The sequence below is a fragment of the Takifugu rubripes genome, chromosome 19 (assembly GCF_901000725.2).
Source record: "Takifugu rubripes chromosome 19, fTakRub1.2, whole genome shotgun sequence".
NCBI lineage: Eukaryota > Metazoa > Chordata > Actinopteri > Tetraodontiformes > Tetraodontidae > Takifugu > Takifugu rubripes.
This window is the reverse complement of record NC_042303.1, coordinates 13,876,111-13,926,939: the sequence shown is the minus strand read 5'-3', so window position 1 is coordinate 13,926,939 and position 50,829 is coordinate 13,876,111. Positions and strand designations below refer to the sequence as shown.

Genomic DNA, 50,829 nt, shown 5'->3' with positions numbered 1-50,829 from the left:
AGGCTGTGGACATCTCCATTCATGTCCCCTCAGCCCAAGGTGCAACCGCTCTGCTTCTGATTTTCAGCCACCTCTGCAGCTGCTGCCAACCCCTGCTGGGCAACAGGGCTTTCAGAAGAGAGATCTTCACCCTTTTTCTTTGGTGCAGGAGCACCCCCAGTCTTATCCACTGATCATGAGCTACCAAAGCTGAGACCACCTTTTGCTTCTGTGCTTCAGCAGCAGTTCATTGGATGCAGTTTCTCCACATTTTATCAGTTTTTCACCGATTGCCTAATGTCACCCTTTTGAATCCATCAGAAGATTTCAGCGTAACTTAGATCTTCAATGTTATACCAATCAGACTACTTTACAATTTAGCAATGAAAGGTTTCGGGGCTTATCATAATGGCTTTTTTATGTTTAGGATTAAAAGCATAGACTAAATCCATGTCAAACATGTATGGCACTATAATCTACTAAAGCAATTAGGTATTTTTCTGTTTTTTCGAAATTCAAACGCCTTAAAATATTTTTTTCAATGCCATATCCTGATCTACTGTCCATAAAACATCAAATGAAATTTAAAAAAACAACACTTTGCGTACTTCCTGTAAAAGCTCCACCCACTTCGGGATTTCGCCCTATGAAGACTCGTCGTTATCTCGCACGTGCTGTACTACGTCATCCCTCCTGTGGACGTGCGAGTCAACATGGCGGCATCCATGGCATCACAGGCAGCTGCAAGAGGACTGAGGACCGCTACCTCAAAACACGTTCTCCTGGACAAACTTAAGGTACTGTTAGAGTTTACGCTCCTGCGAGGAGGCGTTCCGTGGTGTAGGACCTGTTTATGCGACCGGATGTGCACCACTGTCGCCTTGAGGACCTCTGACTGCAGCTACTTGGCTAACGGCTTTAGCTTGTCAGAGAGGTTTAATTTGTGAATGACAGCTCACCAGTCATATGGCGGTGCTCTGTGGCTGCAGGAATGTTTAGTTTGAAATCAAAGATCCGTGTAAATGATTTAAGCTGCATATGTGTGAGAACAGCTTCAGATCAGGCTTTTAATAAACGTTATCACATTTGGACTTTAACCTGCAAGTTGGTGTGTTTGTTAGTTTGGTGGATTTGACTTTGAATTGATACAAGGACACATTCAAGAAGGTTCATTTGCTCAGTTTAGGCATTTTGAAGTTTACCGTGTACAAAATCGATCCATCAGTACCAGGATCTACGTGTCAATTTGCAGACTTCTGACCTCCAGCCAACTATATCTAAGTTTAACTGCATTCCTTTATGGTTGAATGTTGGACTTTGGTCCTTGAACTTATTTAGTAACTATTTAGTAAAAGTCTGTATCTTATGACATGTATGTTACAACATACATATTGTATGTATGTTGTATGTTACAATAACACACCAGCAATTAAGTTTCTGTATAATCTCTATTGATGATTAATGTGTGTTAATGTAGTTTTAATGTTTGTGTTGGGTAATGCCCGCAACATTTCCCCACTCTGTCATTTCTTTATTCCATTTCAACTCCAATCCCTGTGAAATTGCTTCTTTAAATACCTCTGAGTACAGGAACATTCATCTGTTTTCATTTTTTTCCTTTTTAACACTTACCTTGCACACATGGGTGGTAGTAGCTCAGGCTGCAGGGGACTGGGGTGGGAAATAGAGGGTTTAAGGTTGAAGCCCCAGTGCAGACAAAACTTGGAAGGTGTTCTGGTAGTAGGAGACATTGCCAAGACACCTTCAGAGCACCACAGAGGTGGTCTTAAGCATGGTACAACCCCTAAATACTCAAATATGGCCCCGGATGAGCTGGCGGCTAATGTAGCCTGCCTTCACCTATGCAGCTCAGCTGGGACAGCCAGCAGCCTCCCTGTGACCCTGCAAGGGCTAAAACACTCCCCCCCCCCCCCCCCCCCCCCCCCCCCCAAAAAAAGCTTTATTTTACAGATAGTTATTTTTAGTATAATTTTGGATAGATTTGTCAACCATGTATGCAGACGTAAAAGGTTTTACGTAGGTTTTAATAGCTCGCGTTGTGATGTCCTGGCCTCTAATGTCCAATCTAATGTTCTTGTGTGGTCCAGATGACCACCGGCTCAATGCAGGTTTGATCCACCCTTCAGACAGAAGAATATGCTTTCCAAAATTTAGACCTTGAATATTTATAAATTTTGTAAAAGTTTCACCTTGTAGGGTTTTCAGACCCTTTCAAATGTTACGTGCCTCATGCTGAAGGAAAAAGACAGAAATAACAACTGAATAAAAACAACCCTGGAATGAGAGTGAAAACAGAATTTTATTTTTTTTTGAATTTTTGCAAATGTCTGTGGCACTGAATGTTGCCTAGAGCACGTGGCTCTCCATCATTCTGAAATGGAATAGATTTGAAAAAAACACGACTCGTCCAACCAGCAAGCTGAGAAAACTGAGAAAAGGTTCTTAATAGGAGATGTGAGCACGATCCCAATGGTCACTCTGGCAGCGCTCCAGATGTCCTGTGTGAGGGTGGAAGGAGGTCCCAGAAGGTGAAACCGCTTGGCATTAAGGCCGAGTGTCCAGACAGTAGAAGAGTAGATGAGCTTTGTGTTAGAACCGAGCAAGTCAAAACCTGATCCACGGCTGAGTGTTCGCCTTCAAACAAGGAAATGACCCTCGGCACACAGCCGGGACCACTCCGACTGGCTTTGAGTCAGACTGGAACCCAAGCACACGAGTATATCGTAGCAATTGAGAAAAGGGAGGGAACCTTGCGACGGTTTGTGTCCCACTCAACTGCCCCCCCCCCCCCCCCCCCCCCCCCCCCCCCCCCCCCCCCCCGCCTTTACACACTGTCTGTCTGTTTCTCCCCCTCCAGCCCAGTGATCAGAGTGATGATGAAGGATTCTTCCTGGTCTGTAGCACATTATCAGCCTTAGCTGATTGACAACCTGGTATCTGTGCAGCGTGATCACGTTATCTGACGATGTGTTGGCCGAGGTTGGGAATTCAATTTAGGATGCTTTGTCAGCTCCGGTGCCGGAGACGTCGCAATATCCAGATGGTTGGGCTCCGGGATGCTTTTAGAGAGGGGGGAGAATGTTGAGGTTCTTCCTTCTCTGTCTCTCTCTCTCTCACACACATTCTTACTCGCTCTCATAAATCAAATCTCCTGAATTCTTGTCTGCGTAGCGAGATAATCCTCAGGCTGTTTTTCACTGTCGCTACTCAGTGGTGAATTTGTAAATGTTACTTTTTTTAAGGTGCGCCTGCTTAGCAGCAACAACACAGCGGTCTCCGAGCCCGGCACAGTTGGAAGGGAAACACTAAGATGGGAAGCCATCTCAGTGAGACTGGGTCCTGAATATTTTACGGAGGGGGGGACAAAGAATTCTCTGCATGCACCGACTACTTCTGCCGGTACTTCAAACAACGGGGCGCCTTCCCCATCTGTCTCAGCTAGAACACATTTACATTTCCTCACCGCGAGGGATGCTGCAGGCTGAAGTTAGCTCTAACTGAATTTGAATATCACTCCACCAAGGTTAATGGCCATTTCTGTTGCCGGTGAGGTGCTTAAGCTTTCTCAATAATTTAGGAAGGCTGCAGTCATTAGGAGATGTTGGCAGCGAAATGGAGGATGCGCTGAGTCGCTGCTCTCCTATCGGCTTAACTTCTGTTGTTGTTGCCGTTTAGATAATGAGGAGAAATGTTAGGGCAGGGCTGGAATTAGGTGAGTAAATAGTGGCAGTGGCTGCAAACAGTTGTAATTCACAGAGTGCAGCATGTTGTAGATTACAATCGTCCTCTAATTTATTCATCATCGCTGAGATTTGACATTTAACTAGAGCTGCGGGATGAAACTTTTAATATGTGGTAATAGTTGTTAAATATTTCAGTCTGATAAAGGTTCAGATGTTGCGGTCAATAGGTTTAATAGGCTTTTTATTTGACCTAAAATGGATCGAAGGAGAACTTTCCACATGCTTCATCAAAATTGCTTGATGTTGCTTCTTGTGAATGTTGGTTTCACTTTTGTTCACCAGACCTTTCATTACTAGCCACAACTTAGTTAAGGCCTTTACTCACGGTGATGTTACACATATGCTCTGTGTAAACAACAGGACAAAGGTAAATGTCCAACTTTTTTACTTCTCATTGCCCCCTCCACATTTGCTGGTGTTGGCCTGTGTCCCTGTAAATGGTTCACTAGCCAAGAATCAACCTGAAAGGCTGAGATGAGGGAAATTATCTGTGACCCCCACCTGCTGAACCATTACCTATAAGACCTTCCTTCCACCTGATTTCTGTCCTATTTGCACAACAGCAGGTGAAATAGATTATTTTCTCTTCCTAATTAAAGCGTTTGATATCCCAGAGGTGTGACTAACGACTATGTGTTCTCTTATTTAGTCATTTACATTAACAGTGAGCTAATCATACCTTACTCTGACTGTAAAGTTAGGTTTCATGGTTTGGACTCCTTTTCTTATGCCTGATTATTAGTATTTTTTGCTTTTGTTATGGCGAGTATATTTTTGTTGTTTGACAAAAAGACGTTACATTAGTAGGTCACAAAAATATTGCACACAAAAGACTCTTTTTGCCTACACTCTTTATGGAAGAGGTGTAGGCTTTGTTACGATTTTAGCTTCTCGACATGTGGGTTGAACTTTGGCACCATTTTCTTTCCATTCCTTCTCCACTGTTATCTAATCTTTAGACTTGAGCTTTGAACATGGCTCCAAACACCTTCTCTTATTAACTATGCTAATTATTGAAATCCCTATCTGTACAGACACAACAGCCAGGGTTCCCTTTCTTACGCCTGTCTGCGGGAGATTAGACCTACCCCGTCTAAAGACCCGCCAATGATGCAAATCGTATCGATCTTAATCCTGCAGCCACGCTCTCCTGCTCCCACCACCACCTCCGTTCTACTGCTCTGTTCTCAACTCTGCTGCTGCTGTGTTCTCCACAGGCAGATGTTGTTTGCTCTCTTCATACTCTAATTGTCCCAAAACACAATTTAAAAGGCAGCCATTTCAAGAGTGGGCTAGCACTAATGAGACTTGATGCTACAAAGAAAATGATCTTGAACCTCCATCGAGTGGGCGGTTGCTTGTCAACATACAGAACATCTCCCTTGATTCACTTATAACATGCATATGCATGCAGATTTATAATCTTCTCTATGACTCCTCATCCAGATATATGCAGGCAGTGCAGCACAAGGAAGAGGAAGGCCTGCCATCAATACTCAAGTGTTGTAATAATTAAAGCTGTACAGGCTTTCTCAATTTGACCGCTAATGCTTCGGGAGGCATGGTTCTTGCTACATGGCTGGCTCTCTGTGAAAATCTGCCTCTCCTTCGAGCCGGCCTGTTTATGCAGAAAATTCAAATCAGCTCTGCTTCTTTGCCTCCTTCATTTCCTTTAGTGTGTCACCTCTTTCATGGCTTGCTACACAGTGCATGTCTAATTGCAAGACAGCCTGTACTTATGAGTTGTAGCTAAGTAGCACACTGCCACCTCATTAGCAAGGAAACATTCTACAGCAATCAGCACGCCAATGATTTTGATAACGGCGCGCTTGAGTTTCACCGGCACTCATGGGCATGGTCACTGCAGAGTTCCCCTTGAAATTATTTCTGGATGGTTAGCTATATGGACGGGGGAAAGCGATGAGTTCATAACCTGAATGGGAACAAATCAATTACACAGAATTGGTGAACTGGCAATCTGTTAATTTCTTAAACATTTTATAATGCCCCTTAAGGAGCATTTTGGTTAATTAACTCTGCAGTCATTTGTCGCCGCTAATAAGGCAGTGTCGTTTCAAAGGGGTTAGGCTCTGGCCGTGACGAGTAATGAGGATTTTAACCTCACCAGACATCTGGGGATACCACTGTTATTTTTAGCATCTCTGGAAACTCATTGTAGTGTCTCCTTGTGGTTGAAAGATAGTTGAATTTGGTATATTACCTTTAAATATTTAAATGGTTTTTCAAAGACTTTGCAAGCATTTTAAAGTAAGAAGAAAGACACAAAAGCTTTCTTAAAAGCAGCATGGGTCCAAATGCTATTTTTTTTTTTCTCCACACATCTACAAAGCACCAAATGTAAGTTCCTGTGAACACACAGAGCGCGCTCAGGCAGACCAAAAGGAATTTTTGGAGTTCAGGAAGGCAGCAGATTAACGAGCGGTGCCACGCTGACATTGTCTGGTGTTTATGGGCCTGATCGAAGGTGATTGCCTGCTCTGTAACATTCCCCTGTAAATTAAAACTTATAGCTCTAATAAATTCCCACCGGTGGCCCTCTGACACCGAGCTACATTTCTACACACGGCGATAAAGACAGCGGCTTTAAATTAGCCTCAGGATATTGAGTCCTCGGGTTTATCGGAAAGACAAACAGCAGAGAAGTCGTATGTCGTGAAATGACTTTGCAGCATGCCGCCATCCGGCGATTCCACGCCATGACAGCCAGCTGCTCTCGGACAAACGTAAGACCTCGTCGAAGTCCTATTTATACGTTATGTTGAATACCGTACGGACTCAGCAGCGGAACGTGTTGGGATGAGGACGGGCTCCAGCGTGAGGTTTTGTCCTTCGGTGCCACTGAAGGAGTACGGCCGTGACAAGGACTCTGCAATCTGATGCAGCTGCTGCCAAAGCGCCGTTTGTCCTCTGCGTTTGAGAGCGAAGCCACTCCGGGTGCTCTACGAGGAGAGTGACAGTTTGGTGCCATATTTAATGCTAGACTGTCTACTGATTCACATTCTGGCTGCGTGTGCTGTGTTTATGTGCAAAATGTTGAAACTTTTCTTGTGGGAGACTTTTGCATCAGTTAGAACTCCCAGAGAAAGAAGGTCCTCATTTGACCCCGTCAGGCTCGTTTAGACAGCAATTTGATGTCTGACACAACATCCGAGGGTGAAGCTTTTAGCTGCGCAGACTAACTGAGCTGCTGTGAAACACCTAATGAGACCTTGAGGACGACCGTTACTCGGAAGACAAATATCAAACACTCATCTCTATTTTTGACCCGTCTTCAGCAGCAAAACAACTTTTACAAAATTTAAGATGATAACAGAAGCCGGTATTTTCAGGTTGCTCACTAGACTTCTCGGTATGCTTTGTAGAAAAGGAGTTTTTCCATATGTGCCTCTTCCATGTCAATAGAGAATACCTGTTTACCGTCGTTGCCGCTGCGCCCGGCCTCTCTCCACCAAGAAGTGTTGTGAGTGCTTTTGTGTGTATCAGCGTTTCCATGAATATTTATGCAACCCAGCCCCCACGTCAGAGCGCACAACTATGTTTTCGCCATAGTGTGTATTAGCCTGATGTGTGTCTGTTTGATTCCTCTCTGTGGGTCTGTGAAGAGGCAGCAGTCTGGTGGGAAAGCTCAGGTAGGTTTGTCTCTAAAGCGCTGCTGATGATGATTGCTGCAGAGAGAGTGTCCCGGCGGGGCTGCGGGCCAGCTGCTCGCCTGCTGTGCTGCCACTCACCACTTATGCTGCCTACCGAGACACGTAGCACTCGGATTATTCTCAAATATGCTGCCCAAAATGTAGATTTACCGCCTTACGTCCACAAAATCTGTTACATATTTCAGATCCCAACATCCTCATGGACTTTCAACCCCCCCCCCCCCCTTGATTATTAAAGGAAGAGTCCAATTACATGAGAGGTCAAACTATTCCTGATCTTGATCCAGACGTCACTCGTCCCAAACGCACTCCCGACCTGGTCCAGTTTTGCTTTGGTTGGTTCATTTTGTCTGGCAGGATGTGCAAACATCTGTGCAGCACCCAAACGCCAGCATCTGTACCAGTTAACAGTCACCTTTTCAACTGGAGAGACAGATGTTCAGGCTCAGAAAATCCAATTTGCTCACATCTAATTCGATTACATTCATTGCTTTAATGTCATTTGTTTCTTTAGACGTTATTATAGTCTAAAATGTAAGAAAGGGTGATTCAGGTCACGATACAAATGGTAGGAAGCTCTCCAGTCGCATCTGTATTTAGTATTTTTATGTTTTTTTTCTCCCCGCCCAAGGTGATTGCCAGTGCTCGGAGGGCCACCTCCAGCCCGACTCGGCTTTCCCAGTAATCACTCAGTTATTTTTGGGGAAGAATGCATGTGTAGCTGCTTTCTCTCATTCTCATTTTTCCATCCAAGGTAACAAAACGGCTATTTAAAATGACCGCATCTGTTCATCTCAGTCTGTTAACCAATTTTATTGTTGCGTTTGATTGCCAAAAATGTGTTTTCAGATGAGCAGAAATAGCTTCAGCATACAGTAAAGCAGCGCTAGAGTGCAGAGGCCTCAACATGTTACCAGCAGGTAGATGCAAGCAGCCGTCCCATTGACTGCATGTGGCAGAGCGACAGAGTGAAGACGTTTGTACAGAGACCAACACACACCAGAAATACTCACCTCTGACAAGCGTGCAGGCTGCAGAAGTCCACCCTCCATGTTCTCTCAAATCACAACTCAGAAATGGGGTGAACCAGTACCTCTTGAGTGGAGTGACCCAAGGACAGACTGGCAGATGGAGACAGGCAGCTGAACAAACCTGGCTGAGATGGCCCTTCAGTGGCCTGACAGCAGCCGAGTGATACAAGGTTTGGATTTGCAGCCTGGTTTGTTTGGGCTGTGCAGATTTGTCTCAACCGTCCAACTGACTTTTCTTTCCCCCTGTTATTGCTGTTAAAGTCCTTTTGCAACCCACATTTGCACAGATGCCAATGAGCCCCTTCAGGATTGTCCCGCCATCGGTCTGGGCTGATGGGATTGAAGGCTTACCCCCCACATTTAGACGCGCTGCAACTGAAACGCATGAATAATGCAGGCCTGCGATTGTACGTTTCAGAAGAGGGTGCAGGGGTGACCTGCAGATGCCCCTCATTACTGCCTTCGGTTATGTGAAACAAAAGGCCAAGAAGCAGTATGTTCTGTTCTGAAAAATAACCTTTTCTGCCTCTGAAGTTTTGCAACAGGATTTGTGAGTTGGCAATTTGTGTGATGTGTTCTACAGGTGGCAAAAAATCAATTAATTTCCAGCCTATTGTGATAGTATATATCTATACCTAATTATATGTTTCCCTCCTTGAACCATGTCCATTACCATCAGAACCATTACATTGTTACATTTTACATTCTTGTGTTAATGTTTGCAAGAATATATCAGTATATATATATTTTTTACATACCCAATGACATTGCTGAACCTTTCCTGAGGTTTGATTCAGCTTCCATCAAAAGGAAGTTTACTGCTGGTTGGTGGGACGACTGTCTCTTCAGCTAAAGAGGACATGGACTGGCAAATTCTAGCATGACTGGTTCCTATAACTGGGCATTTTCTCTTAACCCTGTTTCCTTCTGTCCTCTCCAGGGAAGTTGGTTGACTCCAAGAAGATGGCTGAACCTGCAGGAATACCAAAGCAAGAAGCTGATGCAAGACAGCGGCGTGGCGGTCCAGCGTTTCTATGTGGCCAACACGGCTTCCGATGCTTTGGACGCAGCAAAGAGGCTCAGTGAGTAGTCAGAGACACGTGCACGCTCCTCAGAGCCGTGACGTTTACCAATTTTCACCGCTAGGTTTTTGTACACAGGCTCAGCTAGAGAAGATAAATCATTTAGTGGTTAATTCTAAACTCATCAAGTTATTGTGTGGGCAATTTGACTCAAGGGTATTTATTGGAGTGAAGTGACCCCTCTGCCTGCTGGGGTTCATCATTTGTTTCAGATATGGCAGATATTGGACAGCAGCATCAGTCCTTCTCCTGCAGTGCACGACATTAGTGGATGTAGAAAGCTGCTGCGAGGGCGTTTTAGAGTTGCAGTCTTCTGTCTTCACAGAAACTGGAGCTAAATGACTTTCACACATCCAAGCATCCCCTTGGGGGCAAAAGAGACAATGGGTGTTCAGAGACGGAGCCACCGAGCAGAACTGGAAAAAGTAAATATTTACATGGATTTCCCTGCTGGAGACAGCTGTTATACTGGCAACGCTTCTGTTAAAGCACGCCAGTGCTCCAAACAGAGCAGCTTCTGCTTGTTTTGGTGTCTCACCAAGGTACAAATGTAAACAGGTGCTTTTTATTGTACAGTTATTTCATACTGTGTTTAGCAGCTCAGGGCAATTTGGTGATTTTCTATTGCTGCTCCAGAAAAAAAGGCTTGTCAATAGACAAGGCGAATGACATCAGTACACACAGCAGCCATCTTGAGGTTTACTAGACAGGACCAATGTTGGCCTGGAGAAGAATATCTGTTGTCTGTCCATCATTAAACCCTCAGGGGGAAAGAACGTCAGCCCATACGAGGCCGTTCTACCAAGTGTGTGATGGTAACAATAAAAACAACAGCCACGCTTTAACCTATGTGCATATACTTGGGTTTTATGGAGGCCGCTGCAGAAACATGGCACTGAACCTCGCTGCTTCCATTTGTGCTGCACGGCTCCGCGGTCCCACTGCAGGACGTGCAAACAGCTAATCAAGGCTGAGGTTTTTATCAGGTCTAATCGCGTCTTTGTGCTGCGTGATTATGTGCGGCGGCCTGTGCGTCTGCAGCTTAGCAGTCGTGTCTCCTCAGTTCTTCCTCATGCGCTCATCCGCAGTAATTTGTTTCAAAACCTCTCGTGCTCACCGTTTCCTGTTCGGAGCCCCTTTTTTAAGCTTCCCTCACTGCCTGCTTTTTAATTTTTTACTCGAATTTGGATTAGTGCCCCCCCCCCCCCCCCCCAAAAAAAAAGCCAGTTTAACACATTTGTGTGCACCCACACATGAGGTAAGCTCTTTAATTGATTGGCCAGTGACAGAATTTTTACCATTATCTCTAAAGCTTTGAAATAAAACAAGAAGCGATCAAGTGCTTTTCATCTTATCTTTTAAGGATTCAACAAAACTGTGGCATTAATGTTCCACAGCCTTTTGTGCGCAGTACCGCCATTTGCAGGAGCAAAAACGTGTGTGGATAATTGAGTGCGTGGCACTTTCATGGTCAGGTGTTTCTTGTTCTCTGAAGAAGCAGATAAAAACGGTCTGGAATTGATTTCCGTGGCTGAATTGCAGCTTGGTGGCTGTGAGAGTGATACAGGATTAATGGCAGCTGAAGGAGGTCATCATTATCATCATCCAACACTGGCTGAGAAAAATGCAGAGGAGCCTAAATCAGCGTATTTGTCAGGGGATATTTAACAAGAACCAAAGATGTTAAAAAAAGGAAAAAGAGTGCAGACAGCTGAAGTGGGGAAGAAAGACTTGTGTCACGATCCAAAAATGAAGCACTGAGAAGTCAAAGTGGTCCCAAATCTGACTGCTGATCAAAGGAGTGAGAAGAATTCTGGGATGCGTAGATCTGTCCTGCCTGTTTCTCAAGACAAGGAGGTTATTCTTCAACCGTCGTGGCAGCATCACCGAGCATTCGAGACACAACAGAAGATGGAGACGAGCAGCCGGTGAAGGACGAGCAAAGCATCTCGAGGGAGGAAACAGAGGTTTTGCTGACATTCATGATCTCCAGACCCCAGATGATCATTCTATCATGGTCGTATAAAGGTGACACTTCTCCCATTCAGGAATTACTAAACATCTGCATGTCGTACTACCAGCTTTATATCTTCCTCTTCATCCTGATGCTGTCGGCCTGCTTATGATTTAAACAAAAATAAAAATCAATGGTAGCTGAAGAGTTGTTTTAGTCCCTGTATGTTGGAGGAAGAACTCAGGAAGGAAAAGAACACGGCGAGGTCGGAGTCTAGTGCCGATTTCATTATAGTGCTCTTTTCTTAGTTGTGTAGACGTGAAATTTAGGAAACGTGTGCAGAAATTCATCTATACGGTGGCTGAAAATGATTCCCTCTTTGTTTACGAGGGGGTGTTACGGAAGCTTTAAATACACTGTAATTCAGCTTTAAACGCAAATCATGGGTGTGTATGGTGTTAAATTCTCACATAAAACACTGTAGACTTTGGAACAATTTGCCGTTTTCACTAGAATTTAAAGCTTTTATTTCACATTTAAAATACGCAAGTCTCTGGGCATAAACATGTGGCTGAGTCATGGTCCTGTTCGGTCGGATATGAGTGGCTGCAAAGGAAAGGTCAGTGAGCTCTTTAGTTAAGACGTGTTTGGCTGCAGTCTGACCTGAAGCTGTTTTACACCGACTGTGCACGGTTAACAAACCCTCAGTCATGGTCCACAGTCTCCACTCTCACTTTCTGACTTTTATTTGCGACTTCCTCCGTCCTGCTTTAGTGTACAGTTTCATCTTCATTGAAAGTTGCTTTTTAGCCTTCTTGTAACCCATTTTAATGGGTTAAATCAAGGTCAGTGTAAATGTGTCTCCCGCATCCTAATAGCAGTTGGATAAATTGGCAAAAGTCTAAAGGTTGTTCACTCGTGAGCACCTGTGCACAGTTTCAACCCGTCTGAAGTGGTACAACAGAGGAATGATGATGGGGCTGGGCCAAGTTTGATTTATTCCAAATCCCCACATTTAAAAAGTCTCACATTGACTGTTTATGTCGATGACAACCGCAAAAATCAAAGTTTTCAGGACGATTAATCAGGCTAACTTGGTGTGTGCAGCTTTGATTCTGGATGCCAAACCGTTTGATGTCTTTGTCATTATTTAGCTTTGTAAATGTTCGCCGTTGTTCAGTTTTATAAATAAACCCGCTGTGCTTTTTGTCCCCTCCCTATTTTTTTCTTCCATTTTCTATCTTTCTATCTTTGCATTTTCTTTTGCACGATATGGTGCACGTTTACACAGATACACACCTCATGTTTTGTCACATGACCGGGTTGCTATCTACCAACTTTGAGATATCACAGCGAGCTGGGAGATGAATATAGATTCCTCCTCCTCGCAGAAGCAATGCACAGCCGCACGTCTGCATCGAAATGTAGACGCACACCTTACACACAAACATTGGCGCCCCGCCCGACTCCACAAGACTGCAATTATGCGGTCCACTTTGCGTCCCCCACCCTTTGACGGCTGCATCTGTTGACCGGATCTTGATGGATTTTCAGCCCAGATTCCAAATCAGAATTCCAGCCCGCCTCCTCGTGCCGCCGTCCACCGTTGGTCCTGCCGCAGCCATCCATCGCTCATTGACGAAGGTGCAGCGGGAGAAAACTGCATCAGATGCTTATCCTCACCCATGCTCGGGTGATGAATGGGAGTCACATCTACTCTCTGCATGTATATGAAAACCTGATTTATCAGCCAGGTCGCAGCGTGCTGCCCTCCATATCTCCCCAACTCCTCATTTCTGCCGGATAACTTCAGCTTTTATTTGGTCGACGCCTCATTCCCTCCCCGTCTACTTTCTGCTGCTCTCCTTCAACTCCTTTAACAGTCTCAGTGCAATAGAAAAAAAGAGAGTTATCAGAGGTAGGAACTATTTTAATATACTTCACCGGGTTATGAATATTCAGTGTAAACAGTTGTTTTTCTGCTTGGCTGTCAAATCTCATGTGTGCTTATTAGAGGGAGAGTTCACTTGATATGTTGGTTCACTGAATAATAGCAAGCTTCCTTGACATTAAAACACTGATGAGGTGTGTGGGTGTGAGCCTGTTCTTCTTGTAGCTGCGTTTGAAGGACAGAAAAGTAGTTAGTCACAGCGTCTGTAGATTGGAGTCCTGAGCAAACATCCCGGGCTAAGGCAGGCGGAGCCAAACGCCTTCGCTCTATATGCTGGATATTGTTTTTGTCCTCCAGAAGAGGAGATATTCACAAGCCCTTAAAGTCACATTGCGTCCCTCATACTGCGCATAACATGAGGGATATAATAGGAGAGAAGAAATTCAACAACACTGTTGTTGGCCTTGAGCTAAAGTGTTTTGAATCTGCTCATTTAGTCGTCTCCGCTCTGCAGCAGCTCAGACCCCCTTCTGTGCCTCTGGCTTGTGATCTGCAAATAATTCCACACCGCGACACCATCGCCGGCGAGCTTCGTCTGCTGTTTGTGTTTGTGTTTGTCAACCTTCTCGGCAAGACTTCAGCGTCTTAATGCAGGTGGAGACGAAGTGTATCAATTAAAGAGCGAAGTAAAAGTCCCGTATCTTCTGGAGTTCCTGAGATCGTTCGACGCTTCTGCCGGGCTTGTTCCGAATAAACGTTTCTTTAGGCCGTACCCGATGACTGGAGAAGTTATTCGCTATTATTTGCCTTATTTCCACAAGCTGCTGATGAGCCCCACAACCGAACGTCTACCACTCTAAATATAAGGTTGCTAGCTGCCTCACTAAAATGATCGTGACAGCAGGTACGTTGTTAATTGCTCATCATTCAAACCAGGTAGAGGGGATTGAAATGAACCTCGGCATTGCCAAGAGCGCTTCGAACTTGCAGTTATTTCTCATTCATTTTAAAAATATTTGTGTAATCACACCTTCACAGCTGCCAATAAAGCTGCAGTCAATGCTCATTAAAAGCAGACAAAAACTTACACCTCTATATTTGTATTTTTTTTAAATATCACAATCCAAAAAGACAAGTGAGTTTTATCAAAGTCTCCATTCTCCTCACTTGATTTACCTTTAGATTCCTGACGGTCGCGGAACCGCAGCGATAGGTTACTGCAGCGATAGGCTACCGCAGCACATTAGCATCACTCATGCTTCACTTCCTCTTTATGCCACACTGTCCCGAAACTTGGTGATAAAGCCATTATCTGTATAATACTGGCCCTAAACCGCACGCGTTATTAAGGCCATTACATGCTTCATCGAGCAGTGAATTTGTAAGGAACAGAGCAGTCATTTCTGGTTTCCTAACACAATTTTTGCAGCGTGTGTGCCGCCGGTGCTTCTAATTCCGGGACTCTTCCAGAATTAACCCACCCGGAAAAAGTGTAATTCCTTGGCTGTTCATCCTGTCTCGCCAGTGAATCTGAACAGTCTTTAAACACAGACGGAAAGTTTGAGTTGCAACTGTGCACCCTGACACACGCCGCAGCTGTCAGACGCGGTTAAAACGCGGAGCATGGCCAGACCTCTCCTCTGCGCACATCACCTCCGCTCTCATTCATAATCCCCTCTAGAGTGGCCTCGTGCACTTCAACACTTCAAGAGCCTTTTAAGACCACTTTCATCTTCCCCTTCAGAAAAAACAGCAGAGTCTCTGGTGGAAAGTGCTGACAATAGCAGTTAGCACGGAGGGCCAATGTGGCCCCTTTTGTCTGGAGGTGGGGGACGAGGCGGCCCTCTTCTATCTTTGTTCATTTGTGATGGGATGTACAGCCGACAGTTACGCGTCCTCTTCAAAGGTGGAGTGGACAGGAGCCACAGAGACAGCTGCTCGTCTATGCAAATGGTGGTGTGCAGAACCCCGAGGAGCGAAGGACCTTCTTATGCAATTATCCAACAATCTCAAAGCTTCACTGGCTTTTTCTTACCTTTGTTTCTTTACCTCCAACTGTCTCGGCAAGAGTCTCAGGCCAAACATGTGCTTTTCTGTCCCCAGAGTTGGCGTCTGTGTAATTCTGCAGCTTTTACTCCCGATTAGTTTGTTTACTGTTACTGCCGACATTTGCTCATTTGGAGCACTTTTGTATTCAGCGCACGGTGCGTTCACTATTGTCTGCTTAAGCTGTGAAAGGCAAGTACACGCTTGGCAGAAGAGCAGACTGTTTAAGGGAAAATCCCTTTTTATTATGATGTGACTCCCGAAACGTTTCTATGCACAATAACACGGAACAACAATGGTGAGTTAATATCCAAGTAAATATGTTGGGGGGGTCAGTGTCTTAAGCCATCAGCTTTTAAAAGACTGCTGAGCCAATAGCGGTGATAATAATGTGGAGGGGGTTCAGCAGCAGAGAGCTCCATGGGCTGATATCTCACCCAGCTCCTTCACCTGCAGGGATCCCGATGAAGAACACGCGCAGCTCTTGTCAGGCGTCTGGTCCTGTCACGGAAGAAGACGGATGTTCGAGTGCCTTCCTGTCTTCACAGCCCAGATAACACGCTCCATCTGCAGAGAACACGGGGAGTTGCTTGTGCAAAGCGGTTTTAAACAGCAGCATCTCGGTGCGCCAGTGAGCACGTCATGGGTTCGCTGTCCAGATGCAGATCCCCCCCCTCCGCCCCGCCATGTCATCTTTCCTTACATACATCAGCTGTTTCTGAGACCTCCTTGCAAAGACAAGGCTATGTCTTAACAGCTGTAAATAGGCTTTGTAGGGTAAAGCTGCCCGTCTCTCAAAGAGCTGATTTCTGTAAGCAGCTTAGTGTTTCCTCCTCCTCATTACGCACCCTCACCTATTCATGTTGTCGGGATTAGTCCTCATACATCCATCTTTGGTATTTGGCTAATGCTAATGTTGACGTGGCCTCAGATGGACAGAATGCTCTGGATGAGTGCACCTATAGATTTTTTTTGCATGTTCTCAACCACTTGTTCTCTTTGAGAGGTTTTATCTCCTACAGATGTATTTCATGAAATGGAGATTTTTTTTAATATTTTTTTTTCTACGATGCAATTTCCACATTTTCACTATGCTGTTGTCATTACTGTCAACCTTCTGCTTGTTTGACAAGGAGGGGGAAAAAAGAAGCCTCAAGCAGAGGTTTGAACTGCACCTCTCTGTCATTGAGAAGAGACCCGGGCCATCTCTGGATGTCATTAGGACTGTTGCCTGTTTCTGAAGCCAGGTGGTTCTGGCTCCTAATGAGGACTCGGCCGCCACACAAGCAGTGGCTGGAGGAGGTGTCACGGAGAGGTGGCACCTCAGTCCAGGCCGCTGCTATTCTCCTTCACAGAGGAGTATTGTCATAGCATCATTAGAGCTAGAGACAGACAGAGATGTTGCTCAAGCAGACAAGGCAGAGATGGTGCGACCATGTCTTCAGCTGGTGCCAACATAGAGGTCAAATTGTGTGTATTTGTGTTTAATCCTCCTCCCTTGGTCAACAGCTTTAAGGTATTTCATGTGATAGAATTTGGTTACAGAGGAAGTTTGTGTGTGAGTTTCCAAGTTGAAGGGATACAGAAAAACATTTAAATGTGTAATGTGCAGGATTTCAAGGTCATCCAGCAGCAAAAGCATCTGAGGCTTTTTACTTTTCACATCTTTCACCACCACAGGAACTGAGAACACTTTTCTGTCTGACCATCTCGCAGTCTGACAGACTTGGAAATGAGGGAAAAGTTTATGGAAAACTGAATTCCTGCAAGGTGATTCCAGCACTGGCGCTGCGGCTCATCACACAGATATCTGTAAATATTATACAAAATCCTGTTCTACTGATCAGCCATGTGAAGGTACACGCTTTAAGGCGACTGAAATGTCTGATGAGCAGCATTTTCTGCTGCTGTCAGAGCAGATTCTGAAGTGTTGGAGGGTTTTCTTCCTTTGAAACTAGTGTTTGATCATACCTGGATGTGCTTGTTTGTTTCTCCTCTATCCCAAGAGGTTGATTAGTCTTCTCCGTTAAGCTGCCACATCTTCATTCGCAGTGGAGGGCTGGAATACCCCCCCCCCCCCCCGTTTTACTCTCTTTGGACAGACAGACAGCCGGCATCTGTCCCTCATTAGCCAACGTCCTCGTCTCTGTACAAGATCAAGGCTTTGATTGAACGATAACACCAAAGCTATCTGTTGCTAACAGTTTGTATCACAGAAACAGAGGGAGAAGGAAAAAGTTTCCCAAAATATGCCAAGGAGGAACGGAGCAACGTCCTCTGTGCAGCTGCTGTCACTGGCGAAGCAGACTGGGAGTTGATTTGCACTCATTACCGGGAAACGCGTAAGGCCCGAGGACGATGGCCACGTTACTCTGATCGCATGTGATGTGATTGGAGATGTTGTGCCGTGTTAATCTCCTCCGCTCTGTCCCCGAGATATACCAAATAAATGGAGATGAAAATCGTCCTCTGCATCTTCACAGCGGGCCGCGCATGATACAGATGCGAGCAGAGCAGTGATTATGCAACCATAACGCCCCCCCCCCCCCCCCCCCCCCCCCCCCCCCCAAGAGAGGGTCTTTTACTCGGCTAATAACCAAACAGCATCCAGCAGAGGGCATGTCTAATTATGTCATGTATGTGCTGCACACATGTACACAATGATGCAACATTGATTCATGCAAACGTCTCACAATGTACAATTTATAGCTGTCTGATGGAACAACGCGTGTCAGCCTTCATTAGGGTGACCTCGCAGAGAACTGATTCAATATTGAAGTTTTATTCCTACAGGAACATCGAGCTCCAGCGCTAAAACGGGGCCCGCCACTGTCTTCTCTGGTTAAATTAATTCCGATGCCCTTCTTTTGCCTGATTCATCAACAGAGTTGAGCAGAACGGCGTCTAATTTTACATGCTCCTTCTCCTTCCACATTCTGCTCGGCTCTCATTAGGGACCAACCTTTTCCCCCGGTGTTAGAGGCCATCTCATACCTGTCATGCTGCCTCGATAATGGCTGCCACTCTCCTTACCATGCAGCATGTTCGCCGTGATCTTCCAGGACATCATTATCTTCATCATGTGCCTCTGCAGGGAGCACTAATTCAGTATTAAAAAGTCATTTGTATTAGATGTTTCCGTTGTTTTGTTTTTTTCCCCCTTCTGGGCCTGTTTTTATGAGGATAACATGGAAAGCATTGTTACGCACTCGATCCTGTTTTCTTTCCAGTTTCCCAGCACATTTCTCCTCTGGTGCTCATTTACAATTTGTGATATTGATACGGTATCTTGTTCCCTGCCAATCACCGTGGAAACGAACACCTGCCTCAGTCTCACCCCATTACCTTTCCTGCCACATTCCGCTTTTTAATACATTTAATAAATCTTTGTTTTCCAGCGTAGTTTGCTTTTCACCATCCCAACGCTCACCATTTCCCTCTCGCCTCAAATGACACAAGCCTCTTGTCAGACTACATCTGTCATTCCTCCATTTGTGTATTTTTCTGTCTTTTCTTCTTCTCCTTTAAAGCAAAAGTCATTTCCTCTGTGCTTCCCATCTCCTCCACCTGCCTGCAGGGCACACCATTTCATCTGGCTTTGAATTCTTTAGAATCTTGTGCTGTACCCATTTTTATTAACATGTCTAGTCATATCTGTCTGTTCTCTGAGCCTTGTGCTTTTCTCCTCTCTCTCTGTCGCTGTCTCTCTCTCTCTCACACCTTCCATCAGCTCATCACTTCATCAACAACCCATCATACCTCAGCAGAGTCACTTTAATCCCCAACTTTATTCATTTATGTATTCATTTATTGGTGATAATTTCCAGCTAATAGAAAATTCCATTAAGACTCAAAGAGCTGTGATGCAAACAGAAAACAATTTTCACTATCTTGATGCACGGCTGCTTCCTTTTTTCGGTCTTGAATTGTTTTTTGCAGTTTTGCCTACACTTATTTTTTTCCTTTTCTTACTCATCAGAGGATTCGCATATAATGACTTTTAGTATCCGACTAATGGAAGAGGCGTGTCAAGTGTCAACTGGAAGTTATTTTCAAAATACCAACATGTTTCCCAGCACATTTGTCCCTCACACTTGTGATGATCAAATACTCTGGTTGGCAGCAACAATGTCAGTTTCTTCTGGTCTCTGTGTTTTTATGTCATGTTGCACACCTATCATTTTATACTACATTGAATACCTTTAATATTTCTGAGCTGATTCAGTCCTGCTCCGGCTGTCTAAATCCCGTTTTAAAGCTTTCCCATCCCATTTACATCCAGGGACTGTAAAGAAGAAGCTGATTTGACAGCTCAACACCCCCTGGTGTGCAGGTCCATGCACAGCTGTAGTGATAGCAACCAGGAGGTCCATCTCGTGTCTTTTGCTTGCTCTCAGTAAAGACTCGGGAGGTCATCCAGGGTGCTGACCACACACCTCCAGTGCTTCATCTCTCTTTCTCTGACCTTTTTTCCTCCTCTTTGTCTCTGTGTTTCTCCCAGATGCCAACGAGATTGTGCTGAAAGCTCAGATTCTGGCTGGTGGCAGAGGCAAAGGCGTGTTTGACAGCGGCCTAAAAGGCGGCGTGCACTTAACCAAAGAGTAAGTACGCCCCAGTGCGGATTTCACATCTAGAGTCGCTGTCTGAAAAGGATTCGGATTATTTACGGCGACAGCAGCTTTTACAAAAAGGAGGCTCAAAGAGCGTTCTGAAGATGCTCCCTTGGCGCGAAGACGCAGGATTGTTCCGCAACAGTTTTCTCTTTTCTAGCAAATCTCCTCTTTTGTACAGCTAACCTCAATTAAATGTTGGAAATGGTTTTCTAAGGTCAACAAAAGTGTTATGAGCCAAGCAGAGGTTTATTTTGTACCACCAGGACTTGAGTGTGACGTCTTTCTCCAGTGGAAGATCTCACTGATACCTCCTGCTTTTTTTTATCCACCCAATGGAAAAAAAAAGAATTTGCATTTCTTTGCATTTTGCTTAGAATACCGTCTTTTTCTGTCACCTCCCGCGGGCCTAAAGGGCCTAATGTGATTTATGACAGTTGACCCAGACGTGTGTCATCATCACCCTACTTTAGGCTCCAGAGTGGCTGAAACTTTTTCCCTTTTCCTTCAAAGCCAGACTCGCCTGAACACTGCGACACCAGCGTGCACTTCACCTTTGTCTCATTTATCAAACAACGGGCACAGTACCCCCCCCCCCCCCCCCAAAAGCTTCATTTTTATTCACCTGCTAAACCGGAGCGTGCTGATAGACACCGCCCTGGCATTCAGCCCCGGCGTCCCCAAAAGCTCCGACAGAATATGTAATCCGTCCAAGAAAGTGCTGAGACGACGCTTTTTTTCAGCAGACCAGAGGAAAACACGTTGATTAGTCGCCTCACCTCCGCGTGCCGGCCGGCTCTGATGAGGTGAGGGTTTTTTTTGAGATCTGACCTTTTCTCTCCGCTCTCCTCCAGCCCAGCTGTGGTTGGTGATCTGGCCAGTAAGATGCTGGGTTTCAATCTGAGAACAAAGCAGACATCAGAGGAGGGAGTGAAAGTAAAAACGGTGAGCCAATCTGTTGGTCGTCGTCATCGGGTTGTGCTAATGTCCTCCCGTTTGAGCGCAGCAAAGCTGCTCCGGTGACTGATTTTACAGATCTGTCCAGGAAATAAAGAAATGGAAATGAACACCGTAGCGCTTCTGTTTAATGATGACTTGAAATAGTTGCTGCCCGCTGTTGTTTGCCTCCAGCTCTTGCCGCCGGCTGATGATGGCTTATTGCATAAATTGAAGTCGCTCTCTGTGAGTTTTGGTAGTGTGGTAAACAACTGTTTCTGTGTTGTCGCTAACAAGCTGGAATATCATTTTTTTTCTCTTGCACGCTGCCTGCACTTTCTGCTCCAAACAGTCCTTTTCAGGTGACGGTGCCTTCTCTGTTTACAGCCTCTGCTCGTGTCGTGCTCCCCCGTCTTCCTGCGTGCTTTCGCTTTCTATCAAATTAAATATGCAAGAACCTCTACTGGAGTAAAGAAGCAACTGGGTGACTTTCATTATGGAACGCAAGATGCTGGTAGCTGTGATGTGGTCGGACGACAGCCAGACCTGAGCTGTTGGCCCCCTGATGTGCTTTAGCTAATCGCCGCCACAGAACACCCCTGGAGGTTCTACTGTATTGATTTCTTGCCACGCATCTAGCTGAGGTGTAAAAGAAGAAAGCAAAATCATATTTAAGAGCAAGCTGAAAGAAAAGCAGGATGTTTGGTCCGGGTGAATGACCGGGACGCACGGATATAATCTCTGGGTTCACATGAAGGGTTAAGGAAGCTGTCCATCTTCCCCATAATCCCCATAGCTGCAGCGGCTTGTTTATTTCCATCGGGACAGGTTTCCCCTCCTTTTTTATTTTCTTTTTTTTTTAATCCCGCTTGCCTCTGCTCTGCTCTCGTCTCTTGAACTCTAACCGTAACGTTCCTGCCTTTTTTCCCGGCTGTCACATGTTTTCTGTGCTTTGTAGAGTTTGCCATGCTCTTCCTTTTTGTGCGGCCGTGTTTGAAAAGGTTACCACAACCTTGTAGAAAAGAAAAAAGATTTAAGAATCTTTAAATCTAGCTGCTTGGCTCAGTTGCTGTTCTGTGTCCAGGTGATGGTGGCTGAGGCTCTGGACATCAGCAGGGAGACCTACTTTGCGATCCTAATGGATCGGTCTTACAACGGCCCGGTCATGGTGGGCAGCCCGCAGGGCGGGGTGGATATCGAAGAGGTGGCTGCCAGCAACCCGGAGCTCATCTTCAAGGTACAGAATGTTTGCTGTCTGCGGTTTATTACATGTAAATTTAAACTGGTGCTTTTCTCAACAGCCAGAAAACAATAGATCCAGTAATGAGAGCACGCTGGGTGGACCGGGTCAGTCAAATGAACCCAATTAGTAGCTAATGAGTTGTACCCTGGTGACATAATCAGCGAGAAAAATATCAAGTACATGACTTTTTTTTTTTTTTACCTTCTTTCCAGGTTCACATAGTTTAGAGAGGAAGATTTAATTCAAATGCCGATTCTTCTGCAGCACGGTGCTGTGCTGGCAGGATGGGTACAAGGTCACACTGGAAATGACAATACTGTGCCTTTTATTTGGTAATGTCATGGTGGGGAACGCACGTGTTTCATCCGGTGCTCTCGGCTTCAATTTTTTGAATGTACCAAAGAAGTGGTGAAAGGGCCTCCTCAGATGTGATGATACAGTAGCACCGCTCCGGTTCTTTAAATCATTTCAGCACGGGAGCAATTTTCTCTGTTCCCCTTTTACACTCGGGTGGAACAGAAAAGCATCTGCCCTGTTCGGCTCGCTGTTTTTTTGTTGTTGTTGTTGTTTTTGCATACTTGCAAAGACAGAGCCAAAACTCTAAATGCAATTTATTTATGACGCTGATGCAGAGTAATGCACTCAGATTGTCACTGATGTCGTGGCATTAATAAATAATCTGCATCAGGAGCTTCGAGCGTACATGTTTACTTTTAAATGATTCATTTAGTAGCCTAAGAGGCTGTGTGTAATTAACAATGATGTTGCACACTGCAGCTTTGCACTGAACTGGAAGCTTTTCTTAATTTTAGTACCTTTAGGTCACGTCAATGCGATGCAGCTGTACCGTTTCTCTTTAAATGTCACTCTTTTGTCTCAGTGTTTTCCTCCATTTGCTTCTGTTTCCCAATGAATCACTGCAGGAAGTCATAGATATATTTGAGGGCGTGCGAGATGACCAGGCGCTACGCATGGCGGCTAATTTGGGTTTCAAAGGAGCTCTGCAGAGACAGGTATTCACTACAAACTGCATGAGAAGTGTTAGACAATAACTTTATTATGTCATGTTGATTATATTGTCAAAAGCCAGTACAGCATTCTGACTCCTGTCTGTCCATCAAGACCCCAAGTTAGATCTAAATCAGTATTTTAAGAAGATATCACTGTAAAAGGAGTCACCAACCACTTTAGAACTGAATGGTAAAACTAAAAGGTGGCTTTTATGTCATCAGTGAAGTGTGGATTCACCTTCAGGATGGAGACATTAATGTAAGCAAAGGCTGTGGCTCTGCAGCCCCACTGGCTTTGGGTTCTCAGTCAAAAGCATGAAGTAATCACTGTCCTCTCTGGACCTCACAGGCAGCCGACCAGATTAAAAGGCTGTACGATCTGTTCCTCAAAGTCGACGCCACTCAAGTCGAAGTCAATCCTTTTGGAGAGACACCTGAAGGACAAGGTACCCTCTGTGTGTGTGTGTGTGTGTGTGTGTGTGTGTGTGTGTGTGTGTGTGTGTGTGTGTGTGAACCTCCTTGTTCTACACACTTTCCCCTGAACATGTGATTATAATCACAACAATTCCATACGGGTTTTCTCACCTGCTGACCTTTTCTTTGTCTCCAAATGACCACGGGGAACAGGAATAGTGCACGTACGCTGCATGTCGACGAGTGTTGACGATTACTAATGGTTGATAACAAACTAAAGGCAACAATCTGTGATCAACTATTAATGAGAAACTACTGAATCATCCCTTAGGGGACAAATCTTATTATCTGATTAGCTCAGTGCTGCGTGTGAGGCCGTGGAAGTCGGTCGGTCGGCTCAAATGAATCTTTAATTGATGGCATTTATTCCTGCTGTTACGAAGAGAGACTATGCCAGCATCTTACTGTTGCTACAATCATTCCTGCTCAGGTTCATCCTGTTGACGGATGAATCCGTTTCAATAAGTAAAGCCTCTCCTGTGGGTTAACAGGTTAATATTTCAAGTCTTCGTGATTCTTCTGGACACAATAATAGTAGGGAGGAAGCATTATCCAGCCGCGGTGCTGCCGGCTGAACTTTTTTTGAACTCGGTTTTCCTCCCAAAGTAATCGGAGCAATTGTCTCGTCAGCAGCGCTGAAAGTCAAGCGACTGCGACGTGTTCCATCCAGAGCAAAGACGCACCACTGCTTTGATGTTCTTTAGTTCCCTCAGACAGATTCTTGTTCAAAGGCCGATTAACCAGACTGACAAGACCAGTTTGTTGTTTTCGGGATGTTTTGTGAATGTTATTGAGCGAAATGTCTCCTTCCTGGGGCCGTATTATTAGAGAGCGGAGTTTCTGATCTGGGAACCTTTTATTGGGCTTGTTTCTTTATTGATCAGCCTTTTTTATTTTAAAAAGCATCTATGGAAATATGAAATATCTATGGAGTATGATGTCTCCCTTCATTTTTGTGGAACTGTGCTCTCTTTAAAATAAATGCTCTCTTTTATGCCTTAGGGATAACCATATATATGACTGTATACTGTTGTAAGCCTGAGATGTGAACAAAGAATCCATAATTAATGTACTGTAAATAACCATAAATGAGTAGTTTATCTCTATATTTTCAGATGAAACCCCTCTGTTTTACTGCCTTTACCCCCGTCTTTAACGCTTCTCTGCTCCTTCTTCCTCCCAGTGGTTTGCTTCGATGCCAAGATCAACTTTGACGACAACGCCGAGTTCCGCCAGAAAGACGTGTTCGCCATGGACGACATGAGCGAGAGCGACCCCATCGAGACAGAGGCGGCAAAGTGGGGCCTCAAATATATTGGGATGGACGGAAACATCGCCTGCTTTGGTACAGATGGGAGAAAATTTGGAGAGAATGAATTCCTACACGCACATTTAGAACATTCTAAACACAGCGTACAGTAAAGCTTTAATGTCTCTCCTTAGGCACATTAAGTGAGACGCTCAAAGACATTTAAAACCTGCACATAGAAAAGCAGACTGGATTTCCCTCCACTGTCTGAGGGTTCCAGAAGGAGCGCTGCCGTAACCAATGTGTTCTAATTAGCTATAAACCGCCCAGAAATTCTCCAGTGAGGCAGATTGTTAGCATTCTCATTAACGGGCCCCTCTCTTGTCATAAATCAAAGCTTTAACATTGTACAACAGACTTAACAGGTGCTTACTCAGTGGCCTCATAAACACAGATATGGCTGTAAGCGACACACATACACACAAATACAGGCTGGGTCTAATTTTGTTATGCTTCTGGGTCATGGAGCTTCTGGAAATATAATTTTAATTGTCTTTCTTGGTTCACTGTAGCCTTCAAATCCATCTAAACTGATTTTCACCTTTTTTTTTGGTCCTGTGTGCTCTATAGTCACAAACTGTGTCTTTAATATATAAACGTTAATGCATTTTAAAGCGTAACGTTGACCTTTATGTCGTTCTGCAGTGAATGGAGCTGGGTTGGCTATGGCTACTTGTGACATCATTGATCTCCACGGAGGAAAGCCAGCCAACTTTCTGGACCTTGGAGGCGGTGTTCAAGAGAGGCAGGTGTACGAGGCTTTTAAGCTGCTGAGTGCTGACTCTAAGGTAGGTAAACGCGATTGCGATTTGATAGTAATGTGGTTAAAGAAGCAATAAAGCCGTTTCTTGTAATGAAATGTTGACAAAATCCCACCTACTCTCTCTTTCTTTTGATTCTGAGAAACGCTGTCATAATATGTCATAAATTTCACCTGCAGTTGCCTGATAATGATTGCTTCTTTTCTGTCGGGGCTGCGTTTGTAGGCTCATTATCACATCCCCATAAATAACTTAGCATGAGCGATCACAAAGGATGCTTGAAGCATTGCACGAGGCTGTGCGTCTCAGGAAGAGTGGCAGCTGGGGTTGCATGTCGAAGGCCAGCAACCTCAAATTAAAAAGGATGAGCCCTGCGTCGATACTGCCACGCTACTATGTGTTGGCAGCCATCACGCAGCTAATTCCCTATTGCTTTCGCTCCCAAACTGCTGGACTCGTCTCCGGTTGCCTCTTTATTGGCGGTGCGGCTTGAAATGCGTAGAGGTGTGTGTAATAGGAAGCTTTTATTTACATGTGCTGTTGCAACATTGCAAGGACGTTTGTATTCTTCCTTCAGATTAATTCCAACAGTCATATTGAAAGCAAAGTGGGTCCTGAAGAAGAAGATAAACACCTATTTTCAACAGCGTTGAACATCACCTGTGCTAGCTGCCAGAACTGGTTCCTGTGCAACTTGACACCCTCTTTTCCCAGCAGATTACCTCTCTGCTCTGAGCCTGATGTTGGCGATGATGCAGAAAAACGACAGAAAGTCCTCAGCCGTGACTGTCACGGCTCGTTTCAGCCCTGACGTTTGCCGCCAAACGCGTGGAAGTCTCATAGTTCGTATGTTCGCGAGAGCCCATTTAGGATTGATTATTTATATATTGTACTATAACAGAACAACGATTATATCCTCGTTTAGACTGAAGAGACCTCCTCTCTATTTCTCCATCTCAATCTCTTTTTGGTTGATTCCACACTTCCAGAAGTTGGTGCACTCCTGCTGTCTCTCCCTGTATGTGGTAATAATGAGCTCCCCTCTAATAGAAAAATTGTAAATTAGGATTGGCATTAAACTGGGCCGAAGCGCCATTAGCATTTCATCCGGGGAACCTTGCTTTGATCTGCGGGGGGAATGTTAATCATTTCGTAATAAAAGTGAGAGAGCTGCTATTTTTTCCTCACAATCACCTGAGCTAAAGAGGGAATCTGAGAGGAAACCACGCCCTCGGCTAAATAAACCCGACAAGGCAGGTCCTACAGAAAGTTCTCTTTCTGTAGGACCTGTACCCACTTGTTCTCTTAAATCGCCTTGAAATATTGAGGCAGCGATGCTGATGACCTTCAAACATCCATTAGTTTTTTAGCATTTGTAGAAATCTAGAGTTACAGTTCTGTTCTCTCTGGTAATGAACAGTCTTTGCCACAGGAAGGTTCTGCTAAATGTTAATGTGCTGCTGCTGCTGCACGGGTAGATCTTGTTGTTTGACGGCTTTCATTTTGACTGTAAAGATGCTAACAGATCATTTGTTGTGAGTGAAAAGACGGATGCGCTGGCAGAGGTCAGCTGCTCCGTGGAGATATAAATAACCGGCTGTAATGACACCATGCATTTCCACGATAACAGGTAATTTTGGTGTTTGTGTCTTCTTTCATTCTGTCTTCTTCAGTCGCTTTTCAGTTCCCCTCCCTCCCCCCTCCCTCGCTCTCTTCCTTTCATTCTCCGCTTTGATGTCTGTGGCTCATTGTGCAGAGAGCAGCGTAAGTGTTCTGCTGGCGCTGAATCGCCGGGACGGAGTCTGAGATGACAAAGCCTCCTTTTTCTTGTTTGTGTACTACTCCAGCGCCAACCCTTACAGCAGTCATTATCTTAAATTTATTATTCCCCGAAAGAACAGGCAAGAGCGATGAGATGAAGTGGCAGAGTTGTATAGGAGGGGGAGCGAGACGGGAGGGGAAGGAAAAAAAAAATCATAAAAAATTGATCGTGGGGATGAAATGAATCAAAGCGGTGAGTTGCCGGCTGTAGCCCGGCTCATTGTACAAGACCGCTCGGCTTTGTTTGAATTTCAGCCTTAAGTCAGAACGTATTTACTTTTATCGCTAAAATAAATTGTTGACAGAGCAGCTGAATTTATTGAGCTTTTCTTCACGAGTAGCAGAAGGAAGCGTCAAATTCCAGAAGCCAAATAACCTCATTATCGCCTTGTGCCAGTTCTGTGAAGAAAAGTGGCAGATGGATGTCAAAACGCTTTATGTCGACAGGAACGGGCCCTTTTTTGTGCTCTTTTTGTGTCATTTCTCCTCTCATCAGAAGGCTTCAACACTCCTAAAGAGAACAGGTGGGCTTCTGGAGCTAAGATTTCAGGAGTGGTGGACACTTTCAGTTGGAATCAAGGTGTGATCGACTGTGGCTGGCAACACACCACGGGATTCAGAAAACTCTGCCAAGGTTACAAACCTGGGGGACCGTAGACAATTCCAACCCTTTAATCCAGCCTGGACCACTGGCCCAGACCACAGTCGCAGCCACCTGCTGTTGGCAGTAGGTTCACACAGGCCATTCAAGTGACATGAGATCTCACAGGAACTCAGGTAATCACATGTGATTTCACAGCAAAAGCAAACTCAGACGTGGGTGTCAGAGGTGGATCTGGCTCAGGTTTGAGGCGAAGCAGTGAAATAGTTTGATTCTGCTCAATTGGACCAACGATCAGACGCCTGAAATCTGCCCACACCACAAACATCTTTATATCTCCTTTACAGTTCAGTTGCCCGAGTATTTTTATGTGTGTGTGTTACTGATGTTGCATACCCAAACGCTGGTTTATGAAATGTCTTCGGAGATCCCCCCCCCCCACCCCCACTGTCAGCCATGTGATCCCAGGTTGTAGTACTGAAGCTCCCCTGAAGGCGTCTTTTCACCTTTTCCTGTGAGTGGAAATTTGCCTCCTAGTGCTTTAGATTCGGTTGCGCTGGAGCAAATATATATTATCATCCTTCTTTCCAGCTCCGTGACGCTGCTTTAACTCACCTGTGGTCAGGCCTTTCTCTCTGCGTTGGGGGGGGGGGGGGGTCCGGTCTTGTCTTTCTAACACTACTTTTACTATTCTTTGGAAACGTCTTATTTTGTTAGATTTGAGCACAGCCATTTTTAACGGCGCTCCACTGTTTCCTCCCAGTGTGGCTCAATCCCCTCTTCTTCCTTTCTACGTATTTTCTCTTTCTATCTCTTATTTTCCTTTAGCCTTTCATCTAACCAAATCCTGTTAGAGTCAAATGTGAGGCGCTCCCCCTCGGTTTCATGCCCACCAGATAAATCCTAGAGGAGCCGGAGCGCTGCCGTTCTCATCCCCGTACAGAGATATGGAGCTCATGTCTGTGGCTGCTGATGCTGCATTGGAAGGAAGAAAGCGCTCCATATTTTACAGGCCTGTTTCGTTACTGCGCTGAAACACATGCATGATGAATTAAGCGGCTTCAGGCGCTGCACAAATGCTAATGGGCGCCAACACATGCTCGCACCCTGGCACGTATGTCACACACACACGTGTTGCCCTCCGAGGAATCTGTCAGCTTTTAAATAACAAGAATCAGTTGTGATGCGAGAGTCACGGCATCTTGTTATTTTAGAGGGGAAGGAATTCACCTGGCCGCCTGGAGCCTGTGGGGGGACCCCGAGGGATGTATCGGCTCCCCATGTTATAAACACAGGTAATGCAAAGCCATCACGCAAAGGAGCAAAAACAAGCTTCCACGGTAATGGAGTTCATTCCCAGTGTGCAGAATATTACACAGGCACTAAATAGGGGGGCCAGAGGAGCGAGTACTTTGTCTAGCCTGCGCACTGGGGCTACCATGCTGAGGCCAGGCCACAGAAAGATGAACATTGCTTGTAATGGGCAGACAGTGTGGGGGGTTTATGTGGCTTAAAGGAGAAGTGGCTCTCTGGGTGATGCATGCTTGTTTTTGTTTTTTTCTAAGCAGTGTAGGTCATTGGATTTTTTTTTTCCCATTAAAGGAGAGCCCTTTTTCCACTATGTAATGGTTTTTCTGGAGGTTTTCTGCATTAAATTCCTGCCCTTGTCACGTAATAAAGGGTTTTTTTTGTCTTTTTCCGAGATTGCACCTTACTGGGCGTTTTCATGTGAAACCTGTCGCAGCTCAGCAAAAAACAACATTATTCTCTCACTGCAGTAACACGTGCGACTCAAACAGGACGATATATTTGACTTTAAGATGTAACTGGAATGGAAGTGAACCACAGAAAAGTACTCAGTGCGTCCTTCAATTCCCGGTACACAACTTAGGAACATTAGGAGTGGACGCAACAATGTCAGCATCCAGACCAGCGACAGCTGGTTTAATGTGTGGAAATACATCACGGCCCAAACTTCTATCTATAGGCGGTATCAGACGCCACCGGGGGAGGTTAACAGACTCTGTGCATTCTCCCCCTCATCCCTCTTGTGAAGGTTAAATTGAGGTAGTAGAGGAATCGTCCAGAGATGCACCACGGAGCTGATGACTTGTCAGACTGATTTGCCCTTCAGGGATCTAATGCCTCATCTGTTTCCTGCTCCATATGATCTGCACAGCACGCCATTAAAAACACTGTCGTGGAGACAACACCCTTGCCTAATCATTACGTATGCCTAAAGATGAGTTTTCACCTTGTCCTGGCAACAGTTTGTGCCCGTTTGATTCTCTTTCTCTTCCTCACACACACACACACACACACACACACACGCACACGCAGGTCCCATGGGTATGTCTGATTGAGCGCTCTCCTGTCTGCCATTCCTCATCCGTGGGAAATCAATAGAGGATCTGGGATTGGAGCTTGGGCTAATTGAGCTCTGCTCTCTCTGTTCTCTTATTGCTGCCAAGAGCGTTTTGTCATCGCAGCACCTGGTTCACACCGTGGGACCAGGGGTGTGTGTGTGTGTGTGGTGGGGGGGGGATCAGATAGGGCCTGTGGATGCCACAGGGAGGGTGGCTGCATGTGATTGAGCGACCTTGTGAAGTCCAGAACCCACAGGAAAGGAATTGCAAATTGAATTTATCTTGGTGCTGCTCATCAGCTGGTGGCAGGAGTGTATATCTGAGCTTGTTCGTCCGCGCCGCTCGCTACATCGCCGGCGTGTCTACAGTTTAAAGTGTTCGTTTTGTTGTTTCCACTCATGGGGTCTTCTATGTTTACATTTATAAGTTGGTTAACCACAACTACACGCCTCCATGCCGCCAACCCACTTTTCAGTTTATTATGCAGGTATCTCACATCCAACTCATTAGTCATTATTCCACCCTTTTCCCATGGTTTCGCTCCTAATCTTTCCGTATCCGAGCGACCGTTGTTGTGTTGTTGAGTCACAGCAGATGTGGGCCCCTCTCATTTCATGCTCGCCTGGCTCTTATGTGTTCACATGCAGGGAAATCGTGGAAGGCCGTTGAATTGCCCAGTTGATGCAATCGTCCGTGCTCTGTGAGCCATGGACTGACACCACAAACAAGGTGCCCTCCCGCGTCCTCCAGGATTAATAACGTTGCAGGTCGGTTAGAGCAGAAGCTCTATGTAGAAGCTCCTCACATCGTACCCACAGTAGCTGCAGCAGCCGTAATCCATGCAGCAGACGCTTCAGCAGACGCTGTGGCTCTGCAGAGCACAAATCTGGGAACAAAACATGACTGACCTTTATTTTGCAGTGCGAAACATCTACTAGCCTTGTCATCACTGATTTTTTTCCCCTCCTGTAAGGTCTCAGTGTTTTAATTAAGTTTATTTATCAATCGTGTGGCCTTTGAACAGTGCTATCTGAAATACATATATTATTCAAAGTCAGTAAGGAACTTTTCTTTTATAAAGAGATAAAATTGAGCATTGGGTCTATTTTTTCTGCATCCATATCTTTCCGTGTATGTATTTATTTGTGCTCAAACCCTGGAAGCTTGTTTGTTTCTCTATGCTCGTAAAAACTTGCATTAACCTCGTGGTTGCAGTGGGCTGCAGCTGGAGGCCCCTGGGTTGGGCTGGGACATCTCCTCCTCCTCCTCCTCCTCCTCCTCCTCCTCTCTGCTGTCCACTCTCCTAACACCCTCGGTGTACAATCTAGAGAGTAGTTGTGTTACTTCAAGGAAATTCGACACAGTTCTTCAATTCCAGAGACAATTGCTGCTCCATTTGCTGCAAAGGAATTCACAAATCCTTTGTTTTAAATGTCCTGCCTCTCCTCAGTTCCCCTGCAGCCCATTCATCTACTTTCAGGTAGAGTATTTGTTGCTTTCTGTGACGAGATTTGCCGCCAGCAATACAGCGGGAGAATATTGTCGGTGTAATTGGCTTTTCCCAGCCTGATTTGATACAAGCTTTCTCAACTCTTTATTATCAAGCATAATAGAAAGATGCGGGGACGCGCAAGAAAGTTCCCCCGACACGTCTCCCGAGGAATTACCCGTTTCATTTTTCCTCGGCGGTTGTGATGTAAAGCAGCACGTGTGCATTAGTCCACCTCAGAAACAGACATCAGCAGGCTGGCGTCGCACTTCAAATGAGATATAGAAACAAACTCCATACAGCAATCTCTGCATTTCTATGTTTCAGGATGCTCTATATGACCCATGCAGAGCTGCGCAGCACGTAGCGCCTCACATTTCCCCTCGTCCAACCCTACAGTCCTGGTAATTGACAGCGGGATTTGGTATCGGGTTTTATAACTCGTTTCGGTCCTGGGAAAGCTGTCCAACGTGACACGACTGTTTGCTGCTGTGGCCCGCCTGCCATGTTCCCTCAGCAGCAGACGCAGCGGAGAACATGACAGACTGTTGTTGTGCAGCAGGCGGACATTTTTCTATGGTTTTCAAGCACAAATTCTGCTGAATCTTTCAAAAAAAAAAAGTACAGGTATATAAGGAGGGCCACAACCACAGCACAACCTCCGAAAAAAAGCTTTTCTTTGACTCATTCACACTCCTGACTTCTGTGCTGCCTTTTTTTCTTCTGTATTCTCAGAACCGGCTGTATAATTTTATCAGCCCTCTGACGTTTGGTTTATTTCTCCCTTAGATTCAGGATGAAATAGTGCTCGACAGAAAAATACGCTGGCAAGAGAATAGAGAATGTGTCGCTGGAAATAAAGGTGCGGAAGACGTCGGAGTACAGAAGGCGCTGAGAAAAGGGAGGACTGACGCAGGGAAGGGTGAAACGGGCCGAGGTGTATAAGGGGGGGGTCCTCCAGCAGTGATTACATTGTCCATCAGACCACAGGATGGCCCGCATCAGCTCACAGGATTGATGTTTGACAGAATAATTAGAAAACTGTCTCGGCCTGTAATCACTGGAGCTCATCTTGCCAGAAAAGACTTTCATTCGCTCTCTGTCACAAATACTCGCACACACAAGTGTACACAAACGGCCGGGTCGTCTGCGGCGAGCTGCTGTGCGGGACGCCAGGTTGATGGAGTGGCAAGGCGGAGGCAGTCCTGTTTATATTTGGGGAAGTGAAAGAGTTTATAGGCAGAGGTGGAGAGCTGATCGGTCCACTGGATGCAGGAGTGAACCAGTACTTCCAGGGTTTTAGAAGTGCAGGAGTTAAGGTTTATGGGCTGGAAAAAGCTGAATTAATGGAGTTTTTACAGTGGTTGGCTGAACAGAGGGGCTACAGGACTGAAGACACCCCCTCCTCCATCTCTGGCCTCAACTTCAGGCCTTTTGAGTGCACTAATGCGCAGACAGGTTGGGTGAGAGCGATGCACAGGCTGGAGGCACGCCGCTAATTCCAGGTGTACAAATGTCACATTTGCATTCGGTTGTTTAAAGTTGTTTCCCCAAAGGTATGTTAAAATGATGCAGAGCTTGTCAGGGTTTTTTCCCCTCTTTTTCTCACATTTCCTTTTGAGGTGCTGTGAGTAGAAGAGAAACCTGTAGACTGAGACATTGGTTTAATGAGGAAGCAGCAGGAGTTCACTTGGACCTGAGATCTCCATTAGGATAATACTCTACGCCTCCAGTTCAAAGGTGTTATTATTTGTCCATATTATGTGACTCCCTTGACAAGAAGCATGCCCTTAGATGAAGCTCCCATCGATCCATGCTCTACTCGGGCTCCTTCTTTTCCTCTTGAGGCTTTTATCGGTTCCTCTGATCCCTCTAATACCTGCGCAAACCCATAATGTCTAATTGATATGCTGCTCTGCTCTCCAGAGCTTCAGCAGAAGTCGACAGGGCAGAATGTCGGCCTCAGTGCCGTCGGTCGCCCCCTTTCATGGACAGACAAAAAAAAACAATTTGCATATGAGAGCAAACCACTTGTCTGTGTGATGAGAAAATGTAATATCACAGCTCCCATCTCAGCTCACCGCCTCAGTTATTGTGAATCCAGTTCTGGCCTTGTCTGTCCAGGTCCGTCAATGACAATTCGGCAACAGCTGTCCTGAGGCTGAAGGACGATAGGAATATGTTGTCCACCAAAAGTCAGCGGTGACAGTGCGAAAACACCTTTTGCACGCAGGAAGTGGTTGAGTCCGCTGCAAATTGAATGGAATATATGTTTATCCATTAGTCTAATGTGCTTTTTCTCGGAGCGAGTGGATGGGCTCCACATTTACACATGCAAATGGGGGCGAGGTGGAGGCAAGATTTGCCTTGCAAAGCACACACCCATCTGCCCTTTCAATGGCTCATTGGTGCCCCAGATCAGGTGCGGTCTGAACTGGAATCATTTGGATAATTGACCTTCTCTGTGCATACATCAGAATAAATTAATTCTGATTGGCCATGTAGCATTAGGAACAAAGAGGGGAAAAGGCTGGCTCCTGAAAATTCCACTTCTGGGTTGTTGCTCGGTAGCTGAGGTGATTATGACAGTATTCCCCAAATATTCCAGGTTTCCTTACTTTGGGCAAATATTACTCTGCTTGAAAGGAGTGTTTTGGCTTCGCTCTTTAGGACTGGGACTTAAATTTATGTATAAGATTTTCTCGCTGGCTGCACGTGCGGCTCTCCAGATATCTGCATCTCCGTAAACGACCTTGCCGTTGCGACAAACGTGCCCACGTCGCACGTCTGCAGGAGCCACGCGGTGCCCTGTACGTCTCGCTGCAGCCTGATGGACAGCCATTAACCCTTGGTGAGAAGGTGGAGGAATATTTATGTCTACCTGTCAGCAGTGACAGGGCACCCTCTGGGTATGAATAATAGGCCTGCCTTACGCTCGCTCCGATTGTGGGTCCAATTCACGGCATCACGGCACTCGTGGGTGTGGGTGTGGGTGTGTGGGTTCAGGGGCATCCTGAGACCCTGAGGTGAGCAGCAGGAGATGAGTTGTACACATCTGACTGACACCCTGCTCACCACTGATGATGGCGTCTGTGCTAATCACACCCCATTATTCATGTTTTGGTATGTAATTTGCCTCTGCGTGCCGTTTGTGTTGGTGTCTCAGGGACACTTAAAGTCACACAGCTCCAGTATTTGCCTCCATCACAAAGAACGCACAAGATGATACTTATAGGTGTTCTGAAGAAAGGGATTCAAATGATTCTCATCCATAGCCTGGATGGAGCACCCACGTGGAAAATATGCTCCACAATGGCCCCACAATGCTGTAAGATTCTGTGAACCAAAACAATAAATGTACTTAATTCTTTAAAAACAGTATGTTGATGCTGGCTAAAGGTGGCAGCAGCCTTGGAAGTGTCGTAATATCATGGAAATCTACCGCACAGCTTTGCAGTGGTTCTTATGTAGCATAAACCATCAAGGACGAAGGAAAAACAACACTGGAAAAGCTGCTGTTATTTATAGTCTGAGCTGCAACAATGACATATCAGGGATGTGAAGTGACTCGAACCCCGGTGTTTGTCGCCTGCACCGCGTCTGCCTGGTCCCTCGTACTGTTCCGGTTATCTCCTGAAGCTCTGCTGCATGTGGCTGGTGGTGCTACGCCCGCCGTACGGGAGGAAAACCACAAACCGTTGAGATTATTAGCGATCCTGTCGCTGTGGAAAAGAAGCTCAAACAGGCACAGTCCTGTCAGATCATGGATCGGGCTCGTGTTTCCACGGTGAAACGTTCAGGCAGGGCGGGGTCGCTGCTGCTGCTGCCTCAGCCATGTAGCGCAGCGCGTCGCCATCGTCTCCTGTGTTTGTAGCTGAGAAATAGCATTCCTAAGTGTGTAGTTGTCCTTTTTTAAATTCATTTGTGAGCAGCTTAGCTTATTGGTGTTTTTGTGTTGCCAGCACCTGTCAGACATGTTCAAAACAATCTTAATTGGAATAGTTGGCAGCGGCTGGATCAGAAGACGATTAAAATCATTAAAGACCAGATGCCTTACCATTTTATCTCCCAACTGTCGGCACCAACTGGCCCAGATTGGAACGGATCTCCATCCCATTTGGCCCCCGCGTCTACACAGGCGTCATGAATGTTAGCGGCCCAAAACGTTTTACTGGCGTCCAGAGACGTGTTTTGTAAACATCTAAATCTTTGACAGTAGACAAACTCTCTGAAAATCTTCCCTCTCTGGCTCAGCTTCAACCAAACCCCAACCAGACATTTCAGAGCTCTTCGACAGCTCCGCGCCTCTTCCCAACTGCTTTTGTGGGTAACTTTCAGCGAAAGGAATCAATGCACACACAACACAAGCAGGCTCTTGGAAAATGGGCCAGATTAACTGTCTGAACAACAAACCGAGGTAGCTTTCCTCCGGCAACTGCAGCGATTAGTGGTCAAACATATAGAATTGCACATTGAGAGATCTTGGGTTGCATATTTCAGACCTATTCATCACAAAAAATCAATGCAGAGGCTCTAAAATGGCATCGGCGCGCATAAACAGGAAGTGAATGCTGTTTGGCCACGTAGACGCTGGACCGGAGTTTACCGATTACATCTTGTATGTTTCGCCAATGAAAGCTCGTCTCCATTGGCCATCGACCAGGAAGACGTCAGGCTGGGTCCTTCAGCATCCAGAGAAACTTCAGCCGCAACTGTCTGTCAAATGGGTGTCTCCTCTAGTGACACCGCCGGTCTCTGACATAATGCTCAGGCTGTCTTTACCGTCCCGAGAAGGGGCTGTCATGCTTCAGCAGCCTGGATAATTATTTCCCTCTTATCCCTGCTTGCCAGGGCCAATCCTGGCCATCAATAGAAGCCAGGGACCTGCACCACTTCCCATCACCGCTCTTCATCTCTTTTCTTCTCCATCACTCTTCCTCTATCTGTTTCACTTCGTCTCAGTCTCTGACTTCAAGACCCACTTTTTCCTCAACCTCTCTTCTGTGTCATTCTCTCATTCTTGTCCCATGTCCTTCATGAGAAGGGATTTTTGTGTGTGTGTGTGTGGGGGGGGGGGGTTAAATCTGTGTTATAAATAACTTGAACTCCCAAATCTATAGAAAGCAAATGAATCCTTTAACTTTTTTTATGTGTACGATATAAGTTAAATATCTGAATAAAAATGTAATTTAATCAAAATGTAAAAGTTTATTTTGAGAGCCACTCAAGGTGAAATTCACTCCAGACTGGTCATCAGCCTCTGATCAAGCTAACGTTCATGTTTTTGGACTCAGACCCCAGAACTTTTGCACCGTGAGTCAGCTGGCACTGTTGGTTCTTCTCTCACATCTCCCCGTTGGCTCTGTAGCAATGTGCTACACTTAGCACACACACACTCACACACACACACACGTGTGAACAGATGAATATAAAGGTGAATCGTTTCCATAGAGTGCCACTCAGGACAACAAAATGAGATTATCTTCTTCTTGAGACGTGTGTGTTTCTGCCTCTGCACATCAACCAGTGGCCCCGTGCCCAAGCCACAGGCCCCCAGCAGATCGGAGACAAATAATCACACTCTGCCTAAATAGGCGGGCCGTTGCAGCCTGTCTCCAGCAGATAAGGCAGAACAATAACCCCTAATAGGCCTCAGAGAGACACACACCCATCTCCAACCAGGCCCGTTCCTACCCTCTTTTCTCCTCACTGTTAACAAAAGAAACAAGATGCTTTCCCTTTTCTGCCTCTTCCTGCTGAGAGATTAGCTCTGCTCAACAGGGGTGTAAGCATGGGAATCTGTATTTCACTGATAATTCAGCAGTGTGTGCAGAAACTTGTTAGGACTGTTGCAAAATGAAGATGAATGCAGCGCTTTTATTTCCCCCGAGCGGAAGCTTGGAGGAGAGAAGTGCATCTCCACCATCGTGTTCATTTACTTATTCAACAGCATATGGAGACGTTCTGGTGTTTCCCGGTGTTTCCGTTGTAATGTGCTCCACACACTTCACCTTCTTCTTCTCCTTTTCCTCTCATGCAGTAAGGGAAGAGTTAAAAATAACAGGGAAAAAGTGTTTTTCTTCCATCAGTGGCTTTTTGGGGGCTTTGACACCATTGATCTGGCAGGGCGAAGGTATGAGAGCAGAAATGATCCTATTTTATGAATTCTGAATCATTCCGGTGGCGCGCAGGTTGAAGACACGCTGCAACGCTGCCTCAAAGAAACACAAAGACCCCTCTAACAAGAGCGAGCTGGCGCGGCAAAGCTGATGCTTTTCTGCTGCGCTCTGATGGAAGAAATCCACCTCTGCTGCCAAGCTGCTCACCTGAAATGAACGCTTTTACGGGGGGCGGGGGGCGGGGGGAGGCTGTGTCTGGCTCTCTGATTGAGGCTAAAATGCTCCAGTGCAAGAGTTTGGCTAATTCAGGATCAGGGAGCCTCCATCACGCTGTGTGCTGAATGAAGCAATCTGCTTTGAAACCACGTTGCAGAGCGGAGCTGGATCATGCGTTCGACCAGGTGACATGTTGTCACTGGATGATCTGGGAGCTACGAGAGACCAGGATGGCTGATACGCACATTTTGTTCCTGCTCCTGTTGCTCTATCTGCAGCCTCTCTGTGGATCTTCAATTGGAGGTTATGTTCCCTGTGGGCATAGAGTTCTCTCTTTGGATTACACCGATGCACTCGTGTGGGTGTCGCACCTCCGGACTGCCGATTCTCAACTGTGAATCGGCAGAAGTGGGAGAACTTCTGCGCGGAGCGTCTTGGTGAATGGGAAACAAATGTGAAATAAACCTGGCGAGCTGGAAAACATATAGGAAACTTTGTGCCTGTCACGTCCACATTTCAGTAATCTGTGATTACTCCTGTGTCGGGCTGCCTAAATCACATCTGCTGTGTCATTAACACACTGGCTGTCAATAGCAGACGCACAAATGAAGGAAAGGGCTTTTTCCAACAGACAGTAGAGAAATGTGCTGCAGAGGAGGCGAGTACAGGCATTCAGGCTGCAGAAGGCTCTCGGCTCTCTGCTGCCCCCCAGTGGGACCCTGACTGAACTGTGTGTGTGTGTGAGGTGGGGGGGCACCTTTGATGCTGTCTGGAAAGTCTGACACCAACACCCCTGCTGTGTGGATTCAGTGGTTTGGAGATCAGCTGACAACCTGATTTATATCACCATATTTTTTCAGTGTAATTAAAAGCGTCATTGTGGAAAATCGGGGGTGGTGACCTCGGCCACACCTGCGCACGCCAAAGGTCAGAAATTCAGAGCCACAGTGGACAGAGGAGACACGACTGAGGCCTGAGAACCCACAAGCTGGTGGTGTTTCACACCCCCGGTGCCGACCTCTTCTGCAGCCTTCTCCCTGTCTGACGCTCTTCTCACCTTATTATTCTTGCCAGTCGCACGTAGATGCAGCCGCGCACGTGTTCTTTCAATGTCTGTTGGAGCTCCTGTGTTTACGGTCTGTGATCTCCATCCCAGTCTCATTCCCGCTGTCGCTCCAATAGTTATCCAAGACCTTGATCGCTGGCTGGCCGTAAACACCCTTATCAACCGTTGAAATCGTGCGCATTAGCAGCACATGCGCACGAGCTGCTCATCCAGATCAGCACTTACAGATTAGCAGTGATTATAAACAAACGTGGGGATTAATCCTGTGTGCTCTGTCTACTTCTCCACCGAGCTCGCTGGGGTGATTAGCAAGGTCTAGATCGGTAGAGTGCACACACGCACGCACGTACGCACGCACGCACGGAGCAGAACGAAAAGGTTAAGCCGTCATTAGGTGCAATTTTGCCCCAAAACAAGTCCGTTGATTCACCAGCCAGGATGGTTAGCGCGGCCCCGTGCACAGATGGCACGACACGGACGTCTAGTGCTCGTTTACCGCCCGGTTTGAATAAATCTTCCCCCTCTGCAGGTGGAGGCCATCTTGGTGAACATTTTTGGTGGGATCGTCAACTGTGCCATCATCGCTAACGGAATCACCAAGGCCTGTCGAGAGCTGGAGCTGAAGGTGCCCCTGGTAGTCAGGCTAGAAGGTAAGAACCCCCCCCCCCCCCAATCACAGCACAATAGGTGCTGCACAGCCTCCTCACAAACACGGACTCACGGCTCATTGATCTTCTCCAGGCCAGATTAAAAGCACTTACCCTAATAAGAGTTCCATGACAGTGATTAATGCTCTGGCCTTAAAGCCGCGGTTTGAAATCGGGTTCAGTCCTTCAGCATCTGTCGGTGCTCTTGATGAGCTGTTTGCCTTAAACTGGCGTCGCCCACCTCAGCGCACGGGTCACGCAAACACTCCTCCTGGGGTCGATGCGCGCTGGGCCCGTGCACACAACTGTCAAAACAATCCTTCATTAGCCGCCGCCCATTTGTCTCGGGTGATGATGCAAACAGGCCGGGTCCATAAGGTCGCTGCTGCCGGGTGCTAATCCGAGCGTCTGCTGGCGGGTCCTGGACTCCAGCCTTGCGGAGAAGATTGCTCCAGAATCAATCAGCTCAGGCTGCCAGTTGGGCCGCGGAGCAGCGAGCATCACCCGGTTCTTCAGTGGGATCAGAATGGATTAATTTGCAGGCTTGTAATTGAGGCGGTTCTGTGTGAAGGCCTGGGTTGACATCACCGCAGCAGATTTATATATCCTCAGAGGTCCGCGATAAAGGCCGTGTGATCCAGACTCTAGAACTGCATTTAGACAGACGGTGAGTTTCATTGTGCTCCGTTTATTTTGCCTGGGCCGCTGAAAATGCAACGACATGTCAGCATGTTCTTCACAGGTGGGAGTAGTTGACCTCTCTGACCTCAGGAGAGCATCGAGAACCCAAACAAGCCCAAAGAATGTGATGTTGGCCCTGGATTAAGGGCCAACATCTGTTTCTGCAGGATTAGCACTGAGCTAACACACATACAGGTTAGAGATGCTGTATGATTCATATCATCGTTATTATTCATAGTTATTGAAGAGGATTCCACCCCACATCTTAAAACAGTCCAGTGTGTCCTCACATGACCTATCAATAAATAATAAACGGCCTTTTATTGCCCAGTCTGGCTCTTAAACACTAATAACCTGGATGGTCCTGCAGTGCCCCCTTTGGCCACACTGTAAACAAAGACATATTGGCCCAAGAGGACGGTGTCTGCCTCTGAAGAAATTCCACTTTAATAGCCCACCGAGTCCTGGGAAAGGGTGACTGAATTCGTTTAAGTGTGTTCCGCAGCCTATTGATTTACCGAGCCGTCCCCGGACGCTCGGGAGCAGCGGAGGCTGTTTTCTCCTCCAAAAAAAGGACAAAAAGCCATTTTTCCCCAGTTTAATTAAAGAGGCGTGTGTTCCTCCAGCTCGGAGGAGACGGCATTTTCGTTCCTGACGATGTTGTTAGCGTGAAAGGTAGAACCACAGAATCCTTTGATCTGCTTTGCTTTTAAAACCTGGAACACTAATAGTTATGACTCCACGCTTCATTTTTTTTCTTCATCTTCTTCGGTGAAAAATGAGTGGGAATGAAATGATTCAACATTTTGGACTGTTTAGAAAGAACTGACTGGCACCTTTACTCATTTTAGTTATTTCTTTTGATCCAGACATTCAAAAATGGGGATTTCTTTTTTTTTTTTTTTTTTTGGATTGGTGATCAGTGAACGCATCAAAGGATATCAGCATCTGGTAGGAAATTACACCCAAAGAGAAGATGATTGACTCACTGGAGGAAAGAACAGAACATTCAGAGGAGAAATTGTAAAAGAATCGAGGTCGAGGTCAAAATGGTTTCAAAATTCAAAACACTGACGTAGTTATAAAGGGGAAAAAAATTTTTACCAACATGAAAGTGCAGAATCTTGATCCAACATCCCGCTGTTGCTTCTTCAGGCAGAATTAGTCACTAAAGTTAATAAAACTGATGAAAAACATGAACATGAAGCTAAACCCATTTGCTTTAGAGTTGGTCTCTGGCAGCACCTAGTGGCTGCAGGTGAGCACAGGCAACAACACACGCACGCACACGCACGCACGCACACGCACGCACAGCTGGGTCCTGTCCTCGCTGAGGCTGCTGTGAGCCGTCAGTGCTCCCTGCGGCTCACAGTGGAACTGCACCCCCAGGAAACGCTATTCTCACCCTCCCATATGGAAGAAGCTCACACTTTTAATAAATAGAACCAGTGTTCTCTCTCTTTCACACCCACAAACAACACACACACTCGTGCGCTCGCTTGTGCAGCTTCTCATGAATATTCCTAGAAAGGTAACAAGCTCGTTTTCATGGCGTTCTTGTGTTTCCTGTCATGTGACGGGCTGGCGTGTTTGCGGGGAACCTCTCCTCACCTGAGCCCCACCGACGCTCTTCTGTGGACACACACACAATCTTTCATCATATTTCACCGCCCGGTTCAGGAGAGGGGGGGTCAGAAGCCTCCTCCTGCTCAGACTCTAATTAATGACACGGCAGGATTGATTGTTTGGAGCAGAAGTGTGTTTGGAAAGGCTCATTATCTGACTGGACAAAAGAGATGAAATATTAGGCGTTAAGTGGCGTCGGTAATAGAATTCCTCATGAGAGGGCTATTGATCCGGGAGGGGGGGGCTCCTGGGGATCCACACATCATGTGGTCTTAATTACATGCCAACAGAGAGGAGCGGAGGTCAACCTGGGCACACACACACGCACACAGACACACACACACACACGTCCAGATGTGTTCCAACAGAAGAGTCGCTGCTGTAATTATTGACACATTAAACCTGATTACACGCACAATAAAGGTGATTAGGATGATGCATGTAGCTCAGGTATGAGGTCATTCGCTGCCCTTTGACCTCGCTCCCGGTCCGTATTGATCCTCGGGAGAATAAGAGTGTGTGGACAACATAAAGATGAATCATTTGTATTAATTATTGATGAAGTATTGATCGATCACAGGAAAGTCTAAAGTATGGATGTAGACATATAAACAGGTTGATTTGTTTACCCCCCCACCCCCACCCACCGCCCCTCCGGCTCTGCGGTTGGTTTCATCTCTGCCGGAGAAATTCCCCGCCGCTCACCCGTAACCCCGCCCACCCACCACCATCTGCGCTCCCTCTGGTCTGACCTCGTCGGGACGCCCCCCCGTAACCGTTTTCTTCTCGTCTCTGCCAGGAACCAACGTGCACGAGGCCAAGAGGATCCTGACGGAGAGCGGCCTGCCCATCACAGCAGCGGAGAACCTGGACGACGCCGCCGTGAAAGCCGTGGCCGCCATTAAGAAGTAGAAGCGCTGAGGTCCACCCCGCCGGTCTCGGCCCGCCGTCCACGTCCGACAGTCTGATTTTAGTTCCTGTAAAACTATAAGTGGTACCTTTTGCATTTGTAAATTCCCTTTTTATTGTAAAATTGGATGAAGACCAAATGGTTTGTGCATTCCACGCGTGCGCTCGCCTGACCGCCGCGGCCGATGGCGAACATTGGATCGTTGATCCCGGAAGTCGACGGGTCGTCTGCTGCCATATGGGACAAGCTGTGAATTCTGCATCGGCTCTGTTGAGCTTCCGCCCTCGTGCCTGTTCCGTGAACACTGGGAACCTTTTTGTACACGTGAAGAGAAACTCCGACATGATTGTGTCACAGCGTTTAATCACAAATGCTTCTTGACCGGATCCCTTCAGACTGAATCCCAGATTAAAGCCTATTTTAAAATAACTCTCATCCTGGACTTTTTTGTCCCTCCAACATGAAAACAGGAAGTTCTGACCTCCGCCCCTCTGGTCGCCCAGCGTCAGCTCCATGATTCCGCAGAGCTTTAAGTTCTCCCAAGAGGATCAAACCGTCCTCCGCTGAACCGGCGCCGGCGGAGAGTTCACCGAGACCTCTCCCCGTCAGGCACGCTGACGGCGTGATGGATTATCTGTCGGCGAGAGCGCTCCGACGCCGCATCAACTGCCACCGCCATGAAACACACACACACAAAGGCTTTCTTCCCCTCCTGTACGCATTGGAAAGTTTTCCAGTCAGAAAACTGGAGCTCTGTTTGTTTCAGTGGCGACGCCGACCGCCCGTACTGGTGCTTGATAACATTCCTCACACCTCCACCGCCGTCGTGAAATAGGTGCAGGATCTACCGCCGCGTCCCTGCTTTCTAAACGCCCCCCGACAGAAACAACAGGCGCCGACCTTGACATAAGAGAAACATCGCTGGGTAACTCCTCGAATGTATTCTGGATTGATTAATCTCAAGCGTCTCTATCACCAGGAGTCATCAGGAGACAAAACTCGCAGGTCCGCGGCTCGTTACCACACCTTGCCGGCCGAGCCGAGCCGTAGAAATGGGCTGAAGGGTTCAATAATTGCCTTATTTCATGCTCTTCTCTCCGAGTGTCAGAAATATCCCCGCTGATGGATTGGACGGAGGAATTTAAGGCTTGTTAAAGGAGGCTTCTCGGGCCCTGCTATTGTTTAATTCAGTGTCGAGCTGGAGGTCACGATGGAATGTGCCTGCTGATTTACTCGGCAAAATTAGTGCCGCCGCTTCGTATAAATATAGATGAGGGGAGAAGGAAGCTTTGGAGGTCATCGCGGAGACTTGTGTCATGTTTCCCAGAGCCTTAAACCGGGCTAATGCAGCTGGAGGGAGCTAACGTTGCGATTGAAACCAGCCCTTTATACATTCCTCTCCTTTAATTAATCAGAATTATTATACTGCGCCGGTCCCTTTGTTGCCCCCCCCCATCCTTTGCTGCTTTATTTGTCTGTAATTGCCCATTTTGCTTCCTCAAAATGTGCCCCCCCCCCCTTATTTTCACATGGCTCTGAATTGATGTCAAAGCGGTAATTGCCACTTTGCGAAGCTGCCGCAGCGTTTGGGGCGTGCGGGAGCGCCGTCGCTCGGGAGAAACTTCCCTTCGGACCGGGGGGGTCAAAGCCGTCTCGCACCAAGTATTGGACGTTTATTGAGTCACTCGGCGGCAACAAAGATGAACATATTAGTTCATAACGCAGTAATGGAGGAGGAATTGCCTACTGGCGGTTGCTCAGTATTTACAATTTTCCACGTAGCTGCTGTAGACACCAGGAACAGAGTGTGTGTGTGTGTGTGTGTGAGTGTGTGTGTGGGGGGGGCTGTCATATGTCCATATGTGTGTTCTCCTAGTTTTAAACAGATAGTTGCATACAGGGTCAGGGTGTCCATAATCGAAGGACGTTTGAATTACCTGCACAGTCTCGCTGGATTTAGCCACGCGGCGTCCGATTCTGAGAACCGGCCGCGATGTGCGACTCTTTCTCCATGACGACGTCCTCTTGCCTTCCAGGACAGCGTCCAGCGTGTCCACCTCCAGCTCATGTCAGAGGTGAGCAGATGAACCTCCACTACGCCTGTTCTGCGTCTGAATTTCTGCTCTCCAACCCTCACACACCTCTTTACGCGCGCCTCCGTCCCAAAAACGCTGGTCTCTGATGCCACCTGCTGAGCACAAATAAGGGTGAGATCTCTTCCTGGGGGGGGGTTGACAGGAGAGTACCGTGATTGTGTCGTAAATATTCACTGAGTGATTTTCTTTTCTTTTTTAAACTCTCGTCACACGTTTGCTTCTCATGTCAAGTGGTGAAAATAAACTGCTGCCACCTCCAATCTCTAGCATTCATTTACTCTGTAACACCTGAGCCTTCAGCCCTGTAACACTGAAGCGTGCTTTGTGTGAACAAAAAAAAGTTGTACCGCGGAGTGAAGGTGCCTTTGACAGTCGCTAGCGATATCAGTGTTTTTCATCGCCGTCTCTTTCCCGCCCGCCGTCCTCGGCTGAATATATGAATCCTGTGGGTGTCGGTTGCTATTGCCGTCAAAGCCAGAGACGCTTTGCGTGGAGACACCTGGGAAAAGTGGCCTGTCACCTGTGATTCCAGTGGCGATTCACAGCGGCGGTAATGGCGCGGTGAAGGCTGAAGCGCTCTCGCACGCTGAGCTAGAACCCGACCTGGTAAACAAGGTGATGAAACTGAACATGAAGAATAAAATCTGCCAGGTTGAAGGTCTTGTTTATGATGGAGCGGCGCGTATGGGGCGGGTGTTGTGCGAGCCGTGTGTTTGGCCTCCGTCGAGTTTGTGGAAGGATGTGAGGAGTTGTTTGGGTAGCGAAACACACTCGAAGCTGTTTGTGCTCCGCTCATCAAACGAATTGACAATGAGGTAAACTTCAGGGGGACTAACATATCCAGGCTCAGAGCAGAGATAATGGCTGACAGCTACTAGCATGAATGCTAGCTACAGGTGAGCAATTGCAAACTTATCTCCCCCCTTTTGTTTGACAAACAGGATGGTGATGGCTTGGTGGGGCAGCTTCAGCGTCGCCTCTGCAGAGGTGCTTCCTTAATGCTAGCAGTCGCTAGTTTGGCTGGGGGGGGGGGTGTAATAAACCCTGCATTTTAGGAAAACTAGCATAATTTGTCTTTTAGGTGGAAATGTGTCTTAATTGCTGTGAATGTTTAGGAGTTTTGCTTTGATATTTACCAGTTTTGATGTGGCATTATTAAACAGTAAACCAGGACCACTACACCAGTCCTCCCAGTAAGACAGACTGGGAGGTGGTTTTAAGAGCTGGGTCGGCTCTCCAGGATGAGCCATTACTTGCGTTCAAGGGGTATTTTAGAGTCTTCCTCCTTTTAAAATTCTCCATTACCTGGGTCAATAGAGGGTAATGTGAAAAGAATAAATACCCCCCACGCCCGAGACTGCAGCCCTTTCTCGGCCGGCGTGCACGTACACACACACACACACACACACACACACACATACACTGACGCTTGCTGTCAGCCCGTCTGATTGCCTGTTAGGAGGTCTCACCCACCGCGACAAGTGCCCTTTTCTACGGAGAACGGCTTTGGCCGCCGTGTCAGATATGGGGATATTAATGAATGCGTGCTGACAGTGGTGGGGGGGGCGGGCAGCGGTCCTGCCTCGGCAAATTTACCGCGGGTCACTTTTGTGTGACAGGAAAAAGGAAACTATGGAAACAAACAGGTGCGGGTCAGAAACTCATCTCCTCGCCCAGACTAAAAGCTCATCTTTCAAGGCAGCGCGGCGTTATCGAGGATGATTCCGGGGGCTCCCCCCATGCAAATGGAGGCGCGATTACACGCGGGGAAGGTTGGGGAGGGGGTGGATGTGGACGCTGAAGATGATGAGGAGGACAGCGGATCAGACTGCAATTACCAGCAGACGAGACGGTGGGGGGCCTCCGCAGGGACGGATGGTCGCTTTCTAGGTTGATGTATTTCCTGGAGACTGGGGGGGTCCAGGGGTCGGGGCCACCCACCAGACTCCCAGTCCCTGCTGAGGCCTGAACATCATCCCAACCAGAACTTGTCTCCTTTCATGGAGACAGTCTTCCATTAAGACGGATGCTCCACTGGGAGCCTGCGTGTCCCAGAAGCCTCTGAGTCCGTCTGGAATGTCACCATGAATGAGGACACAGTCTTATTTCCAACGTATTCATGAGCCTGGTGGAGCCAAAACGCTGTAACTAGAAATAAAGTTATATTTGTTTCTTCACCCCCGCCTGGGGTGGGGTGGGGGGGTGGGGTACTTCGGGAATGCCTCCTGTTTATCTTCTCTTCAGGGAATCATGCTTGTAGTCACGCAAGGCCTGGAAATCTGTTGCAGATTCACCCATTTCCTAAGGCACCGAACCAACGCACGCAGCAGATTAGGGGCCCATTAGAACCTCAACAGACTAGAGTGGTACCAGAGCAGCGCCCTGATGTTCCTCGCACCGCGTACCTCAGTGAGCCTGACAGATGTTACCTTCCAGAGGTTAAAGCTCGAGGCCGACGTCGAAGGTGGGGTGATCTTTTCATCTTTATTCCTGAAGTCACTTGCGGGACAAACTGTCTCTTACAGGTGTGCCCCAGGGATCCATTCTGGGTCCTTTTTGGAATCCGATAGCGTTCATCCCTCCATCACTGTTTTTGGACCGCAGTCAGGAGAAAAGGCAGCCCACATAATGAAAAGAGCTGAACGTCCACGGCACTAGGACGAAGCTTCCGCGGTTCTCTTTGAGTCGGGAGGCTGGAGGACGTTGACAGCTGCTTCAGGCGCCCGTCACATGTTCCTGTGGGACTACCTGGTGTACGTAGGCGTGCTATAGATTTTTCAAAAGTGGAAGAGCTTCTGACTTTGAAGTGGCTGCCGTCCGTCACAGAGCGACGGCGGAGAGACAGCCAGCAAATGTTCTCACGCTTCCTTCCTTCAGCCTCCTCTCGCTCGCGTGACTCCCGTGAAGGTCTGCACGCCACATTTCATGCACGGAATTCAGTGTCTGTGTGGAGTCGGTAAAAGTAAGAGCAACTAGCATCCCCGCTCCGTTTCAATGAAGAGGACGAGCCTTCGTGAGCGAGTTTAGAGTCCAAACCCATTTTTCACAAATTCGAAGGCCGTTGTTTGTGCTTCGGCGTCCCTGCTGTCAGGGACGCCGGTCGCTGTGTCGTCGCTCTTTGATTTTTGTTGGACCAAAATGTCACGTGTGTCCAGCTGTCCTCGTCCGCCGCTCGCCTGCAGCCTCACGCAGACGTGCGTCTGCCTTCGTGCACTTCCTCTCCGCTGCCGTGGAGATGGGGAAAACGGGACTTTCAAAACAAGTCTCTCAGGAAGTAAAACAGCTGTCAATTCACCTTCTTGGTGGCAAAACAAAGCACACACACACACACACACACATGCACGCCTCCCTCTGCCCTCTGCAGACTTCTAAGAATACCTGACAGACTGTGAAGCTGCCATGAGGTAGATCGACCAACAGTGAATATGCTAGAACAGTAAATAAACGTGCGTTTTCTAAATGCATCCCCTGAACCGACAGAAGCTGAGCTCGTTCCCTCTGTGCTCAGTTAACTGTGTCTCTAAATCGTCCGGATATCCGGCTTATTGTGATGGTTCAGATGATCTCGGTCCGCAACAGCAGAAAACGATGTTCGCATTTAAGCTCGATGGCGTCTGGAAAAGCCGAGAAAAGAACTGTGGGGGAGGGGGGCTGATGTCATCAGGCAAATATTGATGTCCAGAAGTCTTTAATTAAACCCAGAATGAGATTAAGACAAATCCACCTGCACCTGCTCGCCTTTGCTTTGTATTTGCTAAATCCATCCCGGATAATTATCTGCCGGCATGGAGGACGGTCACGGTCCAACAGACATGTGGATCCGTCTTTCATGTTGGCGTCCCAGTATTAAACCTACACGCACGACCTCCACAGACACAAATGTTCTCATTATGAGTCGCTCGAGGGCCTCAGAGCAGCAGGCGAGGGCGCATATTTGCTAAAAACCATCTAAAAGGCCAATCAGAGGCTGCGTCTCACACCGGCTGGGTCGTTCGGCTGCTGCTCCGCTGGCGTTGCCGGGGCTGCAGCCAAACGGGCCGATCAGCCAGACCCCCGCTGAGCGGAACCTCATCCAAGCCTCAGCCTCCAATCCACGTTAGTGAAGCATCTTCGCCGCAAGGCTCCCGGCAAATCGCTACGCCGCCGCTGTGAGTGTCGTATTATTATCTCCTCAAGTTATTAATTATTTCCCAATTACCTAAACAAACGTGCTACATTGAGCGCCTAATTTGCCGGCTACACCGCAGCAGATGGTTCGGCTCGAGCCAGCAAACGTTCAGCAGCTCACACAGAAGCCGTCAGAGGGCAGAGCGCCACGCTTCGCGGGCCGTAGCCATCCGCGGGCCGACGGCAGGACCGAATTTTTTGACCACGAAAAAGTTGGCGTGAAGTTTTCCCGCGTGTTTGCCGGAGGATACAGCTGTAATTACTGTTTATTGCCCCGAAAACCGTTTTTCTTTGTGTTTATTTTAAGTTTCGGTTGAGTGGAATTCAATTTGGATTCAGAGGACGTGGATATAGGCTGCACACACACACACACACACACACACACACACACACACACACACACACACACACACACACAGAATCCAGCAGAAAGTAGGAGTCAAACTCTTTAAGTTACATCTGAAAAGCCTGATGGGAAATCTCTCTCCTAATTATGATGCATGAATAATTCAGGCAGTGGCGCTCTAATTAGTATTCATCAGTCCTCTGCTGCGATGATGGCCTGTCGAGGCACAATGCGGCCACTCACGGGCTGCCAGGGAGGTATGGTGGCCGAGGTAAAGGAACGTGGAGTGGCCCGTCACCGCTGCGGGGGGGCACTGCCACTCTAACGGTGTTTCCATTTCCTGTCCAGTGTCCAGTGAGTAAGACTGCTTTACCACATGATTTAATGGTGTTGCGGGCCCGTGGTTATTGAATCTCTCACTAAGGGGGCAGTAAAACCACTAACGTAGAGTTAAGATGGAAATTATAGCGGGTAAATCACAGAGGTTAGCTCCCAATTACAACCGGCCTTTAATGAAACCAAATGATTTTACTATTACTATTACCATTACAAACTGTTTACCGTAATAAAAATACTATAATAAATAATAAAACAGGCCGATTCTTCTGCCCCTGTGGCCACGTTGCTAGATATGAGAACACACACACACACACACACGTACACACTTACACACACGTACACACACACACACATGCTGAAAAGAAAGGCTCCTGGGGTCGCAGCGTGTGCGTGTACGTAGCCCCCCGGAGGCTGGCTGAGGTTTTGCAGCATCTTTGTGCTGGTTTTAACCTTGGCTGGAGGGCTAAACGCACCGGGAATGTTCTGAGAGGACCTTCAGTCACCAGCAGCAGTTCACACACACACACGCACACACACAGGAGTACTGCCACAAACACACTATTGATCCACTGTCATAC

The 50,829-nt window shown here is 46.9% G+C and overlaps 1 protein-coding gene across 1 annotated transcript; it reads left to right on the top strand.

The window, feature by feature from the left end:
* The first annotated feature begins 649 nt into the window (after positions 1-649).
* Positions 650-45,657, top strand: suclg2 (succinate-CoA ligase GDP-forming subunit beta). The gene is made up of 11 exons (XM_003973500.3): positions 650-776; positions 9,386-9,527; positions 19,920-20,019; positions 20,883-20,973; positions 22,049-22,201; positions 23,131-23,220; positions 23,567-23,663; positions 24,875-25,036; positions 25,646-25,788; positions 39,969-40,089; positions 43,193-45,657. Exons 1-11 carry the CDS (start codon positions 693-695, stop codon positions 43,303-43,305), a joined length of 1,296 nt encoding a protein of 431 aa, XP_003973549.1. The 5' UTR covers positions 650-692; the 3' UTR covers positions 43,306-45,657.
* Positions 45,658-50,829: the final 5,172 nt, after the last annotated feature.

Excerpts from the sequence above, each read along its gene's own strand:
- suclg2 (XM_003973500.3), top strand. The coding sequence starts at position 693 with ATGGCGGCATCCATGGCATCACAGGCAGCTGCAAGAGGACTGAGGACC. Across the intron at positions 20,974-22,048 it reads AGGGAGTGAAAGTAAAAACG|GTGATGGTGGCTGAGGCTCT; the intron begins GTGAGCCAATCT and ends TTCTGTGTCCAG. Across the intron at positions 25,037-25,645 it reads CGGAAACATCGCCTGCTTTG|TGAATGGAGCTGGGTTGGCT; the intron begins GTACAGATGGGA and ends GTCGTTCTGCAG.